At 39.6% G+C, this 72,089-nt stretch overlaps 4 protein-coding genes and 2 long non-coding RNA genes across 8 annotated transcripts in view; 4 read left to right on the top strand and 2 right to left on the bottom strand.

The window, feature by feature from the left end:
- LOC109707208 lies at positions 8,665-20,162 on the top strand. The gene is made up of 2 exons (XR_002215435.1): positions 8,665-9,637; positions 19,960-20,162. It is a non-coding gene; the product is annotated as an uncharacterized LOC109707208 (long non-coding RNA).
- On the top strand, positions 24,109-33,612 carry LOC109707610 (uncharacterized protein YtoI-like). The gene is made up of 5 exons (XM_020229016.1): positions 24,109-24,593; positions 25,328-25,510; positions 32,900-32,969; positions 33,105-33,176; positions 33,298-33,612. Exons 1-5 carry the CDS (start codon positions 24,252-24,254, stop codon positions 33,348-33,350), a joined length of 720 nt encoding a protein of 239 aa, XP_020084605.1. The 5' UTR covers positions 24,109-24,251; the 3' UTR covers positions 33,351-33,612.
- On the bottom strand, positions 46,352-48,262 carry LOC109708112. 2 transcript variants are annotated; one of them, XR_002215658.1, is made up of 4 exons: positions 47,632-48,262; positions 47,467-47,534; positions 47,288-47,352; positions 46,352-46,373 (listed from the first exon to the last, which is right to left on the bottom strand). It is a non-coding gene; the product is annotated as an uncharacterized LOC109708112 (long non-coding RNA). The 2 variants fall into 2 exon arrangements; XR_002215659.1 differs by having other exon boundaries at positions 47,467-47,531.
- Positions 51,183-53,464, top strand: LOC109708251 (shugoshin-1-like). Its single transcript, XM_020229921.1, has 10 exons — positions 51,183-51,226; positions 51,312-51,484; positions 51,627-51,664; positions 51,982-52,090; positions 52,202-52,225; positions 52,320-52,394; positions 52,485-52,535; positions 52,658-52,766; positions 52,853-52,913; positions 52,994-53,464. The coding sequence occupies exons 2-10, from the start codon at positions 51,350-51,352 to the stop codon at positions 53,280-53,282; spliced, it is 891 nt and encodes a 296-aa protein (XP_020085510.1). The 5' UTR covers positions 51,183-51,226; positions 51,312-51,349; the 3' UTR covers positions 53,283-53,464.
- LOC109707083 (receptor-like protein kinase 2) lies at positions 56,036-60,690 on the bottom strand. Of its 2 annotated transcripts, XM_020228157.1 has the most exons (3): positions 57,475-60,690; positions 56,426-56,969; positions 56,036-56,339 (listed from the first exon to the last, which is right to left on the bottom strand). In XM_020228157.1, the coding sequence occupies exons 1-2, from the start codon at positions 60,512-60,514 to the stop codon at positions 56,437-56,439; spliced, it is 3,573 nt and encodes a 1,190-aa protein (XP_020083746.1). In that variant the 5' UTR covers positions 60,515-60,690; the 3' UTR covers positions 56,036-56,339; positions 56,426-56,436. The 2 variants fall into 2 exon arrangements, with proteins under 2 accessions (XP_020083746.1, XP_020083745.1); XM_020228156.1 differs by having other exon boundaries at positions 56,036-56,969.
- Positions 65,074-72,089, top strand: part of LOC109707464 — a 29,874-nt gene continuing 22,858 nt past the window's right edge. Inside the window, exon 1 of the mRNA XM_020228726.1 lies at positions 65,074-65,436. Within this exon, the coding sequence (XP_020084315.1) occupies positions 65,074-65,436 (363 nt within the window). The remainder of the gene's footprint in view (positions 65,437-72,089) is intronic.

Raw genomic sequence — 72,089 nt, 5'->3', positions numbered from 1 at the left:
ACCGGAATCAAGTTGAAGGCTAATGGGCCATTCCCATTCCAGTCCGGAATAGGAATCCCAAACCGATTCATGTGAACCAAACAAAATTAATCGGGTTTGATCAAACCGAGTTCCATTCCATACCCAAAATAGATGAACCAAACAAGCCCTAAATCTAAATGAGTTACTATGGCAAGAATTAGACGAATGGAGGTAAAATGCACTACCGGTGAAAAGGTTTCCTCGTAATCAATACCCTCTTATTGAGTATAACCTTTCGCCACTAGGCGAGCCTTATACCTTTCAATGGATCCATCTACCTTGCGCTTGATTTTGAGAACCCATTTGTTCCCTATAGTCTTGCGCCCTAGTGGCAGATCAACCAAGTCCCAGACATGGTTGGATTTCATTGACTCCATTTCTTCTTCCATTGCAATTTTTCATTGTTTTTTTTCTGGGCAAGATAAAGCATCTCTTACGTTCTTAGGTTCGGCTTCATCATGTGAAGCTACCATGAAGGCTTCACCCTCAATCTCAAATCGTTGTCGAGGAATGATTTGACGATTGCTTCTTCGCAATTTTGAACCATGTGAATCATATTCACTCCCACTAGGTTCATGTGTGTCATCACCAATGAAGTCTTCAATTTCACATAATTGAAATTCCTTGTCAATTTCACCTTTACTGGGAAATTCGTCCTCTATGAATGTGGCATCACGTGATTCTATTTCAGTTAAACCTCCCTCGGAATGTTCACCTAAGAACACATAACCTTTTGATTGTTCTGAGTATCTTATAAAGATACATTTCTTCCCTCTAGGACCTAGTTTTTCATACTTGTGGGAAGAATCGTGAACATAGGCTGTCGACCCCCATGGTCGTAAATAAGTTAAATCAGGTTTTCTACCTGTCCATAACTCATAGGGAGTAGATGCAACTGATTTAGAAGGTACACGATTTAATATATAAGCTAATGTTAATAAAGCATCTCCTCAAAACGAAATGGAAAGATTTACTTGTGCCATCATGGATCTAACCATTTCTAGTAAGGTCCTATTTCTTCTCTCTGCAACACCATTTTGTTGCGGAGTTCCAGGAATGGTCAATTGCCTTTCAATGCCCTTTTCATTACATAATTCTTTGAATTGTTCAGATATATACTCTCTACCCCTATCAGTTCTTAAGGCTTTAATCCTTCTATCTAACTGATTCTCTACAAGGTTAACATAACGCTTGAAGCAATCCAATGCTTCTGATTTGTGAGCAATCAGATAGATGTAACCAAAATGGGTGAAGTCATCTATAAAAGTAATGAAATATGATGCACCATGTCTTGCCCTAACATTCATTGGACCACATATATCAGAATGAATTAATTGCAGTGGATATTCGGCTCTTGTTCCTTTACCAAATAGTTTTCTCGTTGTTTTTCCAGCTAGACAGTGTTCACATCTAGGCAAATCAATTGCAGTGAGTGAACCTAACAGACCATGTTTAGCAAGCCTATTCATCCTTTCTTGACCAACATGTCCTAGTCTAGTATGCCAAACATTTGTATTCACATTTGTATTGCTACAAGAAGCAATTGAAGAAAAACAACTACCAACATAATTATACATATTATGTTCACAATCCAATACAAAGAAACCATTTAATAAATAGCCAGAACCATAATAAACAGAGTCATAAAATATGTCACGCCCCGCGACCGCCCGCCTATTTGGCCGGGTCGCGGCGCCGCCAACAGATCGCCGAACGGACAGGGTTTCCCCTGTACTGCGGACAGAGTCTCCCCTGTACGTTCAAGGCATAGCAATCAATACAATGTGCGAAGTTTCAACCAGGAACACATTTCAATCAAGATTGCATAATGGAAGGTATCAAACAACATAACACATCCTATATTATTACAAGCATTCACATTAGATTCATTTTACATCACAATTACATAATACATTCTTTTTAGCTTCCAAATACAATCTAGCTTTAACAATATTATTACAACTTGATCCTTTTCATTTTCTTGCATCCCTAAGTAAGGCCGACTCAGGGTACCGCTATCTCTGGTCTCGGTGGTAGGGCGCTAACTATGATGCTAACCCTGGCCTCGCCTCGCGCCGCCGCGCGCTCACGTGCTGAGACCTGTAAATACCCCAAAACCACGTGGGGTGAGACCAACTCCATGGTTCCAGTGGGTACGGCCACCCAAGGGAAAGCTCGACAATAGGTCCAAGAGAGGCAACTGCAAGTTAGTTCAATAAACCAGATAGATATATATCTTTATTATGCAACTAATAAAACCATGTTTTGCCTCACGAATGCAATAATGCAATGCTATATGCAAATCATGCAATAAAATGCAACTATGCAAACCAAACTAGTATTCATTTGACACACTTTCAATTCTGCTAACCATAGCTGCATCCATTCGATATCTAAGGTTCCTCTATCGTTAGATTCTTATCAATCACCGTTTTTATCATAAAGTTTCATCTATCTTTACAATGCTAACCACCCGACTTCGGTCTTGAGTCAATCGTCTGCGGATACCGCACTAGAACCAGGCTCGAGGGCGATGGACGTCTCACATACACCTCAGCCCTAAATCCTCTCGACTAGGATACCAAATCCATAACTCATAATGCATAATTGTTGTACACTCATTTGGCTATGACCCAATCTTACCGGTTAACCATGTTAACCCAATAACTCACAACCAAATCCCTTAATAACGGGACTCGAACCTCCCTAGGGACCGTCAACTGGGGACTTTACCACGCCCAGTGGTGACCAACTCCGGAGCGCACCGCCGAGGGGAGCTACCTCCCTCAAGCCAGACTTATCGTGAGAATCGATCAATCCTCAACTTGAGGATTCATAGCCACTCGTCACAGATGCAATGTCAGCAATAGGTTCTACTATTTAATCACGCTTCTATTAGTCAAATGGTCCAATGCCACTCTTGGTTAAACTATGTTAACAATCACTTTCTTGATGCCAATCATGTCTCTATTGTCATTGTCACCCTTGTTTACTAATGTCAAGTCCAACTCTCACATCTACACAATAATAAGGGTCCTAACATACATGAATGACACCAGGATATATTGATCAATCACCACAAGCGTTTGCTAGGTTCAAGATGATAGGTTTAATGCCACTCGATCTAATACATATATAGATTGTCCACTATGTTCCACAACATGGCAATATGTCATCAAGTATGTTTTCTATTTAACATAGTCCCACAATATGTAAATTCATAATATATCATCATGCACAATATACCACTAGCATCACATGATTTGTCAACATACATATAGTCATTATCCAAATAGTCCATACTTAGCATCTCATGCATTCTTTTAGCACTTAATTCATTATGCATTACATTAGTGCATTTCTATAGTATGTTAACATGCATTCTTTTCACATTCTTATATTATGTCAATATGCATCAATATGAATCTCTTTCTAGACATAAAGGGCGACCTAGTCGCTTCGTAACACAACCCACCTCATTTCGCATTCCGATTGCTTGTCGACACTTGCAATCGGCCGCCCGCGCACCCGGCACCCGGTTTGGCCCGATTCGTGCGCGACACCCCGACGCCTCCAATTCACGATCCGAAAATTAAGGTCTTCGGTTAGTTGCCACGAGATACTTCAAATCCATTTTCATGAATTTACGATATCGCCTCGGCCCTCCGGCGGACCCGAAGCTAAACGTCCATTTCTTTAATAACTTTGTAGCGGCTCGTCGGATTGCCGAACCGTCTTCGCCAACGCGTTTCGTTACCTAGCAATTTGTTTACGGAGGGTCAATGAGATCAAACCCTCACATGTTGAAAGTTTGCATTTTGAGCCCTAGGTTTACAATTATGCAAGAAATCATTAAATTGGCTCTATGATTCAAGCATTAATCACTATTAGGCATCAATGGTTTCCACTAAATCATTTCCAAAGCATTTAGACCTATCTTTAGATATCTCCCATTAAAGCCCTCATTTTGGAGCTCTAGGTTTCAATGGGTAAAATCACCATTAGAACTTAGGATCTAAGCATAAATCATCTACTTAGCATCTAGGAAAGCTACTAATTCGTTTCTAGAGCTTAAAACCCAAGCAATAGAGAAATGTCATTAAAGGGTTTGAAGCTTACCTTCAAAGCTGCTCTAATGGAGAGGAAGAAACGAAGAAGATGAAGATCAACTTCCAAGCTTACTTCTCCACCAAAATTTCATTTTGGGAGATTTGGAGAAAATGGGTGGTTCTCTCTTCCGTCCCTCTCCTTTCGTGTGTGTGGCGTGTGTGGTGTGCTGCACGGTTGGGAGGAGAAGAAGAAGCATTGGCTTCTTAATAATACACCTCAAGACACTATTCATTCCAGGCAGCTTGAAATCTGATAACTTTCGCCGGAACTCCCTGAATGTCCGTTTGAGCTCAAACTTGACAGTCATATTCGGTTTTACATAACTTAACAAGCTGACGATCGCTGGTTCAGTTTCGACCCCGTTTGGTCACTGAAAACTGTACCGAACTGTAATCTTTATCAGATAGGTGTCGGATTTTATTTCTCACTCTACGGGTGTCAGAAAAATATGAAACCTTAAATCTAGCCTCATAAAAATATTTCTGACTTATCCTCCAATTTTCATAATTTTCTGAGACTGTGCATTTTCTGCTAATTTATCTATCCCGTTTCCAACAGAAAATTCTAGATCTTCTGTTTTCATTCCGATTTCAGCACAAGTCACTTCTGACTTATGTTTTACTCCTACAAATCCAATAAAAATAATTTTTCACAATATTTTTATTTATTTTTATTTTTATACCAAAATCTGGTATGTTACAAAATATGTCCACACGATTGTTGCAGAAATTTAAACCATACCCTAAACCTAAAAGAACAGATACAGAGACCAAGTTTCGTCGAATCTCTGGAGCATATAGGACATCATGTAGGAGTAAGGTTCGGCCATCACGCAACACCAACTTGCACGTGCCTATCCCTTTGACGTCAACTTTCGCATTGTTTCCTACATATCCATTTAGTTCCAGCTTGGACTCGACGATACTCTGCAAATGCACCTCGGTCTCATGCTACATGATCTGTGGCTCCTGAGTCTACAATCCACAAAGGATAAGAATCTGTGAGCAACACTGTACTAGAAACACAAACAGTATTAAGAAAAATAGAATGAAATGCTACCTTTTTCTGCTCGGTACACTCACGAGCAAAGTGACCCAACTTGCCACAGTTATAGCACTTCATATTACTCTTATCTTTCTTTTTCTTCCAAAACCGTTTGCCTTTCTGATTTCCTTTGAACTTGTTCTTTTTAGGCCCCTGTCCAGTCTCCACTCTCTTCCTCTTTCTATTTTTAAATTTCTTATACTGAGAGCCTGAAGCCTTGTGTTATCTGGATTCAATCATATAAGCATGTACGGGACCTCTTATAGCCCCAAGACGCTCATCTTCCAGTTCCACATGGCAAGCCACATCAGCAAAAGTTTTGATGCTGTCGTTGTGAGTTAAATTAACTTTCATGTGCTCCCAACTATCAGGAAGAGAGCGGATTACTGCTTGAACTTGCTGCTCATCAGTGAGGGTGTGTCCTGCTGACTTCAATTCCCTTATCATGTTTGACATCTCTCGTAGATGTTGTTTGTTGGTATGATTAGGGCGGGCGTTTCTTATTAGTATCAAATTTGATGGTCAACTGTCTCAATTTGATTACAGTTGTACCGCCAAATTTTTCCTTTAGATGAACCCACATTGCATGAGCAGTAGGAAGTTGCTCGCACTCACCAATGAGATCATCAACCATTGAACTTATCAGAATTCCACGAGCAGAGGAATCCTTTGCTTTCCAAGCACGATAAGCTTCTTGATCTCTTCTATGCTGAGCAGTATTTCCTTCACCAGGGTCAGTCATGGTATGATAAATAGTTTCTAATGCTTGTTGTTTCTCAAGAACATATTGAATCTTAGTTTGCCAGATATTGTAATTATCTCCATCCAATTTCTCACCCTTATTGAGATCTACTATGATATTCTTTGATGCCATGGTATTTCAAAGCTACATAGAGACATTGTAAAATTAAATACTAGCACATACAAAAAAATTATCTAAAATGCCTATCACTTTATGCTATATAATGTACCAAGTTAATCATGATATAATATAAGAAATAGAATCGAAAGTTCACTATGTTCCCAATCATCTTCTATATTCAAATATTATATCATCACAAACTTGACATTCACCATATAGAGAGATAAGTTCTAGATAAAAAAAAAAAGTTCAAGATTTCTCCAAATCTAAGAACTCCCACTCAACTAAACATTTATCAAACAAATGAAGTACTATCATCATCATCAATGAAAGACAGTTATGTCATGCCATTTATAATTCTAAGTATTAAATGAAATGCATATTTTCATTAACACAAGAAAACACTACATAGTGTTGATTAAAATGCATAACAACAACAACATAAAACAAAAAAAATATCCTCCATGGATACAAATACAATTCGAACTAACTTACTTTTCACCGTTAAACACTCTACATCATGGTTCTGGAACAATATTATATGATACTCGTTCCACAATGTCAAGTGCTGCCTTCTCTAAGAATAGGCCTCCATCAGATCTGCCAAGAGCAGTGCGCCTACCATTTCGAAGATTAGGAGATAGAGCCAAAATATTTGTCCTTCTTATAGCACTTATAATGTAATGACGATTATATGCATTCCTGAATTTCGATACCAGATCACCATAAGATACTATGAAATCATACTTATTTTTAAATATATTCCACCAAGTTTTAGCCCAATAATCTGGTATTGAATTTCTCAATGCAAGTGCTCTCTGAAAATCTTGAATGATATAATCGTCATTTTCAAGCACATTGAACAAGTTGTCTAAAAATGATATATGTTGTTCCATGAAGTGTGACGGATTCATCTTATAAGTCTTGATGGGACGCAATAATCTATCACCACATCTTCCTCTCAAGACTCTCTTAGTCCGAATAGTATGTGCCATATCTAACAAAAAAAATTTAACATCATGAACATGCCATATCTAACAAAATTTAACAATCATTAGCATGTTAAATTTTCAATATAAATATTTTATCTATAATATTATGGCATCAATCAATACATTATGATGTTAATTAAATAAAATAAATTAATTCATAATTTGCTAAAACTATACATGAGTTTAAAATAATTGAACCATTATAAAATACTCCATTAAAAAAATAAAATAGCAAATTGTTCTATCCAGGAATTGAACCCTTAACACCTTCCTCATCCATACCAAAGACTTTACCTTGCTACCACCCGCCAACAAGTTAAGTGTCAAGATATTAAGTATATACCAACTTTTATATATATATATAGTTTCAGCCGTACCATATTATTACAATCCAATAACCCGTTTATATTGGATTGGATCTAAAAAAAAATCCATTAATAAAATATTACGAACCCATTAAGTCCGTGTTCAATTCATCGTACTTTCTTTTCCCGAAACGAAAAAAAATTGAGCAATCTACATATTATTAATTCTCATTATAAGATTGACAATACAAGTCAAAGAATTTAAAAAATAAATTCTTACTTTAGAGTTAAATCATGTATTCAATCTCAAGAGAAGTAATTTCATACAAATTCCTCATGCATAAAAAAAATCATTCATAATAATTTCCATCACAGAAAAAAATTGAGAGTCAAGGATTTGGTTTAAACACGCTCTGATACCAATGAAAGTAAAATTAATCTATGAAATATCTCAATTCCAATTCGAAGATTGTGAAGACAGGATCAAACCAAACCACTCGCTCCAACGGATCAAATGCAAGATCACAAGATGGAAATTGCACTAGTTTCTACAACCCAAATGTCAAATCCTCCAAGTAGAGAGTAAACTTTTTAGGAATCTCAGTAATGGGGAGAGCAATATCATTAGAAGAAGAAGAAAAATCAGAAAATAAGAACTTCCTTTCACACTCCTTCCCTCCCTTTTTTTCTCTGCACGTTTGTAACTGCACGTACTGGGTGGTTTTCCAACCAACTAAGGAAACCACCACTTAATGGGTCAGGTCAGATTTGTCCATCATGGGCGACCCGAAACCCGATTAAAAAACCAACACATTACAAAATAAATTAATAAACTAATGTTAAACAACATTACAAATTCACTTAAGCAAAAAAAAATTGCCAAATAACTTTTAAAATTCAATTCAGCAAAATCATTTTTCTATCAAACTCAGCCAAATGCTGTGCATCTTTTAACAGAAATCACTTTTTCAAACCAAAATCAATTCGGTAGAAATTACTTTTTCAGAATCTAGACCAAACGGGCCATAACTCCATCATAAACTAATTTTAATAATCATACATGGGCTTCCACCATGAACCTATTTCATGAAACAACTATGGGCTTCCATTAGGAACCAAATATGGGCTTCCATCATGAATCAAACATGAGCTTTCATCGTGAACCAAATTTGTAATATACTGAATTTCAGTATACTATGTTATGGTCACATTTGACAAAGCGCAGGAAAAAATAAAATATCAAAGTATGTGAGAAGAATTACTAGAGTTTTGGATGGATTAGAAGTGAGTTGAGGCGTAAATGGTGCGAAAACGAAGTTTCGGAAGCAAAAAAAAAGAAGACTTAAGTCCTCGAACCTTCAGGACTTGAACCTTGGCGAGGAAGTACGAACCTTGAAGTTGTTGTTTTGGCTTCAAACTTCAATGTCCGAACCTTTAGCTCATGGAATCACTAGTAAACCTTCGGGATCCAGATCTCCAACGGCAAGTTCGGACCTTAGCTACGTAAATAACAAAGTCAAATGTTCAAAATCTGGACTTCCACTAGAAGGTTTGGACGTTGCTTCTGCGGCTCAGGGAAAACCTTCAGGATCTAGACTTCCTATAGTCTGGAGCAGCATTTGAGGTGGTACAATTTCTCTCTTTTGGAGGATTAAGTTGCAGTTGTGCAACTCTATATAGGGCCCCTAGGGCCCTTTCTCCGTCACTTCTCCAAAAAAAAAAAAAGAGAAAATCTTTTTTCTTTTCTTTTTTTTTTTTTCTAAAACTCAATCTATCACTCTCTAACCTATTTCTCTTCCTCTCTCTTGCAATTTTTTCACAAGATTTGAGATTTTGGAGTAAGTGCCAGTAAAGGAGCTCTTTTAGAAGGAGTGAAACAACCTTCTTAGACAAGGAGGAGTTTGTGAGATAAGGTGTAATGAGTTCCATGTGATTTCTTGTTAGGATTTGGAAATAATTTTAGAAAAATATGATTTTGGAGAACCCTAGAAGGATCGACAGTAGACTTTTGGGAGATTCACCATAATCATGAGAGTTTGTTGAGGATAGTTGAAATCTAGGTCGAAAATTTGGGGTTTAATTTGACCTAGGGGCTTTCAAAGTAAATTAACCTTTTGAAATTTCAATTGAAGAGTAGATTGATGTGGGAAACAAGAAAATTTGACTTTACGATGAGGTTACTACATCCAATCGAAGGATTTGGGCCAATTTTGAAGGTTTTTGACAAATTGGCCTTGGACTTGGACGATTCATCGACGACCATCGAATTGCTTGGTTTTTCTAGCTATTGGCGACGAACCAAGGTGGGAAAGTGACTAGACTTCTCTCTATCTAATTCCTCCATTTTAATTAGCTCATGTATTATAATGTTGGTTATGTGTTGTAAGGTGTATTATTGCTTCTTCATTCTCACTTGACATGATATACCCTAGTGGTTCCTTTTCCTTATCTTTGAGATTATGATCACATATGTAAGTAGAGAATGTCATGTATCTTACTTGATTACCCTAAAACTTGTATATAACTACTAGAAATAAATTCACGTGAATATAGTAAATTCATAATGGAATGCTAGACTTCAATATAGTTGTCACATATGGACATTGTGATCATACATAAATTGAATGGCAAATACAGCTAGAAAACAATGACAATAGCAAACTGGGACAATGTACATGTAGTATGCCATATAATATAGTAGTTGTATTTCTTTTGAGGCAGGCATGCTTGGAATTAGTAGATCTCGGAGTATTTTCATCATTGGATAGTAGTGGGTTCTCTTGTATAATAGAACATGATCATACTCACCAAGTCTGTCAAAGCTTGTGGAGGTCGCAACTCCACAAGTTGTGTTCTTCGGAGGTTGGTGACAGGGTGCAGTAGCAACTCCCCTTGGGTGATAGGGTGCAGAAGCAACTCCCTGATAGGTGGCCGAGCTGGGTGCCAGGGCACAATAGCGACTAGATCTCCATGAGGTTTAGACGTGTGGGTAGGGCTTAACCAAGTAAAGAAACCAAAAGACAAGTTGAACATATCGGGTTCTTAACTTTGTAATTTCTTAAAGGCAAGGTAGCAGTAATTCATATCATTCTTGTTCATAGATACTTGCAATTATTTACTATCTCGTCATTATTCATTTACTACTAATGTCTTGTTTAGTCCTAGTGGAAAAGTTGCCAGGGTCGGCGACCAAACCTATTGAAAAAAAATTTTAGTTCTCACCCTTTATTTTACATATCCAACCACGATCGGAGCGACACAGGACCGAGGCAACGGTATTGCACCTTAGATTGTAGGGTTACCCACTTCTAGATCACCCTTGCAAGAAAGTATAAGGACATTGTATTTCGAGAGAAAAGGTAAAGAGTGTTTCATTTTAGAAGGGGATGTAGATGTAAGTAGAATTTATATATCTTAGTCTCATTTTAGAAAAAGGATGATGTATTTTAATTAGGCTTGAACCAGTGGCATGTAAAAGTTGAATGGTTCAAACTTGTAGGTAGCCAAGTTACTTAGTTGCTCCTGTGATGCCCACCATATGCAACCGATGTATGCATAGTTACCATGTAGAATGCATTATACAAATTTGGTGTACGCTTCATGTGGGCGGAGGAGACTGTCAATTTGGCGGGTCTATGCATGTGCCCGAGAGGCTTTTGTTGTGGGTCCCGAGGTGTGACAAAATTCATGAATCAAATATGGGCTTCCACTAGACCTGGAAAACGGGAGGGTTGGGTAACCCGTGGGCGGGTCATTGTACCCGCCTGTTACTTGGGCATGGATAAAATTTACCCGCTAATTTTTGGGTAGCCAACATCCTTACCCATACCCGCCCGCGGGTGGGCGGGTGGGTATGCGAGTTACCCGCAATTTTTTTCTTTTTTTCTATTATATTTTTAAAATGCAAACACATCTATATAAGTTTTAAAAATATAACATAAATTATTATTTAAAATATCATAGGATACAATAAAAATATTTAAAGTCTTAAAGCAAACAAATTTTGTAATATAAAAGATGCGATAAAAAATTATGGTTAGAATTTTTAGGATAGATAAATAAAAATATATGTATTTTAATTAAGAAAATATATTTTTTAATTTAAAAATATATGTGCGGGTATCCGTGGATACCCGCGGGTTACCCAAAATGCCCACAGCTTAATGGGTACTCACCCGTTTTACCCGTAATTTTTTGGGTTAGAAAAGTTGGTACCCATACCCGTGAATTTGCGGGTAACCCGCGGGCACCCACGGGTATGGGTCGAGATTGCCAGGTCTAGCTTCCACCATAAATCTATTATAAACCCAACTCTCATGAAGCGAACAAACCAAACCCAATTCACTATGAACCAATTCACTATGAACCAAGTTCATGAACTGAATTCAACTTCACCAGAAACCATCCAAACATATATTTGACCACCATCTATTCGCCTTAGTTCATATAACTAAGGCAAAATCAAATTCAAACCAATTGGGTTCTAAACAATATACTTACTAGTACCTAATCAAACCATTCTCAATTGAACTCGGGCACTTATTAGAGTTAATTCAAATACAATATTGACTAACCTAAATGCACATACTTAGGGCTAAGTCAACCCTTCACCTTAACACATACAACTAAGGCAAAATCAAATCAAATCCAATTGAGTTCTAAATCATACTTAGAACCTAATCAAATCAAATTTAATTGAACTCTGATACATATATCTAGAGTTCATTAAAAAATATAAAGTTCATTCAAATCAAATTCGACAACTCCAATCTATATATTTAGGACTTAGTGTAAGGACTGAAAATTTGGCAGTGTAGCTAAACTCTTTGTTGATGAGGTTTTTATGTGTATATTAATTACAAAAGCACTCGTAAAGTTTCGGAGGAAAATGAGTTAAAATGGAGAAGTTACGCGACTTTTACTTTTCACTTAAAGTGAATAGTAATCTAGGTTTCCGGAGAGGCCAAAGTGTAGAGATGGCTTCCGGCGCGTATCGGACTCCGTTCATAGCGATCCAATAGCTCGTTTTCAATGGTCTAACTATGCTGGAACCATTGGCGCTGACAGATTTCAGGTTTGATGCACGAATTTCGAGAAAACTGGAGATACATATATTATATGTATTTGTGTACGGGTTTTGCCTTTTGGAAAGAGGATGGGTTTCGTCGTGAATTTGCGACCAAACCAAGTGAAAAGAAATAGTGGATTTGTTGTCTCTATCGTGCTGATCGCACTGGTGTAATCCGTTTACAAATCTGACAGACGGATCTCCTGATATCGCGCGTTGATCGAGGAGGGGTCTTTGATGGCAAAACTGTTATTTTGCGATAAGCCCTACATTTTATGTACCGTTTTGCGTGAATTTGAATGTGGAGGTGTATTCGCGCGTTTCACTCGTGCTGTGAGGGACTCGGTTTAAAATACCGAGTTTTGAGGGACTTTTGCGCGAATTAGAGTTTTGTATATATAGCATTTTATTGTTTTCTTGCTTGAAACCCTAACCCTAGCCCTTGCCACCCTGAGTTGCGCCCCCAGCCACCTTCACCACTCTTCCTTGCCCTCGCCGTGCGCACCCCGGCCGTCGGCGCGTGCCTCCGGCCGCCGGAGTAAGCTTCATTGCCTCTCTCTCTCCCTTAACTCCTCCACTACCTCTGCCCGTGGATTACCCAGGGTAATCCTCACCTCAGGCACCCCCCTCTGGCAGCGGCCCCGATTTTCGGTGACTCTCCCGTCGATCACCTGCGTCCCTGCACGCCGCCGTCGCCGCCTGGGCACCCCGCGGCCAGCCTTGGCCAGCTTGGGCCGAGCTCAAGTTAGCTCATGGCCCACGAGCTACTGCTGCCCTAGATCTGCTGCGCCGCTCTCCCCGGGTCTCCGGCGACCCCCGCGCGCCGTCGCCGCCGTTCCCGGTGGCCGCTGCCGCCGCCTTAGCTCCCTACGGCTACCTCGCGCTAGCTCGGGCCGAAGCCGAGCTAATCCCCAACCCGCGCGCCACCGTCGCTTGGGGTCGGCCGCGCCGCCTCCATTTGGCTCCTGGCAGCCCACCGCCGTCGCCCCTTGGAGCCTTGCCGGCCGCCGTGGCCGCGCTGCTCCTGGACCAGAGCCCTAGCCCGTGCGGGCTCGGGTTGCTCCACTGCCGCCGCCGCCGCCGCAGCCTCCCACTGCCGCCACCTCCCGCTGCCGGCCGGCACGAGCTCCGGCCTCTCCACGTCGACCGTACCCATCGGCCGCCGGCGCGCAGCCACAGAGTCGCCGCCGGCCATGCCCTAGCTCCCACTGCTGCAGTAAGCTTATTTAGGGTCTTTGGTTGCTGTTTCGGGTTTGAGCTTGTTTTTTTGGCGATCCGAGGCTGTCCCGATGCCTCCGGAGGTGAGCACGGTGATCGCTAGTCAGTGCTGATCACAGTGCTCACCTCATTTTGGATCAGCGGATTTCGAAACTGCATTTTCTGCGCAGTTTTCCCCGAGTGCGCGCTGTTCGCTAAATGTTCGGGTCGCTCTCGCGCCTCCTACAGTGAGCCGTTGTGCTCCGGATCATGAGCACAGCCTCCGGCATGTTGAGACCTGTCAATACGCGTCTCGACGGACCTCGGAAGTCCTCGAAAGTCTTCGTAGGTCCGGTTGACAATCGTGTACAGTTTGAAGACAGGCGCGACGTTAGTACAGGTGGGTGCTTCGAGCTGGTAGTCGGTGAAATCGTTTCACTTTCCTCTATTCTTCTATATCAGAATCGTAGTCTCTACATGTCGGTTACTTGCGCTTTTCGTTCGTTCATCTATACTTGTTACTTGCATGATGATAGTCGTTGATAGACATATAGAGCAGGCTTGCATATGTTGTATATCCAGGGGCCTTGGGTCCAGGCAACACATCGACTCCTTTGTCGTATGTTTCGATCTAGTTGATAGTGGTTCGGCGTTGTACGCCCTTGTATCTAGCTTGGGCCAAGACACCGGTTTCAGCTGGCTTTCGCATTGAGCATATCAATATGACTTAGTCACAGCACTTGGGTGTATTCATTGACACCAGGTCAGTTTGGCCACCGACCGGAGGTGTACTTATTCGGACGGTTCGTCTAGTGGGCGGATGAATCAGATCGGTGCAAGCAATGTGACAGGCAACGCTTGAGGTCTGCGGACTAATACGGCAGGCACCAGATTGGGTACAGTTTTGGATTATATACCCTTGAGGCATCTGTTCAGTTGAGTTTTTGTTACAGTAATAGTTTGGTTCTTACTCATTTACTATCATGTTTCTATTACTACTGTAGTTGCTCTTATATCACACATATATCAGTTTGTTCTATCTCCTTTGTTTTTCAGTTAATACGATTTGCCTTCGTGGCTCTGTCGTACTCACTGGAAAACCTTGATTGTGGTTTCTCACCCTCCATTTCCCCAAGTGACTCGGGCGAGGAATTGATTCTTCGTGCGATGGGAGGACATACTAGCTAGACTGCAGTAGTGACCGTCACCTTGGTTATGTTTCATTTCCGCATTAGTAATTTAAATAATTAAATAGTTCAGTTAAATGATCACTATGAATGTTTGAATGTTTGTGAACTAGTTTGAGTTGATGTTTTCATATGATGCTGGCAATTGGAGATTTATGAATAATTGGTTCTTGAATTTATGTATTTACGCATCGTGGTTTTCTACCCCTCGAGGTAGTCGGTTTTCAAAAGTGAAGTTTTCGAGTAGGAAACAGTTTTAAAAGGTTTTCTAATAATTTTTATGGATGATTAAATAGAGTTAATTTAAAAATAAAGTTTCCGGGTGGGGAGCACTTTTAAATAGGATGACTGTTGTACTATGCATTGTATCATCCAGCGTCTAAGGAGTGTTTAGAGACATGCATCATCTTTAAGGATCGCTAGCTCTATGGAAATGTATTTTATAAATTGCTTGTGGAATGGTAAATGTAGGTTGTTGTTGTGATCCTGATGTTATTAATAGTACGCCGTGCAAATACAAAGGAGACTCTGTCCGAGTGTACAGAGAAACTTTGTATTTGTGGCGCGTTTGTACGTTATGTGGGCAAGGTTGAATTCAAATAAAAAATAATAACGACATGTTTTTCGTAACTCTGATTGCAAAAATGGCATTCATTATAAAAAAGTTTTTAAAATCGGCCCTGGGGCGTGACAGATTAAGATGGTATCAGAGCGTGAAACAACTACAACTGCATTTACAAGTTTTCTAACTGAACCACTGGTTAGGTTGACCCATAGGAAGACCTAAGGCATGTAGGCACGTGCGAGCGCGAGGTATTCGAGATTTAGTCTCGAGGTTATCGACCTTGAAGACTCGAAGGTTGATTTGTGTTATTACTTCGTGTTTCTTGTGCTGTAGGATATGGCATGTACTCATTTTGGTGTTAGGAGTGGGGGCGGTGAGTGGACTAGCTCTGAGCAGTGAGATGTCGACAGGCTGCTTTTACTACTATGATTGCCTTACCTCCGCAGCCACACAGGGTTCACTCTTTTAAGTTATGTCGAATGGTTTTGCTGGTGGAAATATCAAGGTGGATGTTTCGACCTTTTGTTGGTTCTTTGTCACTGTGGTGTGTGTCGGATCTGGCTAATGTACAGTCGTGATGTCAGATCTCTGTTCGTGCATTCTAGTGCATCATAGGGTTATTAGTCGGCTTAGTTTTTGTGTCATGTCTCCAACTTGCTATTGGCGATGGATCCGCGGGTATTTTACCTTTCTTTCGATAAGTACGTTGGCTACAGACAACGTAATGTTGAAAGTTAGGACAAGATACCCTACCGCTTTTGGGGAATATCTAGATTGGGTGAGTATTTTTTTTTTTCTCTTGCAATATCTGGATTGGGTTAGTATTTTTTTTTCTCTTGCAAGACTATCTGTTAGACCATCTTGTGGAGAGGTGACGGTCATCTTTGATCATCTAGTGAGCTTGGTGGTTGGCTCAGAAGTCGCAACTTGTGATATTGTATAAGGTATACGTTTTAGTTTATCATGTATACCTTGGATTGGATTGGATTGTTGTTTGGTCACTTGGTGAAAGGCGTGTTGGAGTCTCAATGAGACTGCCATTTAGTGATGCTAGAAACATCAATCGCTAGGGTCCCTTGGAGATTACAGCGACAGGGTCTCGTAGAGACAGATGTTGGGCATCACTGGTGGTTACGGTCGCATGTTGCAAGAGGCAACCCTGTTCACCTAGTGACGGACATACTGTGGTGTTCATGTTGATCTGTTTGTACACGAATGAGTGATGAGCAGGCTAAATTATCGAGCTCAACTGGTAATGGCAGCCTTAGACCTTTTGGTCTAGGCGGGACGTTAGGTCTTGGACCTAAAAGAGTCGGATGCCATCGAAAGGTTACGATTGTTAATGTTTGGCTTTGTCTAATTATAGTTCGGAGTGGTGGGAGGTTGTAGCCTCCGAGGTGAGTGTTGGCACTCAAAGTTTAGGGGCTTTCCTGCCATGGTGCAATAGCTGTGTTTGGTGCGTTTGGTATCAATAGTTGTGTTTGTTGATTTTTATGGATAATTAAATAGAGTTTAAAAATAAAGCTTCCGGGTGGGGAGCACTTTTAAATAGGATGATTGTTGTACTGTACATCGCATCATCCAGCGCCTAAGGAGTGTTTAGAGACATGCATCATCTCTAAGGATTGCTAGCTGTATGGAAATGTATTTCATAAATTGCTTGTGGAATGATAAATGTAAGTTGTTGTTGTGATCCTAATATTATTGCTGGTACACCGTGCAAATATAAAGGAGACTCTGTCCGAGTGGATAGAGGAACTTTGTATTTGTGGCGGGTCTGTATGTCACGTGGGCAAGGTTGAATTCAAATAAAAAAAACAATGACACGTTTTCCGTAACTCTGATTTTAAAAATGGTATTCATTATAAAAAGGCTTTTTAAATCGGCTTCGAGGTGTGACACTTAGTCAACCTTTTACTCTACCACATATACCCAGGAGTAAAAGTCAAATCAAATTCGACAAATCCTAATACATGTACTTAGGGCTTAGTCAATTTTTGTATTGGCACATATAGCTAGGGCGTGTTTGGTCCGCCCATTTTTCACGCAGGAATCGGAATCAAAATGTACGATTCTATTTGTAAACATTTGGTATGCGGGAGTACTATTCCAATTCGAATTCTTTAACCAACCCCTTTTCCATTCCGGCCTAGGAGGCCAGTTTGAAAGTTGAATCCGAGTGGAATGGATATTTGTTCGAATTAAATTTAATTATTTAACCTTATTTTTTAATTAAAATATAAGTTTAAATTTATAGTTTTAAATTTTAATTTGAACTTGAATTAAAAATTCAAATTCAATCAAATATTTCGAATCTAATTTATGAATTTAAATATAAATTAAATTTAATTTAGAATTTAAAGTTTTATTTAAATTTTATTTAAAACATTAAATTTTATGGATTCAAATTGAAATTGAAATTATAATTTTAAGTTTCACTCCTCACCTAAGACCCCCTATAAGTAAGTCGGGATATCTTTTGAAAACAAAATCTCTGAAAAGAAAAGATGTTTGCGATCCCTTACCTGCTCGATTAAAGAAAGTGGGATCTGGCCTTGTGTAACAATGNCGTGTGTGCGGGATCGAACATGATCCCTGTAGTTTTCAGGACTCTAAGACCTTAGGTGAAAGGTGTCCAGCTCCCAAGTATTGACATTATGTGACTTGAAAACGTTTAACGCTTCAAGCTCACACACCTTACCACACACCCAGTGAGGATGTACAAGATTTTCCAATCTTGTTCACAACCCTGTTCAAACTCTCACTAACCTTACGTTTTTTTATTCTTTTACGTAACTGGACGCTTTAGAGTCGTAAAAAGACGAACGACATGGCCATGTCGGTAGTGGAACATGGCCATGTTCGACCGTCTAAGCACCGTCGAACCCATAAAACCATTAAAGTGTAACCTATGGATGGATAAACTAGGGTCGTGCCGAGACCCTGAAGTCACCTCATACGTTCTCAAGACCCTTTCGAAGAGAAGGGAAGAAGAGAGAGAGAGATCCCAAAAAGAGAGAGATGCAGCTCAAGCGGCTAAAGCGAGCAAAAGCAGCGGCGCACGCAAGAAGCGATAAACACTCGCAACGTCGTGGAAACACGTGCACACTCCCTCACAAAACCTTCCGAGAAACGACAGGACTTGGTCATCCCACGACCAACCTCCGAACTCTTCCATTTGCTGAGCTAAAAGAGGTAATAGCTGCAAGCTCATCTGCAAATACACAACGAAAACTCGATAACGAAGATCAACGAAATTAGACTCTAAAGTCGTTAATTTTAACCTAATAAATCGACACTTAATTGGAAGAATCTGGACCTTATTCGATGAAACTTCGAATTAACCTTATAAATCGGTAAATACTTCGATATAACCTTGCTTTACGTTTAACAATGCGCTTAACTATGTTAAATCTTAATAAAGAAGCGTCGTCCAGAAGTTCGAAGCAACTCGACTTAAACATGGGAATCTTCGACCAAACCTTCTATAAGATTGGACTCCATTCGTCCTTAAAGTCAATCTTTTGACTTAAACGTTCTAAGGCTGATATAAACGATATATACAACTATAACTACGGCAGAGCTACAACAAGCGTCGCTCTCACGCTTGCTCGAAACCTAGCAGCACTCGACTGAACACTCTCGAGAACCTCCGCAGAGAACTCCATAATGTGATCAGGGTTTTGTCCCTAAATTTCTCAATGAAACATAATTCACCTTAAATCCAGCTTTAGCCTGTAAAGCCGGCATCTAAATTAGGCTAGAACTGCAAGCAAAAAGTCGTCGTAACGACGACTTCGCCGCCGAGCTTGGTACTGTGGGTAGATTGGGCGTGACCACGTGGAGATCACCGCCCGGGGCTTGAGCCATTGCCGTGGCGTTTGTGCGACGTTTTCGCCTCCAGGATGGTTAAGCCATTGAGGATCAGGCCGCCAGAGCAGACTGATGCCATGCTGGGTAAGTACGATGGGGGTGCCGCCAGGTGGCTGAGTCTGACATGACCGTTGTTGGGCGTGGTGCGATCCGTTCGCCGCCAGACGGTATGCCATGTCTCGAGCCCACGCTGGGTAAGAGCAACGCGATCGCCACCAGATGGACAGGTCGTGCGACTCGAGCCGAGCTTAGCGTGTGCGACGACTTCACCGCTAGGGGGCTGAGAGCGGTAGGCTGTTGAGCAGCCAGCGCGCGGGCTATCCGCGGATCATTGACTCGAAGCCGAGTCAGGTGGTTAGCTATGATAGGGTAGAGGAACCCTTATGAGCTAGAGATAGAGGCTTGAGCTAAGGAAATAGAGACCTTAGAAGCCAGTGGACTGAGTTGGGAACCTAAGGTAATGGAGACCTTAGAGTAAGATATGAGCTAAGAGTAGCCAAGTAATTGTAGAATCTAATGATCTACTAGTTGTTGCATAGAGTTGCATGATTTTCATATCGCATATCGTGAGGCATGGCATGTATTTTAATTGAATATATATATCTGTTGTATCTTGTTGAACTAACATGTTGCAGTGCCTCCTCGGACCTATCGGTCGAGCTTTTTCCTTGGGTGGCCATACCCACTGGGAACCATGGAGTTGGTTCTCACCCCACGTTGTTTTGGGATTTTCAGGTCGTTCGTGTGTGGCGCGGCGGCGCGAGGCGAGGGCGTAGCTCAGTAGATAGCGCCCCACCACAGAGACCGAGGTAGCAGTACCCTGAGGCAGTCTAGTTTAGGGGTCTAGAAGGCAAGAATCAAGATGTATCAAACTTGTAAAATAAAAGATGTAATACATTGTGATTGTAATCGGAAGTAAAATGTAAACTGATTTGAGATGTGTTTAACTGAATGCTTGTAATAGCAAGTAGATTATGTATTTGATACTTCCTTATGCAATCTGGATTGATATCCGTTCCTTGTTGGAACATTCGTTGATTGTTTGGATTTCGACGCCTTGGACGTACTGGGGAGATTCTGTCCGCGTACAGGAAAATTCCCGTTCCGTTCGGCGGTCTGTCGTCGGCGCCGCGACCCGGTCCAAATAGGCGGTTGGTCGCGGGGCGTAACACCTTGCATTTCTGAGATAGGGCTCCCTCATGGCATTCTTGCTCTTGCATTTCAAAGTCGAATCGGGATTCCATCTAGAGAAAGGTACCAAATGGAACTAGTGAATGTGTATGCCGAACGTAGCGATGTCCCCTTTCCCTTTGATATTAAGCTATGATCTCTCTTCTCTCTCTTGAAGTTCCCACAAAGCGACTCTGAACCTAAGACCGTAGGGATGTCTTTTGATATATGAAACTATTAAAAACTCCATTTTCTTTCTTTTTGTCCCCAGACTATCTATCATACGGAGACTCTTAAAAAAAAAAAAAGAACAGTACATTCTCCTTGAATAATCAATTGAGTACAAGTTTGATTCAAAAGAGAGTATTGATCAGAAGAGTGCCAGATCATCCCGGCACTTGAATTTAAATAAATCAAAATTTAGTTTTATATTTTAAATTATCAACTCAATTTTAAATTTTAATTTTTTAAAATATATTAAAATATATTTAAAGTTTTGGAAATAATGATAAAATATTTTGCGCAATTTTATATTGTTGTTAGTAGTTTTAGTTGTTATAAATTGGTCTTGAAAATATGACTTCTCTTTTACTCTTCTTTTTGAGAAAATAATTTTATTTTGTTGACTCTTCTATTTATTAGAATCATATAAAATTTAGTGATTTATATGTTAATATATAATTATTATAAATAATAATAATAATAAATAGTTTATTTTCATATTAAATAATATAAATATAAAATTATCTTCCTTATCATTAATTATTCTGTAAACCCTATGATATACATCAAACAAGTTTAATAAGATAGATAATACATTCAAATTTTATATCAAAAAGGTCATCAAATATTTCAAATAAAATGAATTAAAAGCTTAGATAATAAAATTAAAATTTTAAAAGGCTAGATAGTTGTTTAATTTAAAATGAATCATATTTAGATAATAAAATTAAAAATTTAAAAGGCATGGATAGTTGTTTTGAAATGGATTATAGTTCGAGCAAGGCCTGTTTGCTCAGCCGTAAGTAATTTTCAAATTAAAAATAACTTTTTGTTGAACTAATGTTCAGGTGAAAAATTTGTTCAAACGTTATTTATTTGACAGAAAGTCAATAGCTTTAGAACTGTAAATATTTATATTCTATTATTTATTTATTTTACTAATTTTTTATTATTTTTCAATCTTTTTCTCTCTTGTAATTGATTTTGGCACCAGGGTGAAATCAATCAGTGAAATTTTGAAAATTGAAACTATGAGCAGGTTAATTTATAATGAACCTATTGAGCTAAATTAGGCGCTGACACGTGGCACGCCAGTTTTCCATTTAAAGGTAGTAATCTTGCCGTGCACCGGGAGCATCGAAAAGATTTTTAAGCAAAACCACCTCGCAAATTAAGGGAAGTTACAGCAACCGCGAGCAGTTGATAGCGATTTTGATCGGCTGGAAGTGGTCCGGAAAATTAGGGAATAGTGGCCGATCATGGATAGGTAATAACTGATCAACAGGGGCGATCTATAAATAGGCCAATAACGCCCTAAAAAGGAGTTTTTTTTCCGTGAACAGAAAAGCACCTTTATTTTCTTTGCAATTTTCTGCATTTTTTAAGAGTAGTCTACTTGTAATCCTCTATTTTTTCGCATTTACCGCATTTCTTACTATTTTTCTAGGAGTAGCTTTCTTAATTAGAGCAACCGAGTCTGTATGCCATCAGGTACACTTAACCCCTGTACTTTTCTCACAAGTCATTTTCAATACAGTCAAAGGCTTTCGGCTCTTTAAGCCGACCAATCCCTGTGTTTTCATCCATTCGGCTCTTCGGCTGACCTCAGATTTTGTACGATCCGTACATTCGGCTTATCCTGCCGAATCGAATTCACCTTAAGATTTTCGAACTTGGCTGATCTGATCCCTTATCAGCCAAATCGTTTGATCCAGTCGAAGGGCGCAAACTTCGAAGGTCATTAATCACAGCTGCGACACACTCCTGCACGCTTCCCGAGGAAGATCTTTGACCGGGTCAAAGATAAGGAAGTTCGGCTACCAACAAAACCGAACAATATATATGGATATTTAGTCGAAAATAATTTTATTTTTCTCAACTTTTAGAAAAACAAATATTTTCTAAGCTTTATATTTTTTTTGAAAAATTATGTTAGTATACCTATCAAATAAATGTAAATCTTAGGTACAAAGTCCAAAGATTGAGATAATTTTTTTGTGAATTGTTAGTACTAAAATAATAAAGGCCTGAAATAATTAGTGTGAGAAAAAAAAATTGTATGAATTGAATATAAGCTTTACAGTATTGCTCTATACTTTTACATTCTCTTCTTCTTTTTTTTTGGTTGAGAAAACTTAAAATTCTATTTCTGTGGTTTATAGGACCATATAGTTTAAAATGTATCACTTTCGTATCTTGTGATTTTATTTTTTTCTTTTTTTGTTATCTCTCTGCTAATTTTTTTATTAAATCAGTGACAAAGTTAAAACTAAAGAGTAGCAAAGTGAATATTCGATAAACTATAGGTGGAATATCTGAAATTTTTTTGTATATAATTTAACAGAACTAACGAAAAGAAAAAAAAATAAAATTACATAATATAAAAATAGTACACTTTAAACAGTAAGCTACTAAGATGAGAAAAATATGAGATCACCCAGCAGTGATATTTAAAATTTATCTTTTTCTTTGTAATGTGATGTTCGAAAGGTACCTTCAGCCTAACCTTATCTGCTTTTTTCCAAGGATTGTGTCTCCTTCCGGAAACTTCCGGATACTCGAGCGATTCCAACCGTACACGTGTTCAAACGTCCAAGAGAGCGAACTCCACTCTCCCGGGCCCTACAGGTGCGGGGCCCACGCTCCATGTCCTTTTTCTCTTCCTAGGTTCTTGCCACGGAAACGCTTTCGCAAAACGCAAGGCGCTGGAGATGTTGACACGTGGACGCGCCACCATCAGGTAAACGTGTATGTACATGTACATGTATGTACATGAAAATTAATACTCACAAACTCAATTATACTAGTAACATATTTAAATAAGCCGCTAAATTACTATATTGCATTACTATATTTGTTTTGTGATTTTTTTTTTGTTTGCTATACTATACTTTTTATACAAAAAAAATCTATTATTTTATATTCATGTTTATATTATATTTTAATATTTATTTTTAAAAATATTATTGAATTATTAAATTTGTATAAATTTTTATATTATTGTGAATATATATATGCTGCTTTAAATAAAAAAAAATTAATGGCATCGTTTATAAATATTTTTCCTTTTTGGCCAAATAAATAAAAATAAATTTAAAGGTATGTTTGGAAAAAATAATTAATATATTGTAATAAATAAAAAAGAAAAAATTATATAGTTTAGCATATACATGTCCATAAAAAATCATTCAATTTAATTTACACACATTCAATTTAATGGTGATTATTGTCAATAATTTAAGTGTCCATTGACATGCGCCGTATTTATCGTGTCGTATCATGCTAATAAAATATCGATACGATACAGACTCCGTATTAATAATACAGTTTAAAATAATTAAAATATTTTATTATTAAAACTATAAATATTTTATACTATTATATATCAGTAATATATAAATTTTTTATAATCAATACACATCGACACATAATGTGGGGTATGGTATCAGCAAGTTTCAGTACCAAGCACTTTAAATACTTGATTATTGCACCGATCCCCACAAAACCCGTTGCGGTGCGCGTAATGCGGTAACAGCTACAAAAAAACCCCAACTCCCCCCGCCCTTTCTCTCTCTCTCTCTCTCGCTAATTCTCCTAATCTTACCCGAGAACGCACTAAACCCTCACTCTCATCCATGGCGCTCTCCACTTCTCGCCTCCTCCTCCGCTCCCCACCACCACCACCTCCCCCAAATCCCTACCCCAAAACCCTAATCCCCAACACCATCGCCATCGCCCCCGCCGGAGTCGGCGCCGCTACTCCTCGGAACCCCTTCTGGGCGCCGAGTTCTCCGAATCGCCGTGTGGTGTCGGCGTCGGCGGCATCGTCGTCGTCGTGGGCGGCGGGGGACCTTCGCCCGGCGATCGACGAGAACCCTGAGGGGATCATATCTGGCGAGTGGCCGGAGAACATCTACTTCCTCGGCTACGACGATCTCCGCGCCTACCTCGAGTCTCAGATCATCTCCTCCGATAAGGTCCCTTTTGATCTCCTTCTCTTCCCTTTTGTTTCTAGGGTTTCATTGCCCATTGTGAAAATGTACAGGGACCCCCTCACGTTTAGTCCATCCGCAAGTAGATGCCTTAAATTTATTTCAACTTCTAGTTAATTTGGTTAAGTCATTATAGTTAGTTAATGGGTTTTGTTAAAATTTGATGGCTTTTATTAGCTAATTAGACATTAATTGTTGTTAAAAGATTATTAGAATCATTAAATTTGGTAAAATTCTCAGTGTATTTGATTAGATCGCTAAAAAGAAAAGATAAATCATGAGGGATGCGATACAAAGAAAAAAAAAAGATGTTGTGTTGCCCATCTTGAAATTGGAACACTCAACTATTTCTCTTTTGATTAATACTTTCTTAATTTTTTTTGTTCTCTTGATTTAATTTCTTTTCATCAATTAAATTAGGGATTTTGTGGTATATAATTGTATTTTATTAGATTTTACTCGTATGAACTCTTTTTCAATTGATGGAACTGCAGATTGCAGTAACTGTTTAAGTGCTGATAGTTAATGGAGTCAAACAGTTTTGGCAAACTCCATATTCAATAAGTTAGATCAAAACAATTAAAAGCTTAGAACGTATCAATCGAAAGAAAAAAAGTTTTAGGATCATTTCAAAATGGCCTATGGTTGAGGAGATTTCCATACATTTTAATCTTTTTCCATTTCATAACATTTTTTTATCTCCTTTCTTTGGAATGTAGATGAAGCCGACAGCAGTTTTGGGGGAGGTGATGTCGAAGCCAGTGTGGACGGCAATGGTGGATCAGAAGCTGGAGGAGATCAACAACCACTTTGAGGTCGTGTCGGGGCTCCCAGTGATCGATGCTGCAGGGAAGTGCATTGGGGTCATTTCCAAGAAAGACACGGCCAAAGCCTTAAAAGGGGTTAGTTTTAGTTCAATCACATTCTTGTTTGTTATAATTTAGTATGTTCAAACTATTTGGAAAAGGTTTTGAAAGGTTCCTTAGATTTCTCACAATTGAGTAATCCATATGCCATATGGTAAGGTTCATTTTAAAATTGCAAAAATTCTTATGTTAAAAGAGTGTCAATAAAGAAAATTAAAGTTAAAGGGGGTTATTTCTGAATAGCCTGTCAGTGAGGAAGTCATACATTTTCACTGTTTTGTTGAAACTTTTTTCTCCCTCTAATAATGGTGGGATCGAGATTCCTCACTAATGAATTTGATGAAACTTTTAATTTTGTTGGTAAGCATCGTTCAATTGCAAAAATTCTTATGTTGAAAGATTGTAAATTAAGAAAATTAAATTTGAAGGGGGTCATTTCTGAATGGCCTGTAAGTCAGGAGGTCTTCATACATTTTTACCATATTGTAAATTAAAGATGGATTTTTAATTAAAGGATTTGTGCACAAATGGGTCACATAAAACGTACCGTACTGTCAAAAATTTTGACAATCAAAATATCTTTCATGTCATACTAGTTAAAAACCCACGCTTCGCTGCGGATGGACAGATTTACAGTGAATATACATTGGTAATTAGTAAGTAATAGTAAAGAAAACATTTGCAGAAACAGAAATACTAGGATAGATTGGCAACATAGGCCAGTGAACCACAAAATATGAAAAAAGGAAATAAGGTAAAAAATCGATTAAATCACTTTGAAGAGTAATCTAGAGGGAAGTGAAGAAGATAGCAGTTTTGAAGACCAAGGTAGACAAATAAGCAAGACGTAAATAACAAAGGGAGGGAAAAATAGCAGTTCGCAAATAGCCGTACGACAACGAAAAGAAAAGGAAAAATCTAAGCTAAATATAACATAAAATGAAATTTACAATATTAACTAAAAAAATTTAAAATAGTTAAATAATATAATCTAAGTTAAATTTTAGGAAATAGAAATAAAATTATTCATGGCCGGAGATCAAGCGAAATGGAAAAACAGTCATCTTTCTAGATAAGTAAACTCTTTGTTGATTCAGAAAGCAGAGTTGGTTGGTGCTTGATGTATGGCTAAAGTTAGGGCTCTATGTGAAATTCAATCATGGTTTGAGAGACCTACCTTTAATGAAAACTGTTAATGGTAATTAGTTCACCAATAACAGCTTGCAGTCTCCTAGAAAGCATTTTTGAGATATGCCCCTGCTAAGAGCTTCCTCTGCTAAGATGAAGGCAAGGCACTCCGAAGCAGGTGATCTTAGACGACTTCATGCCTAAGGGATGGTGCCAATGTGATCCCTGAAGGGACGCTAGCACATCCAGGGCCCCGGTGCCTAGCTCTGCTGGAGAGGCCGTCACTGATCTGAGAAGTGCGTCTTCACGCTTTTAGTTCCGACTTTAGAGTTAGACTACGCGATATATTCTTTCTTGCGCAAAGCCTGTTTCCTGATTCTTGATGGCACGCTATGTACGCTGTTAACACACAGCCCCTTGAAAAAGGCGAATAGAACATGCTGAACAAAATCTTCTTCATGTATAACCTGCTCGATTTAGATCGGGAAAATCGTACGGATTTTATGAAACCATGTGCTATGGCTCGAATCCATAGTCAATCCTTACCAAAAAAAAGGCAAAATCAAGGAAGAATCGGGTCAAGGAGAATCGCTTGGTTGGGTTCTTTGATTGCTTATTCTATTTCTTTCAGTAGAAAGCTTTAAAAGTCGTCTTTCGTAAGCAGTAGCGGGCTTTGGGGTGGTTCTTTCAGAATAACATAGAGTTAATAAGAGTATCTGTATATACTTTTGACCTAAACCCAAGGAAAAAGAGGCATCCAATAGCATCTTAAAACACCATTGCCGCATTAAAAAAAATGCTGCTTTTCAAAGAAGCTCCTATTTATCCCTTCCTTTTGATTTCAAACAAAAGCCAACACAAACCCACAAAACCTTTCGGCATTCACACCGAAAATTCCAAATCCAAAAGTGATTTTGAACAAACCCACTAGGAGCCTCTGATTTGGATTCCAAAAGCCATATTCCTTGAAAAACAAAGCTGCTGCTTTTTTGGGATTGAGATGCACATAAAGCAAAAACCTTGGAAAAATCAAGTTCAGAACTCACACTTCGCAGCGGATAAAAAAGTTTACAATTAACACATTAGATACTTTTAAACCACAAAAAAAATGATATTTGCATAAACGTTTCTAATATTAATTCAAGGCATAAGACATAACAAAAGAATTGTCCATATGTTAATTATATCAAGACATATAAGACATAACAAAAGAATTATTCACATGTTAATTATATTGAGACATGTCAAAATAGTTATCCATATGTTAATCGCATTGTATCGACAAAGTGCATATTGTAAATATGCTCTAATTAGAAATATCTTGCTTAATGTTGAATTATCATTGCCATTTGATTGGGTATTGTATGCCTTGACCAAATCAACAACCTTCTGGTGTGATTTGTGATCCCCATGAGACATATTAAGGCGTGCAACACTCATGCCAGCTTCTGCAAACTTCTATATCATTTCACGTGTATTTGTGGAAGGATCAATGGTGCAGACTACGGCCAAGCTGCACATGCGGTAGATTACTGCAACTAAATTATAAATCAATGAGAAAATAGCAAAACTTTAATATACAAAAATTTTTCAATATATATATATAGGCCACTTTGAATCAGACCCCTCAACTTTTGCTTCCACCAATAAAATTAAAGATTTTGCTACAATTAACAGTGTTTTTGTTAAATTTAACTGTTATAAATATTTTTAAAAAGAAAGTCTTTAGCACTGTTTTCAACTTGAAAACAGCTATGATAACATGCACATGGCATCTATAAACTAAAGAGGCAGTATCTTACAAAGCTAAGTTTTGATAGAATGCATGATAGTTCATGAATCACGATGCAAGATTAAGGTTTATAAACAGCAATAGATCTACAATCCCAAATGCTAAGTTGTGTTTACCATCTCTGACAAATGACTGTTTATTCTATTATAAGATAATTAGAAGGTGATGTTCAACGAAACATTTAGATGTTCCTATTACTATTTACACCTCACATGTGAAACTAAACCCTAAACTCTAGTTCTCAATAATTCCATAACAATTACTACAAACTGAATTAATTAGCACAAAATTTTCTCCTATCTTGCATGGATCTGCAACCGAAACCCATAAACCCTCCCGACACCATAAAATCCAACAAATCAGATAAAAATAAGGAAAAAAAAAAATCAAATTTTACAATCCTACAATTCTAATCTAGTATTGATCAACACATCTCGATATATTAAAAGCTACAAATGAGATCAAGGCGATACTATTGTAATCATTCTTGTCAGAAACAACCCACTCCCTTTCAAAGCTCTCATCGAACGATTCGTAGAACAACTGGAACAACAAAACTCCATTAATCTCACACTCAAATCTCTTTTCAAACCCACAAAGGAAAAAAAAGGGAAGGCTCTAGGGCTGGTGAGATTAAGGAGAAAGGGGGGGCCAGAGCGACGTACAAAAAGCCTTGTTATCTGAGGAAGCTACCAAGAAATGTTTACATTGTTTCCCGAAAAGAAAGTTAATTCGCTATAAAGAACTGGTACAAATTTGAAATACTAATTAACACGATAATTAAACTTCAAATGGAATCACATGGCAACCCTCATATCCACAACTTATAACTTTGGTCAAGTATGGATGGAGCATGAGGATTCTAAATCTAGCTATAAATAGGCAGCAAAACAAAGTGTCTAAATGCAGTAACCTTGAAGCAAGAACAGCGGCCACGCCCTCGGACCAATCGATCGCATTTGGAAGCCCGTCCTAAGGCTTTGTGGGTATGCAGCAAACACTGAAATATCATTTTTGCTTACCACATCTCTGAACAACAATACAATTCAGTGAGAAAAGGCAAGCCATACACCTTAAGCCATCTAACATCGTCGACAAACCTAAATTGAATTAAGATATCCAACTGAACCATCCAGGGAATCCAAACTTTAATGAATAAAAATCCTTCACTGAGTTCACTGATGTAAAATGAAACCTAGTTGCCTCTGGTAATCACAGGGGAAAAGAAACTACATTGAAGCCAAAATATAGATCCCATTGAAGCATAAATTACTACTCCTAAACAAATCATTCTATATATCCAAATTTAAATAGATAAAAACCCATTGCTGAGCTCACTGTCCTATCAAAAAACACAGATTTTTGCATCCCAAATGAGCAAAGGGTTAAAAAAAAACATATCGAAGCCAAAATTTAGATCTCATTGAAGTCTAAATTATGATTTCCAACTAAAACAACCTAAAAGTTCAAAAATTAATAGATAAAAACCCATTACTAAGTTCTATGATCTACAAAATATAAATTTTTCACATCTAAATGCAAGTAATCAAAGCAGGAAAACACTATATTAAAATAAAAATGTAGATCAAACCAGATTAAAGATGAAAAGAAGGGTGTTTTCGGGATCGGAGAGAAAATAAAAATTGAGAATTTTTACCCTGAAGTGAAGGGGTTTGAGGATAGGACTTCGTCTACGGTTTTAAGGTCGAATTCACTGTAGAGATCGGAGAAAGAGATGACCATTGGATTCGGTGCAGATGGGGCGAGATGAAAGGGGAATTGGATTAGAAACCCTAGGGAGCTCCCTGCCGGAAAAAAAACCCTTAACCATGAGAAAGCGGCGGCCCTAGAGAAAAAGAGATGTGGGGAGAGATAGGATTCTGCCGCGGCATTAAATGCCCGAATCTACAGCGGATTGGCCTGTACTATGCAGAAGCGAGAGAAAGCAAGGCCACTGAGCAAGCAAGTAGGTTTCAGCAACGCATAGCGCATAGGAGGCGGAGGCGATTAGGAGGTGGAGGTATAGGGGTAGGAGGCGCCTACTACCCATACGCCCTCAGTGGTGCTTAGGAGGCGGAGGTGTATGGGTAGCACATCCTTAGCGGTGCTTAGGAGGCGGAGGTGTACGGATAGTACGCCCTCAACGGCGCTTAGGAGGCGGAGGCATACAGGTAGCAGGTGCTTAGCAGAAGAGAAGGAAGAGAGAAAGAGGGGAAAGAAAGACGGGTTAGAGAACAAGGAAAAAAAAAAATTGGTGGATCCACAGGCCCGAAAATGCGGAGAGCAGGTTGAGGCTTCACCCTACAGGCCGAAAATACAAAGAGAAGAGCTAAGGAGCAAGTACGATTCCAGTGGTGGTTAGGAGGCGGAGGCGTATGGAGTCACAGAAGAGAGAGAGAGAGGACTTCAGTTGCAGAGGATGAGAGGGGGAAAAGAGAGAGAGAGATGGAAACGAAAGAGCAGCGTAAAAAAAAAAAGAGGGGAGGGACCCACAGGCCGAAAACGCGGAGAGGAGGTTGTGGCTTCGCCCGTTAATGTAATTGTATTGATGTGAGTTGTTTAAATAGAATTGAAAAATAGTAAAATATGACAGTAACGTTGAATACTATTATTGACAATTATACCTTAACTGTTTATAATGTAATAGCCAAAAATAATAATAGGGCTTAATTATTAGTTTATTACACTTAGTTAAATTAGTTCTAGAGGTAAAATTGGTATTTTTATTTGTAATAGCCAAACTTTAAGAAATGATGATATAATTAATATTAAATTATTACACTAGTTAAATTAGTTCTAGAGGTAAAATTGGTATTTCAAGAAATATTGGATGACTTTTTGATAGATTGTTAACCTTAAGGGCATTTGTGCTTATTTCTGGTTTTTAAAGGGGCATCGATGATATTCTCAACTTCAAAGGAATATTTAAAATTACGGTCTCCCAGAAGTGTATTGGTGAAATTATTCCTAGTTTAGTGGATGCCCATTATGATGCATGTGGTATTGTGGTGTATGTCATGAGAGGCATTTGCTTTATATTTTGGTACAAATGTTCAAGGTTCTAGTTTGCTATCTAGATTCATCTTGGTCTAGTTAATGTCTAACAAAGTTTGACATAAGTAAACTAGTTTGGCCAGTGGTTTGATTCGGCCACATACAGGCCACAACCTAAATACGATATGTAAGCTACCAGCCAAAACCTAAATATGATATGTAAGCCACTGGTTTGATTTGGCTACATACAAGCCAAAACCTAAATATGATATGTAAGCTACTAGCTTCTTGTGTGGGGTTGTTTTTGGATTTGAAAATCAAATCAAAATTGAAAGAAACCCATTATGTGGTAGTTTTAGGAGTTTTGACTTAATTTCTTAGATATTCTGAGAAGTAAAGGTTCTGTCTTCTCCTTACTTCAGATCATTCACTTGTTTGTGGGAGTTTTCAGAGAATTGTCTCAAGCTGCATTAGTTGGTCTCATGGATTTAAAGAACCACTCCTCTTTTACGTGCTATTGGAATGCTTAGGAATTCAATGACCACTTCCTCAGGGTTTGATCAGTGAATTACAGGCATTCCAAAAGTATTGCCGTGTCCATCCCTGGGTCATATTGAAAACATTTCCTGCATTGACGCTCCATGAACATGCACCCTTTGCTAGGACAAATCTGAAACACACAAAAGCTGTTAGATTTGTTTGCATTAGGCCAAGTAGGGGGGGTTCCATTTAGCATTTGGTCGAAACCTTTTTGGACTCGTATGTCATATGATTAAGAGGTGGTGAATCGACGAGTCCAAGGATCGTTGCATTCCTTGTCCTATCTTCCTCTTGTGTGTGTGTGTGGCATAGCATCTGATTAACTGCTAGTTGGGAAGATGTACAAACTCGTCTAGGCGAATTTGGTTGCCTAACAAGATATATGAGATGACATGTGAAGGCTGGAGATTTCTTGTGATTACTACGTGGAGCTTGGATTTATAGCTATTGTAAAATGTTAATAATTCTGACATTTTAGGAAATGTAGAAACATATTTTCTTAAGGTAAAAAAGGAGATTGCTGAAAAAGATGTTGATGCATGCAGACAAGCCCTTGAGCAATTATTTAGCTCTATGATTTTTAGCTTTACATTAACATGACAAGACATAGTTTTGTTCACTGGCTATACTGTGATGTAAAACCAAACTAATTATGAGCCCTCACTCTTTCTCATACGCTTCTCCTTCAACTGAATTTATTCATGATGTATTAGTATTGTTTATTATTGTTTGGTAAAGCAAATTTTGCTAGGACAATTCAGTGGTCTTAGTGCCATACATAGATAACCAGAATTTATTTAATTATATTATTCAATCACTTCCTGCATCTGGATTTCATGTTTCTGTGGCCAGTATAGCTGAGATCTTCAAGTGCTTGGACCACTTGTTGGTACTTCAAATCAATTTTGTTTTCCTTCTTCTTCTACTGGGTTTTCCTTTTATGCTAACTAAAATGGTTATCTTCTCTGCAGTTGGAGTCAAAGGTTGGTGAAGTCATGTCATCTCCAGCCATTACTTTGCCGGCTGACAAGACTGTCTTGGGTAAGTTTTACGCCAACTTATTCCTCAGTCGTTGATTTTTGTTAATGACAATGCTGCCCACCCCAAACCCACAAAAAAGAAAAAAAAAAAAGAAAAAGAAAAAGAAAATCTTATTATAATTGATCATTTGAGCAGATGCTGCAGCTTTAATGCTTAAGAGGAAGGTTCACAGGATACCAATTTTGGATAAACAACAGCATGTTGTTGGTAAGATTTTTTTGAACTTTTGAACTTTTTATATTAGTTAATTTTTCGCTTGGTGATACACTGCCTTATAACTCGGTCATTTTTTATGCCCATCTAATGTGCGCATTCTATTCTTAAACAGGAATCGTTACCCGAACGGATGTATTTCGTGCACTGGAGTCCCAAGAGGTATAAAATCCCCTCTATCGACACGCGCCCACCTATGTTTGTACAAATGGATATTAATTTGGATGAATGTAGTTACTATGCCATGACGGCTTTGTGAATCCGAGTTCTGTAATTAGTAGGGTGTCTTTCTACTCTAGGAGGCCGCGTTCTTAAGATAAAGTGGAGTTTGGACAATGTATAAAGCTGATTTCAGAATGCGAGGTCAAATTTTGTAACTGATGGTGCTTCGTTTTAGCATATAATATGATGCAACTCTTGTTGTCATCTATGTGAGTTTGCTATTAGTATCGGCTAATTTTATTTTGTTTTTGAGAAAAAAGTAGCAAGCTATCTGCTTCATTTATAAAGTGATATGAACTTGGCAATATAGGTGAGGCAGCCAAGGCCTCAAGACAACAGAAAATAAAATATCAAAAAATGAGAGAGAGATATAGCGAGAGAGGGAGGAAAGAAGCGGAAGAAGGATTAAGCTACAAGTATATAATTAACGACATTGTTCTAGCCAATCCTGCACGAATGAATGTATACAGTGAATAACTTGGGCTGGGCTTGAGCCTTGTCCCCTAAAGATAATAGCCAGATTACCCATCATATAGTTAAAAATTTAGTCAGTTCATTTATTCGACTGCAGCTGTCAATCTTGCTGCAATATTTCTCCCAAAGTCCTGTGTAACACCTATGAATAAAAAAAAAAAAGAAAAGAGGTAAATAAAACCACCAGAAACCAGAGAAGAAATAAAGGAGAGAGAGGGTTTGAAGGATTTGTGTATTTGGGAAAAACAGTCCATCCGTCTCGATCGTGGACATCTCCGCACCGACCATCTTTTTCTACGACTCCGAGTAGTTCTCCGGAGTAGAGGAGGGTAGGTGAAAGGTTCGGTGGGTTCTGTGAAGGAGGGAACAAAGAAGGATGATGATGATGCAGTTTACGAGGCAGCATAATAACCCAGCAAATTCTAGAGTCTTTTCCAAAGCGGGGCGGAGTGGGCGTCAGCGGTGCAATCCGACCCGTTATTCTGAGTCCAACCTATCCGTTACGCCTTCAGCCGACAGCCCAAGCCCATGTGTGGAAGAAGCCCACTCAAGCCGTTACCATAATTGCACAATTTCAATTTAGTCCATAAAATTTACGTAATTGCAAATTGCTCCTGACTATTGCCTATAAATAGCGAACCTGTAACAAAAAAACGGTTAGATCTGATAATTTTGAGTTTGCTCTTCCTCTCTCTATCTCTCTCTCTCTCTCTATATATCTCTCTTTCCCTCTCCAAAAACCCCCTTCATCCTCTACCTTTAAACCCTAGTGATCCATTCCACTGGATCTATGTGCTTCTCCGATCAATGGCGAGGAAGTGATCCCATCATCATTATCGCCATCACTCTCAGAGCATTGTCATCATCGAGGTTGCAATTGAGATCGAGGCTTTTGATGCTCATCCATTTGTGATTGTCCTCATTGCGTCACAGCCACCTCGGATTGTTGATCTCATCAAACAATCGGATGCTGAAGCAGATCAAGTGTTACAAATGGTATTAGAGCAGTTCCGATCCCAGGGAGGGTAGGAGCTGAGCATCACAACCAATTGGTTGAAGGAAGTCCAGGCCAAGGTACGAAGAAGCTATTATCATATTGCTCTAATGTTGTGTTGATCAGATCACAGTAGGAATTGATTCCAGTAGATCCTTCGTTTCCTACTTTTTGAGATTATCAAAGCAAATTCTCCCAAATTGTTAGCATTACTTGAATTGCTAGGGTACCAATTCTATGAGAATAGGGAAAAAAGAGCAAAATCGATTCAGATTTTCTCACAATATGGCCGAGGGCACTAGGCTCAAAGATTTGAGTGAACATATTGCCATACTAGAGTCAAAAATGCAGAAATTAACTGCTGAATACCAAGATAAGGTAATGGAGGTGGGGAATCAAATCTCGGAAGTAAAGGATATAGAGAGAAGCCATTATGAGGCCCTCTAAGTTGAGGCTAATAAGAGACACGAGGAAATGTTGAAACTGTTGACAAATCAACCCTCTTCACCTCATTTGGAGTCTGTGCCACTTGGTAATCCTTATATCCAGAGAACCCCAAACATAATGAAAGGAAGCAGCAATAGCACACTAGAAAACAAGGGAAAGGAAATCCTACCTCTGCCCTCGAAAGAGTTTGAACTAGGGGAAGAAGGTAAGGGAAACAGAGGTGGTGGTAAGTTCTTAAGTCAACCACATAAACCATATCCAAAATTAGAATTTCCCAATTTCAATGGTGATGACCCCAGGGTGTGGGTGGAGAACTATGAACAGTACTTTGAGATATACCACGTTCCACAACAACAGTGGTTGGGTATAGCTACTATGCACCTCAGTGGTAGAGCGAGAACTTGGAAACAAAGCTATTTTATCAACAAACAGGGGATTAGTTGGGATGAATTCGCAGAAGCACTCTGTAAAAGATTCGCCAAGACAGGAGAGAGATACTTAGTGAGGAATTCAGTAACCTCAAGCAAACAGGCACTGTGGAGAATTATCAAGAGAGGTTTGAAGAGCTTAAAACTCAATTACTATTCTACAACCCATACCTAACAAAAGAGCACTTGATATCATGCTATATCAATGGATTGAGGGAAGATTTGATTCCCATCTTGGACATTGCACATCCTGAGACCTTGGAGGAGACATATGAACATGCCAAGTTGCATGAAAGAGCATTGGCTGCAATGAACAAGAGATTTAGGGGTAGCAACAGAACACTGGGTGGTCAATATCAGCCAGGTTTTGGTATCAAACTCACTCAAGGGTTGAGCAGCAGTAAGCTACAAACACCTCACCAGGGTGAGGGCAACAATAAGTCATTGATAGAATTGAGGAAGGCAGCAGGGCAATGTTTCAAGGGTGGTGAGAGATATCATCCAGGTCACATATGCACAAATAAGACCCTTAACGTTCTTCAGGGTATGTTAGATATTTTAGAAGTCTATGATGAGGATTGTTTGGGAGAAGAAACAAAGGAGAATAATGCAGTTGAAGAAGAAACAGAAATAACCCATGAGTTGGGTGTCTCAGTATATGCACTTAGTGCGGAGAAGCCACAAGATACCATCAAAATTCAAGGGGAGGCCAAGGACCGCACTTTGACTATATTAATAGACACCGGCAGCACCTACAGTTTTATAGATTTTCAGACTGCACGTGATATGAAGGCCCATATGGTTCCTGCTCCTTCTTTAGTGGTTACTGTGGCCAACGGATAGAAAGTCCTTAGTAAGTTGCAGTGCCCTGAGTTTCAATGGTCCATGCAGGGTCAAAGCTTCAAGGCTAACCTTAGGATTATTAGGCTGGATGGCTCCAGTATGGTACTCGGTATCGACTGGTTAAAATCATATAGGAAGGTTATATTTGATTTCCAGCAGAACTCCATAACCATCTCCAAGGAAGGTCAGCCACTAGTCCTCAAGGGCATTAATGAAGGAGCTAAGCTAAAGATAATTACAGCTAAGCAATGGTACCAAGAGTTCTAGTTGGGTGAATGCTGCATCTTAAGTCAATGTTCTGAGTCCCAGGAGAAGGTAGTAGAAGAGGAATTGCTACCTGAATTTCATAACATACTGGAACAATACCACAATATTTTCAAGTAACCTAAAGCCCTGCCTCCTCAAAGACCTAAAGACCACAGAATTCCACTCCAACCAAGAGCCATCCCCGTTAACCTAAGACCTTATCGACATTCCCACGAGTACAAGGAAGAAATTGAAAAACAAATCCAAGAAATGTTAACATCTGGGATCATACAACCCAGCAATAGCCCATTTGCATCGCCAGTGCTACTAGTGAAGAAGAAATATGAGAGTTAGAGGATATGCATTGACTATAGGCAATTAAACAAATTGACTATTAAGGATAAATTTCCGATTCCTATTATCAATGACTTACTGGATGAGTTGGGGGTTTCCCGGTACTTTACCAAGCTGGATCTAAGATTAGGATACCATCAAATCAGGGTTTATGCCAAGGATATATCCCAAAACAGCTTTTCAAACGCACCATGGCCACTACGAATTCAAGGTTATGCCCTTTGGCCTAACTAATGCTCCTGCTACATTTCAAGCTATAATGAATATGATTTTTGCTCCTTACCTCCGAAAATTTGTGTTGGTATTCTTTAACGATATCCTGATTTACAGTAAAAACCTAGAAGATCACGTGAAGCATCTAGTTACTATATTGGAGGAACTTTAGAAGAATAAATTGTATGCGAAGAAAAGTGCACTTTTGCACCAAGGAGAGTTGAGTATTTGGGACACATAATAACGGCAGAAGGCGTATCTACTAATCCTAAGAAGGTGGAAGCAATGACAAGTTGGCCCACTCATAACAGAAAATTTGTGAGAAACTATGGAACCATTAGCCAACCATTGACAGAGCTATTGAAGAAGGATCAGTTTTCTTGGAGCGAAGTGGCCCAACAGTCTTTTGAGGCTCTTAAAAATGCCATGTCACAAGCGCCGGTCTTGAGTTTACCCGATTTCAACAAAATATTTGAATTAGAAGTCGATGCAAGTGGATTGGGAATAGGAGCTGTCTTATCGCAGGAAGGTAAACCCATAGCTTACTTAAGCAACAATCAAAGGGAGGAACATGGGCCTATCGACTTATGAGAAGGAATTTTTGGCGATTCTAATGGCAGTCCAAAAATGGAGGCATTACTTGATATCCCAAAGGTTCATTATAAAAACCGACCTGAAACCATAAGTATTTGCTGGAGCAAAAAATAACCACACCTAGCAGCAGAAAGGAATGATGAAATTAATGGGGTATGACTACTCCATATCTTATAGGAAAGGGAAAGAAAATGCAGCTGCGGATGCATTATCTAGGAGGGGTTTAGAAGAGGGAATGGCTATGGCTATCACTATAGCTATCAAGGTAGATGGTCAGCCTTATACTGAGCTATTACAACCCTTACCAATTCCACAGCAAGTTTAGGAGGCTATTAGCATGGATTTTATCGAGTCCCTACCCCGGTCCGAAGGAAAAGACACTATATTGGTAGTGGTGGATAGGTTAACTAAATATACACATTTCCTACCCATGAAGCATCCCTTCACTGCTTTGGATGTGGCTAGGGTGTTCATGGATACTATCTACAAATTACATAGAAGCCCCAAAAGCATAGTATCTGACCGGGATAAGGTATTCATTAGCTAATTCTGGAAGGAATTATTCCGACTTATGGGTGTTCAACTCAATATGAGTACTACTTATCACCCAGAAATAGACGGCCAAATTGAGAAGGTTAATAGATGTCTCGAGACCTACTTACTTTGCGTGTGCTCCGAGCATGCAAGCAAATGTAATCGTTATCTACCCTAAGCTGAATGGTGGTATAATACTAATTATCACTCTTCACTCGAAATGACACCCTATCAGGCCCTTTATGGGATGGTTCCTTCTATTCCTTAGCGGCCACTGCAGAAGCAGCTACCGCATCGGAAGTTAAGGAATGGCTAAGCAACCGAGAGAAATTAACCCAGGAATTAAGGGATCGACTACAAATAGCCCAGAATCGAATGAAACAACAAGCAGACAAGCACAAAAGAGAAAAAGAATACTCTGTTGGGGACTCGGTATATTTGAAACTCCAACCTTACCGGCAGATTTCGGTGGCGTCGCGGAAACATCCTAAGCTAACTGCTCGATATTATGGGCCTTTCGAAATCATAGTGCGCATCGGATAAGTTGCTTATATGTTGGGATTACCTGAGGGTTCCCAGATACACCTTGTGTTCCATGTTTCCCAGCTAAAGAAGAGTCCCACAACGAATAGTAAAGTCATGGAGGTGTACCCACCGTTGGAAGGGAAGGATAACTGTTAGCGGAGCCGGAGGGTGTGCTGGCAAAAAGAACAGCCAAGCGAGGGAGGAAAACTGCAACTGAGGTACTAGTCAAATGGAGCAATTTACCCTAGGAATCAACTACTTGGGAAGATTTCAGGCTCTTCGACAACAGTTTCCAGGGTTCGACCCTGAGGACAGGGATCGTCTAAGGGGAGGGGACTGTAACACCTATGAATAAAAAATTTTAAAAAAAGGAGGGGAGGAGGGTAAACAAAACTACAAGAAACCAGAGAAGAAATAAATGAGAGAGAGGGTTTGAAGGATTTATGTATTTGGGAAAAATAGTCCATTCGTCTCGATCGTGGACGTCTCCGCACCGACCATCTTCTTCTAAGACTTCGAGTGGTTCTCCGGAGTAGAAAAGGGTAGGTAGAGGATTAGGTAGGTTTTGTGAAGAATGGAACAGAGAAGGACGGTGATGATGCGGTTTACGAGGCAGCATAATAACCCAGCGGATTCTGGAGTCTTCTCCAAAGCGGTGTGGAGTGGGCGTTAGCGGTGCAATCCGACTCGGTTCTGAGTCCAACCTATCCGTTACGCCTTCAGCCGACGGCCCAAGCCCATGCGTGGAAGAATCCCATTCAAACCCTTACCATAATTGCACAATTTCAATTTAGTCCATAGCATTTACGTAATTGCAAATTGCTCCTGAGTATTGCCTATAAATAGCGGACTTGTAACAGAAAACGATTAGATCTTATAATTTTGAGTTTGCTCTTCCTTTCTCTTTCTCTCTCTATATCTCTCTCTTTTCTTCTCCAAAAACCCCCTTTATCCTCTACCTTTAATCCCTAGTGATCCATTCCACTGGATCTAAGTGCTTCTCCGATCAATGGCGAGAAAGTGATCCAATCATCATTATCGCCATCACTCTCATAGCATTGTCATCATTGAGGTTGCGATTAAGATCGGAGACTTTTGATTCTCATCCATTTGTGATTCTCCTCATTGCGTCACAGCCACCTCGGATTGTTGATCTTATCAAACAATCGAATGTTGAAGCAGATCAAGTGTTACACTTACACTGTACTCAGGCGACGTGGTAGGCAAGTCATTTGTCAAACAAAAAAATAGATACCGAAAGTAGAGACATTTTGAAAACAGATGATCGTAGGTTTCAACTTCATTGGCACAAAGCACACATAACTGTTCTCCCGTTCAACCCCACTTAAAAAAGTTGTCTGCAGTGAGCGCCCTTTTTTTGAGTACTAACCAGATAAAAATCGTGACCTTCACTGGAATTTTAAAATTCCAAATGTGGTTACTGTGTGGGTCTCTCAAACCATCATCTGAAAGAAAGTTATATAAGGATTTGACAGAGAAGTGGCAGTTAGGGGCCCATCGCCAGCTTATCAAGTTGGGATTGTTATGTACTTGCACGTTTGCTAGCACGTCCTTTATTTGTGTAATCAAGTTCAGTGTTGGTAGGGAGGGACTTCCTAATCCTCTTAGAATCATGCCCCATTTAATACATCCTTTTTTTGCCTGGCAATCATTGACTGTTAATTCTTTGATCCGGACATTCAGAAAAATATGCGGATAGGTGGAACATAGAGGGGCATCATTGACCCAATGATTCTTCCAAAAAGCTAAGTTTTTACTATCTCCTAAGGAGATAGATATTCCACATTTGAAGATGGCTCTGCATCTAAATACGTCCCTCCACCATTGCACGCATGGTTTGAACTAAGTTCCTTCTTTAAGCAACTTCCTTATGGTATAATGTAATGTCCTGATTAGTTTGTTTCAAGGTTGATCATGTTCTGAATAGAATTTCCACCACCATTTTGTTAGTAGTTCTATATTCATCACCTCCGAATCTTTGATCCCCAATTTGCTTTCTTTTTTGCTCTTACATCTATTTCTCTAGTTCACAGGACACGACCAGCCCCCTATTCGTGAGCACCTTTTCTAAAAAAAGGATCTCATGAGGCTTTCAATTTGTTTAAGTACCCATTTAGTAGCTTTGAAAATAGAAAGAAAATTGGCAAATTAAAGAGAACTGAGTTGACAAGAGTTTGTCGTCCGCTTTGGGATAGAAGCTTTGATTGCCAACCTTCTTTTGTTTTGTCGATTTTGTAGATTACATTTTTCCAGTCTGTTTTTCGTAGGCTTTTGGAGAGAAAGGTAGGCCTAGATATCGAAGGGGCAGTGTTCCTACCTTACAAGAAAGGATGCTTGCCAACCATTGTTCTTCGTGGCCTCTAGTTCCTATATAGAAAATCTCATATTTCCTCCCGATTAATCCTAAGCCCCGACGCCTATTTGAATAATTTCCAGATGAAGTGTAGATTTTTTAAGTATCTCTTTTTCTCTTCACAAAAGAAAATTGTATCATCGGCATATTAAATAAGCGTGATGTGGCAATTTTTTGGTAGGCCTAATCCTTTAGTGAGCCCATTGCTTTGAGCAGATTCTGGTAGCCTAGATAAACACTCAGTGACAAAAAGAAAGAGAAGGGGGAGAGTGGGTCACCTTGCCTAAGTTCTCTTTTAGTTTTGAGCCAGTATGTAGGTGTACTGTTCACTAATACAGCCACTTTGGCATTGGAGATGCATTGGTTTATCCACCTACACCATTCGCCTCCGTAACCTAGCCAAAGCATTATCTTATTTAGAAAAGACCACAAAACTCTATCGAACGCTTTCTCAAAATCGACTTTAATGCCAACTCCTTCAACCTTCTTCTTGAAGCTCTTTGCTACTAACTCACTAGTTGTTACAAAAAAATTCAAGATGATGCGACCTTTAGAAAGGTGGACTGATTTGGAGAAATTATGTGATGCAATACTCGTTCTAATCTATTTGCGAGGACCTTTGAGATAATTTTCTGGATGTCGTTGATGAGACTAATTGGGCAAAAGTCAGAAACTCGGATGGCACCCTCTTTCTTAGGAATGAGACAAATAAAAGAGTAGTCAATTGGCCTAATACAAAGTTTACCTTCATGTAGATCTTGAAAAATCTTAAGGATATCTTCCTTTAGGCATTCCCAGAATGTTTGATAAAACACCAGTAGGAATCTGTCACGTCCTGGAGCCTTAACACCACCTAGTTGAAATATTATTTTTTTAACTTCTTCTTTCGTAAATGGATAGATAAGTTGGCTAGTGTCCGGAAGTCTACTGCTCATAAAGAGATTGCTCTAGTCCCTCACACTCGTTGTACCATGCTCCATTGGCACATATATTTTGCGGAATGCACAATAGAAATAATCTCGCTTATCCTCTTCCTTGGGAATTCTCTACTCTGTATCTTCGACCAGATCTATATTGTTAGTCCTTCTACAACTATTCGCCATAGCATGGAAGTATTTGGTGTTTACCATCTCCTTCTCGTAACCAACGTTGCTTCGCCTTGACTCTCCAAAGGATCTCTTTATCTAAAATTACGCGTGAGAGCTTCTATTCTAGGGCATTCCTATTGTCCCTGAGGTTAGGTGTCAAGTCTTGGTCTTCCTCTTGGGCATCTATTTTTTGAATTTCTTTAGCTAATTCCATTTTAGTTTTCACAATAGAGTAGAAGAAATTTGAGCTCCATTCTTTGATTTGATTCCTGCAGTGTCTTAGCTTGGCAGAGAAGGTCAACACCGTTGACGATTTGGGTGACACTTCCCTCCACCATAGGGGTACACATTATAAAAAGTCCTCCCTGGTTAGCTAGACTTCTTCAAAGCGGAAGAGTGGGCTTTTGGCTTTACTACCAGTGGAAAGTAGGATCGGCGTGTTATCTGAGGTGATTCTTGGCTCGATAATTACTTTACAGAGAGAAAAAGTTTGGCCCCATTCCATTGAGATACGGAATCTGTCGAGTTTTACTATTGTGGACGAACATTGCATATTGGACCAGGTAAACAACTAATTGAGCATTGGGAGGTCAATCATGTCCAAGTCATTAATAAGGTTTGGAGAAAAAGGCCATGCCTTTTAGGCTCCAAGTTTTGCCTTTTCGTTCATCTTGCTTTCGCGTGATGTTAAAATCCCCACAGATGACCCAATTTTCTCTTCAAAGAACCTTGAGTGAGATAAGTTCCTGATAAAATTCATCCTTCCCATCCCAAGAGGGGGGGTCGTAAACATTTGTAAAGTAGAAAGAGCTTCCACGTTTGTGGTGGGTCAGAAAGAGAGTTAGGGAGAATTCTCGTGAGATCACGCTTGTGCAAGAGTAGTTCCGCAAGCTCCAGCAAGTGATAACTCTCCCGAATGCCCCGATGGACTAGAGTATGTGGCACTTATCGTAACGTAGGCCACAGAAAGATCAAATAAATGAATGGGATACAGAGTCCACTTTGGTTTCTTGGAAACCAAGGATGGCATCACTAAACTTAGAAACGATAATCTTCACGGTATATCTTTTAATGGGGTCGTTAAGCCCACGTACATTCCAACTGCAGATGTTTAGCATGGAGATAAAGAAGACAACCTACAAAACACCTAATAAGTACCACGCTAGAGTGGAAAGGTCAAGCGTCGGCCTTCAGGAACCGTCTAAGGTTAGCCACCTCATCGTTGTTCAAGATGACTATATTTTTCACTATTCTCCTTGATTTTCCTTCCATTCTTTTTTTTCTTCTTCTTTTCAAGGCAAGGGCTCGGTTTATTTTCTTCGCGTAAAATGGCTTTTCTTACTTTTGCCTTCCCCAATATCGACTTGATTGACTAAATGACCAATCTTTTGCATGTCTGAGCTACAAAAGTTGAGTCATTCTTTTTCGAGGGATCGAAAGAGATGCGAGCTGCGTCTACTTTTTCTATCCATCCTTCACTCAAAGGTGTCCCTTTGCCAAAGTAGTCCTAGGGTCATTGTTCTTTTCATTCCCACTATCGATCAGGTAAGGGGAGCGTGAGGTTTGTCATATTGGTTTCGATTAGAGGCTGCTTCGGATTCATGAGAGAGGAGTTGGTAATAAGCATTGTCCTCTTCTCCTGGGAAAGGAGAAAGTGGGCCCACGTCATAAGGTCAAGCGAGCAAATCCTGCGAGATTTTCCAGACCAGACGTCAAATTGATTTGGTTGGACGAGAGGCTTGTTTGATAACACTAGATTGGGACTTGGTGGATTAATGCATGCAGCTTATAAAATGCCTATACCCAAACTTAGGGAGTCAAAGGAGTGGGTTTTGGAATCCAGCTTGAGAAGGCCCACATCGAACCTAACATTGTAAGGCCCACAACTAGCGACATATTTCGTTGGAGGGTTTTGTAGGTCCCAGATGCATAGTCAAGTTGGGGAAGCACGTGGCTTAAATCCTCCTTCATGTAAGTGTGAAGACTTGCATGGGGAGCTCTACACATTATGAATAGGGTTGATGAGTATTCATGTCCCAATGGTGCCTTGGTAATCACCCAAGTCTAGAGCCTCCCCTTTGGCACCTCGAGTTTCTTTTCCTTACCATTTACATGCAAAGCTCCACTTACCGACTTTCTTGCCTTTGTTGATGTAGCACCCATTGTCACAATCGTGCAAGGATTTGAATTTGTATCGAGTTTAACGAGATCACCAAATAGAGGACTTGAGGGGTGGCTAGTGATCGTTGGGTACAGGAGAGCTTTGGAATTTTCTCCGGTCGTTGACTAGGCACATGATTTGCCGGAATGTGGTAGTGCAAGGGGTGTTGTTTTCTCAGCCGACGACGCCCCACGCCGCCTGTTACGAATTTCGAAGTTCCAAGTGTCATCCTAACTGTAAGCCTCACTATCCCTTGAATTCCAGTCGTTGTCGATTGCGTGTCGGTTGTGCCTGTTGTTCGCAGTAATCTAGTGATCAGCCCGATTGTTCTCATTGCCACCCTTGTACGTGTCACCCCTCGAGGGAGCTGGAGGGTTTTCGCATCTCTTCGCTTCGTACTGCTCCCATCTTTCTAAGTGAACTATTACTGGCACTGTTAAGTCCCCCATCGTGATGATCAGGCTCTCTGAATGTCAGAAAGATGGTCCATAGTGACTTGGCACCTATACGCAAAAAGGTTGGTCATGCGTATACTATCGTCGTCCGCCCGTAATACCCAGCCGAAGCTGCTCACGATAGCCGATACGCAATGAGATGACCAACATTCAAAAGGAAGGCGAGCAAGCCTGATCCAAGCCCTGTAAGAGATAATTGAACCTCTGGCTCCTTGGTAAGGTTCCCACATATAGTAGCGAATTGAGCCTCTGGCTTCTTGGTAAGGTTTCCATATGTAGCAGCGAAGTTGCACTTCTTCCAAGCTGATTAATTTCCTTTGCACCAAGTCCTCAACTCTTACCCATTCTGGGAGGAAGATGACAAAGTCTCTCTCCGGGTATCGAGCGATGAAAAAGTCATTGTAGTATCCGCCGAAGTGATTGGCCAAACCATTTGCAATAGAATCCTGTGGGAAATGTCCAAGATTGGCTGGGCCGATGACATCAGGCAGCACTGCATTCTGACGCTGGTTTTGGCACTTGAAGAAGTCCTCCGAGTAGGGGATGAAGGACCTCAAGGTAGATGGGCGGACTCGCAAAGCGCGGTATGTGTTTAGGCTTTGGCGGGTCTTGTTCTCTTTGCAGTCGCGAGCTTTGTGCCCGAGCTTAAAGAAAGCCACACACCTCACAGGCTCCCTGCAATAGTGAGTGCGATGGTCCCTCCCAAGGCACCTGAAGCAACGACCAGAGAAGTTGGGTTGCTCCTTAAGTTGGGGTAAGGAATGAGGCTTTGGAGACAGGGCAGGTTGAGATAGTGGGCACTATGTGAGGAAAGCTTCCTTAATGTCACGCCCGGGTACCAGCGGAAGCATATCCGGCACGTGCACAGATCCGCCATACACCTGCAGTATATAAGGCGTCTACAAAGAAAGCAAGTCGATAGGAAGAAAAACAAGAGAGAGAATCCTATCCTGATATCAGAGCAATGTATAAGACGATATACTATCAGTAAATGAACAAAGAGTATACAATCCAAAATCTCAGCAAAAGGAGAAGAAGTACGAACTATAACATCTGGATCTACAACTCATATACAACACAGGGTACACAAAACATCTGTACAAAGGTAGTCACTCTATACAATGGACATCACCCTTGGCCGTAGCCCGAGTAGCAAGGTGATCGACTAGCACGCTCCTAGCAAAGTCTAGCTAGACGCGACTCCCTTGCCACGATCCCTAGCCTCTCCTGTAGATGGCTCTGTAAAAACAACCATAAAAAGGGCGTGAGAACTATTAACAATAGTTCCCAGTGGGTAAGCCGCCAGCCTCGGCGAATTACACCACTAGGCTCATGATGTACTGAAAGTAAGTAAAAGCGATAAGTGCATGATATAGAAATATGCAATGCTAACCAGTAACAGGCATGTATTCAACATGTAAACATGATTTCTGCAGTAGTGAATCAACTGAATAATAGAAGTATCGCAACTACTATAAACATAAACATAAACATAACCATAGAAGTGTAAGTACTACTGTACATTACAACTGATACTCATTCATTACTATCATTATCATTTTCACTTTCATTTTCATTCACTAGGACCTACTCAAGGTAGTCCGGCTTGTGCCGCGCCTAATGGCCCCATGGTAGTATACACTCCCCACGGCAATCCACTTCGGCACCCAATCCCGCACGGGCGAGCAACTGTCGCGTAGGCCAACTCCGGAGTGCCGGCTTGTAGGGAGCGACCCTCACAAGCTGGTGCGAATGGGCACAATGGCAATAATCACGATCCATAGCTTAACAGTTTCCAAATATCATATATCAAGTATATAAGTTCTCATTCTCGACCCATACGTCAGCGTTCAATATAGCAAGCAATGCTAGCGATCACTAGATGAAATACCACATAATAGAGATGCTGATTTGCATGAATCATTGGTATAGTCACGTATCAATATTCATAAGTTATGTTTCTTACTTGACAAATGCATAAGAAAATCGTTTACTAACAAGTGTTAACTTTAATTAGCTTTCAAGGCATAGGAACAGCATGAGTGTTTAAAGTTGCCCGTCAGCACTTAGAACCATCCATATATGAATCATCAGTCTATAGCATCATATAGAACATAGAGGAAATTCACTTGCTCTGGTTAGGTCCGACCCACCTATCACTAAGCTCAAAACAGCCCAAGAGATGCTCCAAATTCAGCTCAAACGATCCCTGGATTTGCTGAAAATAAAACATCAAACCGCGTCGGAACGATTACTTAGTAATCTAATTTTGGCTTCAATGGCGCATAATACAAAGCAATAACTTAATCCCCTGCTTCGGCTAGTTTAATACCTCAAGTCGAGTCTTCCAGAGCTTCCACAGGTCAGCCAAAATCACTCCAAGAGTCGATCCCACTCCTGCTGCGAACAATGTCAAAACGGCATTAGAATGCTTGTATGCAAGCTTCTATAGTCGGATTCTTGCAATTTCAGCTTCCTAGCTGAAATTCTTGCTTACCTCAAGGTAGAACACCTTCTAATCCAGCCTCCCAGGTCACCAAATAAGCTCCACGTGGTTCGGAAACCTGCTGCGAAGATACAATTCCCAAACTGCATCAAATACCCGAGTAACTTCGTATAGTTCCGAACTAGCTTCGTAATTAGCTAAATATTTCCATTAAGCTTCAGAGTAGCTTAACCCTGGTCTAAAGAGGTTAATTCACAGCTAATTAATCCAACTTAATTGCTGAAATCTCATATTAAAACAACTAGAAGCAACAATCCTGAAATTATACAAAATTCGTCCAATAGATTGCCGAAAATTGAAAAAGTGAGCCGATTACCTTCTCAAGCTTGCAACCAGTGAGTTACTGGTCCAGGGCTGCGAAAAGCTCTCCAAAACACTCCCTCACACGTCCACCAAGGCTCAGTGACACTCCCAAACAGCGAAGAGCGAGCTCGGCGACGACGACGGTGCAAAACGGTGACTTCTTTGTAGAGAGAGACAATCCCTAGAGAGAGAGAGTGTGAGGAAGGTGAAGAAACCCTTCTCTGAGCTCTACTACCTTCCAAGGTGCTCCAGAGCTCGAGCTGGATCAGATAGATAAGGATCAGGAGGTGAAAAGACCAAAACAGCCTTGCTGCCACGCAGCTGCAGCTGCTGCTGCTTGCTGTACCGGTACAGCATTAGGCTTGTACCGGTACACCAATGCAAAAATTGCAGATTTTGCAATAGCAATGCACTTTCTCACTTCTAGCTATCCGATCACTCTCAAACTTATTTGTAAACATCTTTAAACCCTTTAAAACATGTGGGAAGGTTCCAAATGTCATTCCTCACTCGAACTTTGCAATTTATTGAAGTTCAGTATACTGATATACAATAAGTTTAGGAGTCGCTTCAACGACGCACTTCTTACATCCAAAAGTCTAATAGCTCTCAAAATTGACCCACAACACCTTTACAAATATTAGGACCTGTGGTTACATGCCACTCCTCAGCCCCACTTTCAACTTCTATAATTTTGCAAAGTTCAAGATACTACACTTAAAGGTCTTTTTGGGAGTCTTCTCAAGAATCCCAATCTTTCTGTCAACTGAGGTCCAGCTGCTTAATCCAAAGATTAAATAAGTGGAGTGGTGTGGGTCGTCCATTTGACCAATGGCTACAGGAGGGTCATTTCGCTTGAATGGGCAAATGGAAACAAGAGAGGTGCCAGCTTCATCTGCCCAACTAATTTTTTTTTTTATTTCCAAGTTTGAAGTTGTCCAATCCATCAATCACCCTCTTGGAAAGGTAGGATGTTGAGAATGAGTCTGAAGTATCTAGTTTGGAGAGTGAAAGTTTCAACAGCTTGAATCTCTTCTCCAACTCTAGTGTCAACTTTGTGCTATTGCATTTGTTGATGGCAATAGTTGAAGCGGGTTCAAGATTCTTCCAGTGAGGCTCCGCATTTGTTCTCTCTCTTTCCCTTTGTGACCTGGGCATTTCTCCACCCCTCCTCGCTGGCAATCTCTGCTCCAGAGATTGATCTAGGGTCTTGCTCTGCGACTCACCAAGATCCACCTATTCCCATCAGAGGCTCCAGTGTTTCTCCTGTAGTGTTTCCCGTCGTTGCGCCGGTACCCTACTCCTCCTCCGCCACTTCCGCTGTGGCTGTATTTCCTGCCGCCACCGCTGTGACAGGGCCTGCCATAGCCTCTGCCGCCGTCGCCAAGATGGGTACTCGTCACCGCCATTTGGAAACATGTCAAAAAGACGATGGTTTCTTTATCGGCTAAATTTAGTTTTACAGTTGTTATTACTTTACCTATTGCTCATTGCATAGAACTTTCTCTACATGTTCTATTTGATCTTCAGAAATTTTAGAGCAAATAATCCTTAAAACTTTGACTTTTTTCTCCTGTGCTTTGTGGAAATTAACTAAAGGAGAAATAAAGAAATGCTGAAATAGATGCTTTCAATTTTGGGAAACTTTTTTTTTTTTGGCAGTAATCTCTTCTTTTTTCCTTTCTTCTTTGACATTTATCTTTGTTGTTGTTGTTGTTGTTGTTACTGCGGTAAAAGTCCGTATGCAATTCAATAAATTGGAAAGTAAGTTTCACTTTTGCATCTCTTGTACATTCCTCTTGTTCATCCTTTCCTAGTTGTGGAGTGCATGAGAGGTTTAATGCTTAAATTATAACTGCTCCAATGCATTCGAAGTTATTGAAAAATCTAAAAATTTATATTTATATTTTGTAATTTCTAGCAGCTAGTTGCATAAAAGTTAATTTTATTGAATTTGATGGTATTATTAATTAATTTTAAAAACTATTCTAAAATCACTTAATTCCAAAACATCAAATATTGAGAGACCTCGATAAAACTTTTTTTAAAAAAAAATACTCATGGGGCTATTTCAGAATATCCTACAGTTGAAGGAGCCTCCGCGTATTTTTAACATCAAGAATTTTACACCTACCTACCTCAGGTAAAAAAAGTTAGAAATTATTTCCTGCACCAGGTGTATAAGCGTGTCTTGTACCCTGCAAACTGTGTTAGAGGCCTCAAAATTAAAGTTTTAATCGTTGGATGTAATTCTAAGACTTATAAAATTACTACGTATTAAAAGTTATAAATTTTGAATACTTATATTTTGTGCACATTTTTAAAAAAAACTCATAATTATTAGACAATGCCTCGATAATAAATTCTTAAAATTTATAATTATTTTTTTTATGAACTATTTATATTATAAATCCCATCTATTGGTTGAATTTAATTTTTGATAGAAATATATATAAGAAACTTGCTTGAACTATAACCCATTTTGATCCAACCCCTCTCAACCTCTAAAAAAAATATATATATTTGCTCTCTAAACCCTAAAATTATTGATTTAATAATAACTTTCTGCTTACAAAATTGAATGCGTCACTTAAGTTATTGATTTCACTATTAAATTTAATATGAGTCATATTCACTTGAAGTATATATGCAGCTAAAATTCATACTAAAAATAACCATCACAAATAATTTAAATGGAACAAACTAAAAGGTCCCACGGTAAAAATAAAATTTGTTTTTAGCGTGTTGGCAAAAGAGCCCACCAATATTTCTCGAACAACTAGTCTTATTGGCATGTTGGCAAAAGAGTGGGCCGAGGCCTGTAGAGCTAGGTGACGTCTGATCTGATTCCTTTTCTTTTTCTTTTTTGTATTTTTCCTTCTTTTTTCTCGCTTCTTCTTTAGAAACCCTGGCTGTCTCACTCTATGTAGCTAATTTCATTTTATTAATGAATGAAGCAGGTAGCGTGCTACCTTTTTCTCAAAAAAAAAAAAAAAACTTTTTAAATGCGGTGTATGAAGTGTACTAGCTCTAGTAGTCCCGGTGCAGGCAATAATTTCCCAAGGTGTGGCTTCTCCGAACCATAATTTGAAAGGAGGTTCGGAGTTCCCTCCCAGCTTCGGATAACCGTTTATCCGAACCTCCCTCTCTCTCTCTCTCTCTCTCTCTCCGAACCATAATTTGAAAGTAGCTTTTGTTGGGAGCTCTCTTCTTCTTCTTCTTCTTCGTCCAGGGAGGAGGAGGAGCTCGGCGAAAGCAACGTACGCCATTAGAGGAATCCAAGGTGCGGTTTTCCTCGTCTCCCATTTCCTCCTCCTCTCCGTTTTCGATTCCAACGGAACCCGAACCGTGAATTTACTTACTACCAGTTGTTCCCGCGGAGAAAACCGACGTGAATATCGCGAAGATGCCGCTGATTCCCGGAGGCTCGATGAGGAGGAAGACGCTGTCCGATATCACCAATGTTGCAGCGGGAGATCGAGAAACTCCGAGGCCGGTTTTGTTTTCAATAACTGAGGATCGCATTGATCACCTGGTCAAAGTAAAGCGCAGTTACTAACTTTCCGTGCATTTTCCGATCCCATTTCAGAAAGAAAAGAAGTGGAAAAGCAGATTTAATTTATTGACCCACCATTATTACTATTATTAACTTTTTCAAGAAATTTCTTCGTCCCCGATTTCAGGAAAATGCAGCTCTGTTGAGGCTTCTCGAAGAGAGAAAGTATGTCAAGTTCTTCTTTTGTTTAACCTCTCATCTTTTTTTTTTCAATTAGAGTTATTTAGTTAGTAAAATCGAAATTTTGTTACATTTAATGGTACAGTTAACTATTAGCAACTAACTAATCTAGTTTATTTGCTACAAAATTGATTAAGGTTATTGATTTTGACGGAATTATCAACGGAATTGATAAAATATGCAATTTATTTGGAGTTGAGGGGATCTTCGCACATTCTTAACCTTTTAATGAGATTGATTAGTGTTTTGAGTGTTATAAATTTTTCGAAATTTTGATTGATCGACTTTGCGAAATGTCTCAGCAAAACCATCGAATCGGGCGGCGTCGAGCTGCAGAAGCTTCGGCTAGCTCTGCAGAAGGCTCATCAACAGAATTGGCATCTTGCTCAAGCTAACTCTCACAAGCTAGCTGTTAGTTCTTATCCTTTTTCTTTTTTTACTTGTTGGTAACTATTAATTCCTCTTTTCTTTTTCTTACTTTAATCAGTAACAATCCTACCTCATCAATTTTCGCATCTGCAGGAGCTACACTTGAGGAAAGATAGAGTATGTTTTGCACTTTCATTTGATTAGAAGAAAATCTAGTGATCCTTTTGGCGCTTCAGACTAAAAATATTTAGTTTTATCACTCGTCGCACAGTTAAAAGCATTGCGACATGAGCTCGGATGCGCTGCTGCTGCTGCTGCTCTCAGGGCAAAGAAATTTCAGTCGGAGGTACGATTTGTTTAAGTATTTTCTAATTTATCTAATGCATTTTTACTTGTAAATATTTTGGAGTGAGAACATTTATGGTTCTTGTCACAGGAGGAAAAGAAATTGCACAAGCACCCTGAGAACAACATAATAAGCATTGAGGTGTTTAACAAATCTATAACCATTCTCCTTAATTTTTTCCTGCTCATTTTTTATTTTTAAATTTTTTCCTGCACATTTTTTATTTTTATTTTTTATTCATATGCCTGGTGCAAATTTTACAGGTCGAGGAACGAATCAGCAAGCCAATTCATCTTGTTCCAGATGAATCATGTCCCGCTAATCACAAGAAGTATCGCAATATGTGTAAAAAGCACATGCTGAGTAGTCTATGTAAGTGATAATATTTTTTCTTTACATATATATAAAGAAGTGTTGCTTTGAACTTTTCCTTATTACTTTCCCTCAATAACTTGTAGCTTTGGGATCCTCAGTGTCAGCGCGAAAGTCGAACGAAAAGGAAAAGCATAACCTTAAAAGGTAATACTTATCTTTATTTCGATAATAAAACTATGCTAAGATCGTCTTGATCGCCTTCTTTTAATGCTTAAAATGTGTAGGCGGAGGTCGGTGACAAGGAGATCAGGTAATGTGAAAGTCGAACAAAGTGACCCGGCCGAAGACTTATTTGAGATAGAGGATTTGAGACTTCCCATCCGTTCGATGCGCGTCGCCAACGTGCACGAGGACAATTCTGGAGAAATGGATCATGCCAGCTCAGGCAGCCCTGTTCTTGATGTTGTAGTTAACCCTGTGAAGAAAGAAACAAGAGAGGCGGGTTGTTCGACAAAAAAGCAGATTCAAGGAAGGTCACTTTGTCGAAGGAAGTACCTATCAATATCAAAATGAGTGAGAGATGAGTTAGCTAAAAGTGGTCGATCGACCATGTTGAAGTTGTGACGCGACTCTTGAGCAAGAGATTAAAAAGAGTCGAAATCTATCTATCTCCGACTTGTTTCGTTTTAGGGTGCCCAGGTAGAATTTAAGATGCTGTGCTTCAATTGTTAGCGAATGATCAACAATATTAAACAGATCAACATAAAACCTGTTGATTTTCTCATTCTGAAAACATGTGGTAATTCAGGTTGCTTTCATTTTATGTAAAGAATTGTTCGAGTGTATTCTGTAACTAGCAGAACTCGGCATTATTTTGTAAGAAAATTACATTGCATAGTGAAGCGGATAATTACCACCGACTTCATTGCAGTTTAACTAAAATATTTTCGGTCTTTTCTCTGCTAGATAGCGTTTTCAAACTCCTCATGATTGTTTAATAGACTCGCACCTGAAATCTAATTACAAAGAATGGAGTTTTTCTCGCATCCTGAGTACCTCAAACACTCAAAAGTGTGAAAATAAATGGAGATAACTACATCTATCTCACTCAACCTTTGACTTGTACACAATGCCATAGATGTTCTTTTCTATTTAAAGATGCAAAAGCATTTTCTGAAGTGTAAGTGTGCTTCTTCACTGTGAAATACACCTCAACCATGTCGGAAGTTGTAAACTACATTAGACATTGTATGGCCTTTAACAAGTAACAAGAGCTCGGTAGAGGGTACAGCCAAATAGACAAATTCTTCTCAGAAAAGGATTTGCGAAAAGCGAAAAGAGAACGCACATCATATATCGAATCAAGGACATGATATTATCATCATTTCGTTTCTTGTATTCACCGGCAATAATTCGAAGATGCTTAAAGAATTCAAGACGGAAATGAAGTATAAGTGATCTTGGCTTCTTCTTTTTTTTTTTGAGAATTTTTATTTCTCACAAGAAGTATGCAGAGAAAATTCTGAAGAAATTTTTAAAATTATGGTTAATCAGCTTGTGGCAAATGAGAAGTTGAAGAAAAATGATCATGTAAGAAAAGCAAATGCCTCTGCATCTTAGTTTGTCATATATAATCCACCAAATCCAACATCGTGAATTCTAAAAGCATACTATCTACGTACTAGCAAAACCCAAGTAAAATTTATTTTGGCACTACCAAAAAGTATTTGCGATACTTCTGGGGAGCACTCGACTACGACAATGTTAAGAGGTCACATGTGAAAAGTCCCATATTATTAAGAGAGTGAAAAAATTGATATATACTAGTGGGTTCAGATCTAATAAGTTTAAGCTTTCGGGTTGAATGACTTTTATTAGATATGTTATAGATATCCTTGGACTAATGTAGGCCTGGGCTAGGACCAGAACCTCCTACAAAGTGGTGGTATCAAAGTCAAAATTTGACGATTATGGAATAATTGTAAGAGAGAAAAATGATTGATATATACTAGTGGGCGCAGATCTAATAGGATATGTCACATCCTTGGGCTCATCTAGGTCCAGACTAGGCCCAGAACTTCATAACAAGAGTGTACCAAAGTCGACAGATGTGGTGCACTTATAAAAGAATTGAGCTAGTGGCAAGTCAGGTGGCCACGCTTGGATGAATTTTCGAGTAGCATGGGCTAAAATGGATAGATTCAGATGAATGAAAAGAAGTTGAAGGGCATGTTTTCGAGAAGAGTTAGAAAAAGCAACTCGGTGCAATGCAGAAGAGTCAAAAAAAGCGACTCGGTGCAACGCTTAGAGAGTAAAGATTGAGTTTAAGGAAGAGTTGATTGGTTAACATGTAAAAGAAGAAGAATGTTGAAAGTTTATGTATGAATAGTCCCACATTAGATTTTAATCTGTTGATTCAATAAATTATATTGGATATGTCATATCTTTAGGCTTACGTAGGTTTGGACTGGATCTAAAACTCTCTAACAGGCAATTTGTACAATGCATCTAAAGATCAAGATCGGTTGCCTACATTGATAGTGATTGGGCTAGACGTCACGACGGCACGAAGAACACGTCAAGCTATGCAATTACTCTTTTCTCTTGAATATGCTCATTGGCCCCTAAGAAGCAAAAATTGTGGCTCTTTTGTTGGCTGAAGATGCATATGCGATAGTGGCAAAAGTCGCACAAGCAATACGGTTGCAAAGAATTCTTATAGGCAGTGGTGAGAGCGAGGAGCTGCATTTTACTGCAACAATAGACGATTAATCATGTCGGAAGCAAGCAAATATAGCCATAAGATAAAGTACGAGGAAACTTCAAAGTGTTGATGAATATTTTCACGAAAGCACTGGGAAAAGAAACATTACTATGGCTGCGCAAGCTTATCGGTTGTTGAAGGAAAGGTCAAAAAGGCGCAGATGTCATAACTAAACCGCTTTCATTCGGAAACTACTTTTACTTCAGATTGTTACCTGGACTCTACAACTTCGAATCAAGGAATGGTGAAAGTGTGATTCAAATTTGCACTGATCAGCCCAGTCATATATACGTATGAATTCTCACGAACAAATAAAACAATTTTTTTCACAGAATTTCTGCGTTTTGTTAAATGCCGACTACTATATCAAACTCTGTTTCGCTGCAGAAATAAAGAACCTAGTCTAACTTCTTTATAGTTTAACTTCTCCACTCTTTGTTTTCTAGCTCCAACAGAAGCCTAGTAACAGAGTTTAAAGTTTGTATAACTCTACCAATATACAGCTGCAATATATATAGGAATAAGCTGATATCTGAAGAGTGCAATTCTACAACTGGTGCAGTAGCATAAAAATCTTCATTCTTATTGCAGCATATATATATATATATATTGAACAAACACTCTCACAGCATTAGGCCCCCCTTCTTTCTTTCTTCTTGCTCTGTTTTGAGGCCCATTCTAACTACAGTACTAGCTGAAAACAAATTAATCGATCATTCTTCTTTACATCCCGCCGGCCTCGACCAGACAAAAATTTTATGAGATGCGCATCAGTAAAACGCACTACTTTCTACCGTCAGATAGCTCTCAAATCGAATTTTACAGTACGAAGGAATGCGACTCCCTGAGATGTGCCTCATCAAAGTTCTCCCCCGCAACCACCACTACCTCACTAAGGCGATGCCGGATCAGACCCAGACCTGAAACAAGCCAAAACCAAAGCTAAAGACGCGGCTAATTCTTCTAACCAAACTGCGGTTTAGCCTTCGACGACGACGACGAATAGATGGTGGCCGCCGAGAAGCTGTTGCCCTGGCTCCCCCCTCGGCACAGGGGCGTGCTTGATGACGACGACATAGACGTCGTCGCGGCGTTTGATGTGTCGTGACCGGCTGCTGCAGCTCCTTTCGGGGAAGGCGACGAGCCTTTGAGGAGGACATCAACCTTGCTGTAGTACTCCTCTCTTTCGTGGCGGATCTCCTTGAGCATTGCGGCGACGTCCTTCATTGTGGGCCGCTCGTCGGGGGCGGCGTTCACGCACAGCAGCGCCACGCCCATCACCTGCAGCATCTCCTGCACCTCCGAGTCGGCCCGCCCGCGGAGGCTCGCGTCGAGCACCTCCGCGCTCCCCTTCCTCCGCCGCACCCAGTCCACCACGTGCAGCCCGTCGGGGATCGTAGGGTCGATCGGCTGCTTCCCCGTTAGCACCTCCAGCACCACCACGCCGTAGCTGTACACGTCGCTCTTCTCCGTGATCTTCATCATGTATCCATACTCTGCAATTGCGGATCTTTTATATATTATTATGTAAAAGTAAAGATCCTTCGTATGAATATGCGATCTTTCAAAGTCCAACTCAAAAAGAGAATGACGCACAAAAAAAATAAATCTGAAAACGCAATACCATCCATTCATCACTCTTTAAATAAATATAAAAAGTATGAATTAGTAGCAATTGTTGGTGACAAAACATAAAATAGATCATAATGGAAATGAAGTGATATATTGAGTATCCAATCTTTAATTTGTTAAAGCGCCGTTCAGATAAGCTAAAAACATAGATTTTAAATCATTCGAAGTATTTAGGTATATTTAAAATATAATTCTGGTTATTTTGTTTCACGATTACGAGCAAGTTACGTATTCTCTGTTCGACTATCTTCTTTCTAGTTTATCCACGTATCACTATCACATGAAAAAAAAAAAAACACAAACACACACACACATGAAAATTGAAATAAAGCTTAGAGAATGAATTTAGTAAGAGTGGTAGTTAGTTACCAGGGGCGATGTAGCCATAGGAGCCGGCGACGGTGTTGGAGGAGCGGCCGAAGTCGCCGTCGTCGACGAGCTTGGCGAGGCCGAAGTCGGCGATGTAGGGCTCGAAGTCGAGGCCGATGAGGATGTTGTTGGCCTTGATGTCGCGGTGCACGATGGGCGGCACGCAGTCGTGGTGCAGGTAGGCGAGGCCCTGCGCGGCGCCGAGCACTATCCGATAGCGCAGGTCCCACTCCAGCGCCACCCCCTTCCTCTCGTGCAGCAGGCTGCCCAAGCTCCCGTTGGCCATGTAGTCGTACATGAGCAGCCTGGTGCTCTTGTTCCAGCAGCACCCCAGGAACCGCACGATGTTCTTGTGCCGGATCGACCCCAGCGTCCGCACCTCCGCGGAGAACGAGTCGCGCACGCGCCCGCGCCCGCCGCCGCTTCCCTCCTCCTTATTACAGCCCACGGCCGTCGCCGTCGCCGCCGCCGCCCGGTTGCTGGGCCACAGCTTCTTGACGGCGATCGCGTCGCCGTTGTCCATGTCGACGCGGTAGACCACTCCGGAGCAGCCCTTGCCGATCACGTTGGCGTCGACGAGGCTCCGCACCACCTGCTCCACCGAGAAGCTCAGCTTCTGGAACGGCGTGAACTGCCACGGCCACGACATCTCCCCGCCGAGCTCCCGATCGTCGTCGTCGTCGTCGTCCGATCCCTTGCGGCCGCAGCCGCCGCCCATGCGGCGCGCCCGCACGATGCCGATCATGCCGAGGACCATCGCCACGGTCGCCGTGATCAGCAGCGCGATCGCGAGCTTCAGCCGGCGCACCCGCCGGCTCTGCTGCTCCGCGGTCATCCCCGGGCGCCCGCCGGCGTCCACGCTCACGAAGCACACGTCGCCGCCGCGGGTGCAGAGCCCCTCGTTCCCCGCGAGGTCGGCGGCCGACAGCTGGCGGAAGAGCTTCGTGTCCGGGAGGTAGCCGGTGAAGTTGTTGTTGGACACGTTGAGCGCGACCAAGTTCTCCAGCCCGGCGAGCGCGGTCAGCGTCCCGCCGAGCGCGTTGAAGGAGAGGTCGAGCACCGAGAGCTTGCCGAGCTGCGATATCTTCTCCGGGATCGGCCCGGAGAGCGAGTTCCTGCTGAGGTTGAGGGCGATGTCGAGGCCGTCGATGTCGCACAGCTCGGCGGGGATCCCGCCGGAGAGCCGGTTGCTGCCGAGGTCGAGCAGCTCGAGCCCGCGGCAGCTGCCGAGCGCCGCGGGGATCGGGCCGGACAGCGCGTTGCCGCCGAGGACCAGCTTGTTCATCGCCGCCAGCCCCCCGAAGCTGTCCGGGATCGGGCCGGCGAGCTGGTTGAGCGAGACGTCGAGCACCTGGAGCCCCCGGATCGACCCGATCGTCGCCGGGAGCGCGCCGCCGAGCGCGTTGCCGCCGAGGTCCAGCATCTGGAGCGCCGAGCAATTGCCGAGCTCCGGGGGGATCGGGCCGGAGAGGCGGTTGCCCGAGAGGTCGAGGAAATTCAAGTTCCTGAGCCCGCCGATCTCCGCGGGGATCGCGCCGGCGATGCGGTTGCCGCCGAGGCGGAGGCGGACGAGGGACGCGGCTCCGCCGATCTCCGGCGGCAGCGGGCCCGACAGGTCGTTCGACAGCAGCAAGAGCTTCGTGAGGTTGGGGAGGAGGAAGAGGCCGGCCGGAATTGCGCCGGTGAGGTGATTGTGCGAGAGGTCGAGCGCCTGCAGGCCGGAGAGCGACGCCAGCGACGGCGGGATCGCGCCCTCGAGCTGGTTCTGCCAGGCGAACAGGACGGTCAGCGACGACAGCCCGCCTAGCTCCGGCGGGACCAGCCCGGAGAGCTGGTTGGTGTCGAGCTGGAGCTGCGCGAGCGACGTCAGGTTCGCAAGCGACGGCGGCACCGAGCCGGAGATGTTGTTGTCGCTGAGCATCAGGTCCTGGAGGCCGGCGAGCGCGCCGAGCGACGGCGGAATCGCCCCGGAGATGGAATTGATCGAGAGGTCGATGGACTGGAGCGCCGAGAGGTTGCCGAACGAGTCCGGGATGGGGCCGGTGAGGGAATTCTGCCAGAGGAGCAGCCGCTGGAGGTTGGGAAGGCGGCCGAGCGACGGCGGGAGCGGCCCGGAGAGCATCGCCGTGTAGACGGAGAGAGTCTGGAGGTTCTGCAGCCGGCCGAGGGACGCGGGGATCGGCCCGGAGATTTTCGTATCGGCGAGGCCGANGGTGAGCATCGCCGTGTAGACGGAGAGAGTCTGGAGGTTCTGCAGCCGGCCGAGGGACGCGGGGATCGGCCCGGAGATTTTCGTATCGGCGAGGCCGAGCACGGCCAGCCGGGAGAGCCGGGAGAACGACTCCGGGATCGGCCCGGACAATTCGCGGTTGCCGCCGGCGCGCAGGGTCTCGAGGAAGGCGAGATCGCCGAGGGAGTCGGGGAGGGGCCCGGAGAGGCGGTTGTCGAAGAGGAGGAGCTGGCGGAGGGACCGCAGCCCCCCCAGGGACGGAGGGATGGGTCCGGAGAGCTGATTGGAATTCAGAATTAACAATATTAATCTGTAGAGACGGCCCAAAGAGGAGGGAATGGGGCCCGAAAGGGAATTAGAGGAGAGGTCGAGGCGAGTCAGCTGAGAGCAGGAGGACAGGTCCGGGGGGATGGGCCCGGTGAGATTACAGTCGGAGACGGTGAGGGAGGAGAGGGAGGGGAGGGAGGCGCAGAGGGACGCGGGTAAGGGGACGGCGAGGGGGACGGATTGGACGGTGAGGGCGGTGACCTCTCCGGAGGGGTTGCAGGATACGTGGGTCCAGTTGCACGGAGAGCGGGAATTCGGATTCCAATCGGGAAATACGGGAGGTTTCGAATTGTCGACGGCTGCCGTGGAGTTGATCCACGCGAAGAGAGCTTCGACTTGGGGATCCACAGAGGCCGAGGAGGAGGAGGAGGAGGAGAATAATAAGGGGAGAATCAGTAGAATGCTTAATAGAAGGAAATGGAAATGGAAATGGAAATGGAAATGGTGGTGCTGCCTCGACCTCGGCATTTTCAAAACCTCCATTCTCGCTCCTCTTCAGCTTCAAATCCCACAACAACAATATTGTTTTTCAGAGTTTGCTGCGTATATCTCCCTTCTTATTTGTGCGTTGGGTCTCTCCCCTTTGCTTTAACCCATGATGGAGACTTCAATTTGTATGTATCTCTGCGTATATATATATACATATATTTTGTTTACTCTTCTTCTTTCCCTCTCTCACTAGTAGCTATTGGTATTTTTGAATGGTTTAATTAATAAAGAGAGAGAGAGAGAGAGTTAGATCACGTCACGCGCAGAGCACGAGCGGTAGCAAGAGGACGACACCATGTGCATGTGCGTGTGCGTGTGCGTGTTGTGGGCGACTCCGCACTGTGTTGCAGCGGCGAAGCCAATTCAGTGTCTTCCCATTCTTGCTGCTACGAAAAAAAAAGGGCAAGAACCAGTTGTATCCGTACATCATACACACCTTATTTATTATTTACTAATTAATATTTTAAATTTTAATTAATTTTATAGATGTGACCTATAATGTCTAAAATAACTATATATAAGAAGTCATAAATATTGATTTAAATGGGTCACGGTCGAGTTGGAACGAGTCACGATCGAAATAGCGGGATGTCGGATTGGGTCGAGTTATATTCGGATTGGCGTGACGTTGGCCGGATCGAGTCAGAATAAAGATCCATGGTTGTTGTGCTTGTACACTTTAAATGAATTAGTTGTATTTTTTTGATAGCTCAAATTTTTGTGATTAATGATTAGCGCCAACAATACGATAATAAATTTAGAACCAATACTACCACTCAAAACATTTGCATAAATGAGTGAATAAAGGATATTTGAAATGAGAAGATTGACTATTTATGAAGATAGAGATATTTTAAATATCCTACAATTAATCAATTTGAAGAAAAATACTATGTGTGCACTTTGTTATAGTGTATATATTTTACATCCTATGATTCGAGTGTTTTAAATTTTTTGTTGTGTTTTTAGTAGTAAAAAATGCTGATGAGATAAGCAAATCTTAGACTTTTTTTAAGAGAAAGGTAACATACTATCCTATACATATTTTTTTTATGAATCAAACTTAAGATATCGAATAACAACCGATCAGCCATATTTTTCCATTTATGTTTGGGACGGTCTGTAGTAAACCTTAGTTTTTTAAAAGCTAGAATCTAAGATTTACAAATAGCATTGCTCTTAAGTTGTATTGGTAGATCATATAGCTCATATTTGTTATTTAATATTTAATATTTTAGTATGTAATTAAATTTGATATATGTGATCTATGACACCTAAGGTATCTATGTATAAGAAGACAAAAATTTAGAAAACCTATTACTACACATCAAATATTTGCAGAAATTTAGTATTAAGATTTCTTCTTGTGATTTGAAATTATTAGTTTAATTTTTATTTTTCCAAAGATCTCGGCATCCGTGACTTAAGTATGTTAACATATGTCACCTATGGCGGAGAAGGGGGGCAGCGGCGCAAGGGGCGCTTGACCGCGACGGCAGTGGAGAAGGTGGAGGAGGAAGGAAGAGGAGGATGAGAAAATGGTGGGCAAGAAGGAGGAGGAAAAAGAAGAGAATAAGAAATAATGTAAATTTCATCCAAATAGTGCAACTTTCGTCTAAAGTGTATAACTCTCATTCAAAAAAGTACAACTTTTATATAAAATAGTAGAAAACTTTTTTTAAATTATGTAATTTTATTTTAACAGTGTAATTTTATCTTTTTTTTCTTCTATGATTTTTAGTCTTTCCTTTAGAAAAAAAATATTTTTTATTTTTTATTATTTTTATTTTCTTTCTCACTATAATTTTTTTTTTGTCACAACCTTTTCCTTGCCTTCTATCGCAACCACCGCCCTCGTCGGAGTATAACTATTTTTCTCCTTCTTCCTCGCCGACATACTTTTTGACCCCGATAAATACTTCCTCTTTGTCGCCGATGGCGACGGTGGGGACGGCAGGTGGAGGAGGATCGGAGAGGAAAAAAAAAATGGTCATGACGCAGCCTTGCCGGAGTTGGAGGTTAGGAGGGCGGGGCATGCGCAAGCGAGGGCGAGAGCATGAGGGGCAGAGGCGGGCAGCAGTTTCCGCCTTCGCCTTCGTCGACTTCTTTGGTAAGAAAAAAAAATAATGCTAGAAAAAAAAAGGAGAGAGAAAAAGAGCAAGAATATTTTGGCCAGTTTATTGAAAATTCGAGTCGAATCTGTAAAATCGAAAAAGACGGCTCAGTTTTACAAAAGTTCAAAACTTTTAAAATTTTCATACAAATTGACTTTTTTTTTAAAAAAATAAATTTAATTATTTTAAAATATAAATAATGAGGTATAACTGCCACCGTAAAATCCATCCGTGGGGTGAGTGTGTCGAATAGGAAAGGGTGAGGGAAAACCGAGCATCTCTCTACAGCATCACGTTATTATTATTTTTTTTAATAACAAGATTATAAAAGGAGAAAAAAAAAATTAAGAAAATGTGACCTGTGACTTGTGAAGGGTTTAGTACGTTTTGATATGCTATGACATAGCAGTAGATCCGGTGTAAACATAGATGTAGGTTATTTTACCCCTTACTACTGTTTGTCGCATTATCTTTTTCCCAAGTTAATTAATTACAGCTACTAATAATTATAAAAAAAAAAAACTTCAAATACCATTTTTAGTATTTCGTGTTTTCTCACTTTAATATATCACTTTAGCATCTCCGATTTTATTTTTCTCTTTTCGTTATTCCTTATATTATTTTTTCTATTAAATCAGTGACAAAAGTTAACATCATTAAAAATTAAAGTAAAAATGCGGTAAACCACAACGTACTAGAGTGAATAATCGATAAATTATAGGTGAAGTATCTGAAGATTTTTTGTATATACGATTTAACAGAGAGTTAATAAAGATACTGATAAGAAGAGAAAAATAAAATCACAAAGCGGTAAAATGATATATTTTAAACTACAGAATGGTAAAGTGAGAACATGCGAAACCATTGAGGTGGTATCTGGAGTGTATTCTAAAAAAAAAAAAAAAAAAAAAAGAAGAAAAAGAAAAAGAAAAAGGTGGGAGAGCCTAGCTTGTGGCTTAGATGGCTAATTAAGTGAAGTGAAGTGCTAGGCTTGGTCTCGGGCTTTGGAGAAGCCTTATTTATTGCTGTGGCAGGGAAAGTGTCTCTTGCTGAGCACTAGTAGCCATTTATTTATGAGCAGTAACCGCACTTGAAAAAAAGTTAAAAACTGCTTTTGCTTTTGGGCGATTTAAGCACTTAATTTCCGGTCAAAACCAGCTCGTGTGATGTCATTTTATTAATTTTCAGTGCCTTGGCATTTTGCACCTGATTTTAGGGGGGAAGCTGGGGTCAGCAAAAGCGCTCCTAATAAAAACACCTGGAGTTGCTCTAGCTAGGGGCCAATTTGAGCAAACTCGTGTGCGTTTTGAGTCCGTAGCAGTAGTATATTAGTAACATAATTTGGCTAAGGATTTTGGGTTCATTGAATGTTACTAACTAATATCATGCCATGCTTGCACAAATATGGTGTTTTTTAGCTCCAATTTTTAGGCTTTACAACTATTCATGCGTATGGATGCGAATTATTACTTCTCGGCCTTATTTAATGCGCGTATTAACTCAGAAAAAAAAAATCAACCGTTTCTAATGTAAGTGACAAAAAGTTTAATGATTGGTATTCGAGATCTCAAGTTCAGCTAAATTTATTTATAAAAAAATAAATAAAACGAATAACATGTTATCTTTCTCTCAGAAAATAAAAAAAAAAAAAAACTCGAAAAAACATCAACTACTAGGCGAAGTTATTTAAGTAGCAAAAGCATCTCAACTGACAAAATAAAAATTGAAAGCTTGATTATAGTTATTTATTACTGAAATTTTTTAAGGGGCAATTGCCTATATATCCCTTAAAAGTTTTCTGTTTTCTTATTTACCCCCCTTAGAAGGCTAATATTGAAAATACCCTTCTTATGTTTCAAGTCTTTCTAATATACCCCTGGAGTTAAGTTCCGTCAGTTAGCTGCTGTTATCTCTGAAAAATTACCATTTTGCCCATTCCAATATACCCTCGTATCGTAACTCACTTATCTTATATACCTTTCATATAGCAAATATTTTTCTTATTTGCCCTTCAAATATCAATTAATTAATTAAGCACGTCGGGAGCGAGCAGATGAACGGATGAGATCGATCGCAGCTAAACCAATCTTAATGGCTGGAGGCATAATTAGTTAATTCGGATTCGGCAAAAATTTGGTACAGATAAAATTCGGATAAAATTCGTCTTTTAATTTTTAAATTTGTTGAAAAATACGGCTAAAAAACTTATTCGGATACGTAATATATACGGGTATTATACGTTCACCAATTAAAAATTCCGGATCAAAAATTCGGCTATATAATAAATATATAATAATTAATATACTATATATATTNTCTAGATCAACTCTAACGGAGCCGATCGTCGATTCGAAAGTCCGAACATCGAAAACAAAGTGGAAGCACGGAGGCCTCCGTGCTTACGAAAGCATACCAGCCCACTCTATATATATATATATAATGAGAGGGAGGTCCACCCTCTCATCTGGTCCACGAGGCCATACTGGCCTCGTGGACCGCGCACACCCAGTGCTCCCCGACGAGCTCCGCCCTCTCTTCGTCTCCACCGGCTCCGTCGTCCCCTTCCCCCGCTCCTCCGACATGCCCCCATCTAACTTCATGCCCTCCGCCTCCCTCTCCTCCTCCTCCTTGGTCCCGTCTGCCAGCATGCTCTTGCTCCCGGTGCCGGCCAAGGCGGTGGAGGAGGAGGAGGAGGACGACGAGAGCGGCGACTCGCAGGCCGTTTTTTTTGTGCGAATGAGGCGAGGCTTCTTGGGGGCAAAGGTAGAGGCGGAGGAGCCGGCGCCGAGGTTGGCGGTGGCGGTGAGCTGCTGGCGCTCGCGGCGGCGGGCGGTGAGCGGCGAGCTTGATCGAGAATAATGATATTAAGTTTGGGAGAGAAAAAAAGGATAATTTAAGAAAATAGTTTAATAAGATAGGGGCAAAATAGGTATTTTAATTATGTTTTAACTCTGGTATATATTTAACCCATGTTTAACCCGAGTTAGTTTAACAAGGGATAACTGCGGGGGTATTTTGGAATAACGGTGGAACATATGAGGGGTATTTTAGAAAGAAAAAAAAAATAGGGGTAAATCAGATATATTCAAACGCATGAAGGGTATATTGGCAATTATCCCTTTTTTTAAATTGCAATGATAAATTTATTTCACTATTTATAATATTTTTTTGAGAGAAGGATGGTATGGTAGGTCTTTTTTTAAAAAATGTAAAGTAACTAAGTTTTGAATTTAGAATCTCTTGATCATACTAATTATTAAGGTTTTTTTGACACTTGCTTCGCTATTCACTAATTTTTATATATATTGACGAACCATTAAGATTGAAAATTCAATTTTATTTTATTAGTCCATTACCTTTTCAGAGCTGAACTCAATTTCAAACATTGAGTGATCAAAGTAGGTAGTTTTATATTAATGTTCTTTCCATTTTTCTATCTCAGCCCAAATTTCAGCAAATTTAAATTTCAAAAATATTTTATCGCAAAATACTTTTTCACTTAAAAATCCATTTTACCTTTTTACCTTTAATACATCAGATACGACATATAAAAAAAATAAAGACAAAATATAATATAAAATATATCAGTATTTTATGTGGTTCAGCCATCTATTTATATAATAAAAATGTACCACAATTAAAAATAAAGTAGACAAAAAAATTGGTTGTCTAGGAAACATTAACTGCAAATACATTTAATGCTCTCCTCATTTTGTGATTATTAAATTATACAATTATAACTGTCATTATAGAAAACCATAATAATGTGTAGCCAAACCATATATATATATTTCTTCCTCAAAATTAATTAAAGCTTGATGTTTTCATGTACTTTTTGAGATTGGTGTTTTAATGTACTTGTTGTTTTCATTAGTTGTGATTGTGATATAAGCATATCAGATTAAACCTCCATATTAAACACTAGTAACCAATCCCAAGGTCTAGAGACAAACATAAGATAAAAAATTAGGAGTATAAATCAATAGTTTAAACCTTCTCTTGTGTTTTCGAAGAAACATAAAACTTGTACACTAGTATGGCTAACATATATATTATTGATTAAAGCTAACTCTTTTCTTGGACTAACTTGATAAACTATTACTTATTTCTCCAATTAGCAGTTTAAATTTTAAAATCTGCAAGCAAACGTCTTCTCAACTTCAACTCCCCAGGGAAAAAGAAAAAAAAGAGAGAGAGAGAGAGAGAGAGAGAGAGAGAGAGAGATCCTTTATGTACTTACAATTTGTTTATTTTAAAATTTTATAACNAAAAAAAAGATTTATGAAATTTAAAGTTTAGTCGCATGTTCGCAAAAAGTGTAGGGGTTCTTGGTACATTTCTTTTTCTCAAAACAAAAGAAAAAAAAAATAAAATCTACAGCTGTAGAAACAGATCAAATTTCACTAATTGCAGTATGTGTGTATATATATATATAAAATGACTTTACCTGTCGATTTAGTTACTACCCTTTTGTGACAGTCACTTATGTTGATCACATGCATTCCACATGCTTTGGTGTGTTAATTACTATTGACTAATCCAAATTATTTGTTATTATATAATTTAATACATCCAAAAATAATAAGCTATGTATAAATAAATTAACAGTGAAAAAGTCACCACACCACCACCCACTCTATATAGGGTTTAAAGTCTAAATTGAATTCACCGCACGTATCTCGAGGCAAAATCCACATGGTGGTTGATTCCATTTCCCCCACTTACCCCCACTTACGCATTGTACTACCCCTTCTTTTTTTTTTGTCTCTTTTTTTTTTAATTTAATTAATTTTAACCTAATAAATTCAGATAAATTAATTATTTTATCAAAATAATTAATATGTAAAAGATTCTGTAGAAATTAATCACCTGTTAATAGTTACTTTAGTCATAAAAGTTAATGTAAGTTTCATGAGCTTAATTGACTAAAACTTTTAAATATAAAATAATTAGAATTTAAACGGTGCCGATGCAAAAATTAAAATTGAGCGCTCGATTTTAGAACGGCCTATAGTTGAGGGGATCTCCAAAAATTTTTATCTTTTTTTTGGTTAATTTTACGGAGAATTATACGAAACAAACACAGCACAAAATAATTCCTAATTCCAATCTGAAAGCAACAAAGTTATCGACTAGGATATGTTTATAAATATCTCAGACTATATTATAAATATTTAGATTTATAACTCGATTGTCAAAGACAAACATTTGCTATAAATCCAGTTTTACAAAAGCTTAAAAATTTGTGAATTTTTTTTGCAAATAGGCCAAAATAATATAGAGTATATATATGAACTCACTAAAATGAAAAAAACTATTTAGTTTTAATATGTTTTTAATTAAACTATGTGTGGAGTAAAGAGGAAAATGAACACGGTAAATTGAAAAAGCTTAAAAAGTATAGTATATAATTAAGTTCCATTGAAAATTAATTAAAATCATCACTCTTGATCAATACTTCATGAAGTACAATCAAGCAAATTTTTAACTTATTTTAATTAATTTAACAGTTAAAATAACATCTACATCCAATAGATTATTAAAATACTCACATTTGAAACTGCTTGATAGATGAGCAAAATATATACAATAGAAGCTCATAAAGTTTGGTTTCTAACATCTTAAGATGTTGTGAAATATTTTTTAATAACTTACCGACCGTCCCTAGAGCAAGTGGCAAAGGGCTTGGTGGTTGGTACCCGAGACCCAAATTCGAATCCTAATTGATTCACATTTCCAGCTAAGTTTATTTCTAAATGAAATAAACGAAGCGGATAGCGTGTTACCAATCTCTCTCTCTCAAAAAAATAAAAAAAAGGTGGTGGGGCCATTATTTATAGTGGACATGTCCAATATTTCCATATTATATATATTTTTAAGAAAAAACTTCAAAACCCCAACAGTGCTTTCGCACTTTTTTTCATTTTAGTATCTGTGATTTAAAGTGTATCAAGTTAGTACCCTGTGGTTTCGTGCTTTCTCACTTCAGTACCCTGTGGTTTAAAGTGTATTAAGTCAGTACTATGTGATTTTATTTTTNGCACAAAAGCGAAACGGCGCTCCCCCTATCCCCTGTCTCTAGGGTTTTTTTTTTTCCCTTTATTTTTATTCTTAATTTGCCTCGGAAATCCCACCCAATAGAATCTACCCACGTGTTCTCTCTCTCCCTCCACCACCTTATAGCCAATGTATAATATAGTAATTTTATTATATTATTATTATTATCCCATAGGACATAATGTGATGAGCCATAGCTAACGAATCGCACGTGACATGGGTGTTTAAAACAAAGTTAATTAAATTAAGCCACATCAACTTTAGTAATTTTAAAAGCATAACAGGGTTGGGTATTGGTGTGTAAAAAAGTAAAACAAGTGAACAAATTAAGAGATGTTATTAAAAGAAAAGAAAAGGGAGGTGGGGCTTAGCTGTTTATTCATATATAGCATGCATGAGGGGTATACATCGAGGGGATTGATTTTAACTGGGCAAGTAACAACAACATGTATAAGCATAAGCATCCGAGGTTAAAAGGATAAAGAGAGTAGTGATGGGAGAGTTAATGAGTGCCATGCATGTGCACTTTTACTGTAGCTAGTGTGTGCACACTCACTATCATAGGCTTCATTGACTAAAGTGTGACACATGCATATTTTGGAACAAAGTTTACCAAATAGCTAGCAATACTTCACATTATCTATATTTGTTTAATCATATTTTTTTTAAGGCAAAAATAAAATAAATATACATTTTTTAAATTATAATGGGATGAGTGAACTCTAGTGAAGCAATTTGATTGATTTGAAATGGTACTATATAAGTAATATGATTGTTATATTCTAAACTTTTCCTATTTTGGCTCGCTTCTACTTTTACTTACTGTTGCGACTACGTACAACTATTACAGATAAATCACTTGGTACAATATAAATTTGTGAAGGCTCTGTTTACATGCATAAATATCATATTTGATATTTTATTTTAGTTTTCTCAAAAATTAATTCTATAGTATTTGATAAAAAGATGTCTGATTAAGTATTCAAAATTAAGACCATCATTAATATTTAAGTCATTTCTTAAAATAAAATAAATTATTTTCCAAGTGAAATATGCTATTCGACTAAATAATGACTTTCAAAACTTTGTGGAAATAAAAATCAAACTATTTGTTTCCAATTACATAAGAAAGTTTTTTTTTTTAGCTAAAAAGTTATCATTGGATACATAATTAATTTATTTCCACATTCAAACAATATATTTATAATTGATAACAAGTCGAGAAGAGATTTGACTCTAATAAATGCATAGTTTCTAATTTGGCATTTCCCCATTTAGTTTAAAAAGTAATTGCACTATCAAATAATAACGTACTTACGGAGCAACTTTAATCTATATTGGTTAAATATGTCCCGATTTTTAGAACCACGAGATTTTCTAACTCTACTCTAATGTTATTCGATTTGGTGAAGAAGACAAATAATTCAAGGCATGGTAGAAATTGTTAGACGTGCTTCAAATTTTGGGACCGCAAGTTTCCTAATGTTATTCGATTCTGGTTATTCCATTTAGTGAAGTTAATATTATTGCTAATTTCAGTAGATTTGTAGTCCTAATTGGATTAGGATTTAACACTACGATCAATATATCTTTTATTCCGTAAATTTTGTGTAGCAGATGATCATGAGAGAGAGTTTGGGTATATTTTAAAAGTTAGGGTTTTCATGCGAGAGATATATTTTGTACTCTACTCTAATTATAATAAAAGTCTTCACTCTGTCTTGGTCTATAAATGTAAGTCAGTGGCCAAACCATGTAAACATTTATATGCTTTATTTTGTTTCTTTCTTTTCCAATTCTTCTTTCGTATTTTTGCATCCCACGAATTACAGCTTTTTTGCTTTTGTCATCACAAATTTGTGTTAGTGTGAATCTGGTATTAGTGCAAATCGTGGATTGCTAACAATATTAATGTTAAAGGACTCAAACCAACCCAAAAATTTAAATTAGTAGGTGAAAAATACGCTCTTCGCATCAAATACTGACTATGATTCTCTATCCAATATCAAACTGTAACTTTTAACTTCCCCCTTAACATGTGTAGGCGGATATTACTAATACGTGAAACAAATCTAATGCAATTGCACAAAATCAATGTATAATACCTTTGGTAACATGCGACACAGGTTCGATCCATTTGTTACGCGTGAGTAACATTTGACACAACTAAATTGTGTGTTACGTATCCGAGGTTCCAAGTTCGAATCCTAATTGATTCACATTTTTATCTTAGGGTGCGTTTGGTTCGCATTATAAAAGATTACTAGGAATAAAAGATATCCAAGAATTTTATTCCTATTCATCCTATACTAAGAATGTGGAATTCCTGTGTTTGGTTCGTATGATAATATTAATTAGCCATGTTATTTAATATTACAAAAAATATACAATTTATTTATTTATTTATTTATTTAATTTTAGATAATGTTACCAAAAGTTTCAACATCTTTTTAAAAAAAGGGAGAGAGAGTATAAGTTAGAGAGAGAGAGCATAATTAAAAAAATAGAAAGTCGAAACTAGAGGGAGTGAGAGAGTTGAAATTTTAGAAAGAGAGAGAGAGAGAAAGCTTAGTTTAGAGAGAGAAAAAAAAGTTGAATTTTAGAGAGAAAAATAAGTTTAGAGAGAAATATAAGGTTAGAGTGTAAAAAAAAATAATATCAATTAGCCGGTGGGTAAGAAAAAAGAAAGAGATTAGACATATTATGATTACCTCAATCCATTAATATGAAGATACCCACCCTCCCTCAAGGGAATGAAATTAGTACTTTGGAGTGAATCTTATTCCCAAGTGAATCCAATATTACCAACTAGATTATTTAGTGCGTTTAGCCAAACATCGTCATATTTTTTTATTTCCATTGGATTATTAGGAATCTTTAAAAGATAGCGTGAACCAAACACACCCCTAAGGTTATCTATCGATCACTCACATGTTCCTTTGAATCTAGCTTAAGTTTGTCTAGATATTCATGTGTCTCTATGTTCCACATCCTAGGTTCCATCCTAGTTCTAATACCATTATGATGTCATATATGCTTTGTCAAGATCTTCATGTGATTCTATGTTCCACATCCTAGGTCTAATGCCATTATGATGTCATGTATGCTTCAAGGGTCACAAAATACTTTATTTATATATTGCATGTGTTCCTACATTAACATGGCAAATGGGTTAAAAAAACCTATTTCCTAGGTCAAGGCCCCTAGTCCATAAGACCTCTCAAATATCATTACATGCGCATAAATCTCCTTTTAGTCTGCACTGTATATATATATATATATATAATTGATCTAAAATACTTTTAGAAACACTAATTCCTTGGTGCTTCTAAGTTTCTAACCCTTAGATCTACTCCTTGATTACTAATAGCCCTTGGATCAAACACTATTCCACCTAC

Source organism: Ananas comosus, linkage group 3 (genome assembly GCF_001540865.1).
Source record: "Ananas comosus cultivar F153 linkage group 3, ASM154086v1, whole genome shotgun sequence".
Lineage (NCBI taxonomy): Eukaryota > Viridiplantae > Streptophyta > Magnoliopsida > Poales > Bromeliaceae > Ananas > Ananas comosus.
The sequence above is the reverse complement of the archived record's forward strand: the minus strand, read 5'-3'. Positions and strand labels throughout refer to the sequence as shown.

Coding starts and splice junctions, on each gene's coding strand:
- LOC109707610 (XM_020229016.1), top strand. CDS start 24,252: ATGGCGCTCTCCACTTCTCGCCTCCTCCTCCGCTCCCCACCACCACCA. Junction 24,594..25,327: donor AGATCATCTCCTCCGATAAG/GTCCCTTTTGAT, acceptor TTTGGAATGTAG/ATGAAGCCGACAGCAGTTTT. Junction 33,177..33,297: donor TAAACAACAGCATGTTGTTG/GTAAGATTTTTT, acceptor ATTCTTAAACAG/GAATCGTTACCCGAACGGAT.
- LOC109708251 (XM_020229921.1), top strand. CDS start 51,350: ATGCCGCTGATTCCCGGAGGCTCGATGAGGAGGAAGACGCTGTCCGAT. Junction 51,485..51,626: donor GCATTGATCACCTGGTCAAA/GTAAAGCGCAGT, acceptor CCCCGATTTCAG/GAAAATGCAGCTCTGTTGAG. Junction 52,091..52,201: donor CTAACTCTCACAAGCTAGCT/GTTAGTTCTTAT, acceptor TCGCATCTGCAG/GAGCTACACTTGAGGAAAGA.